A 72,089-nucleotide genomic window follows, 5' to 3' on the forward strand; every position below is an offset into this window, starting at 1 on the left:
AATGCACAATCACACACCACCACATACATCTTTCCCATCATACTCAGACACTCATGCACACAGCACACATACATTGCAAATCGGCCCAACCCATACCTAAAAGCAAGTCCGTAGAAAGCAACACAGAAATAGAGCAAATGAAAATAAAAGTGTCCAAACTAAGCATCCATCTCTACCAGAGTTTGTACAAAACGTTCAAACAAAACAGCTAATGCAGTAATTTAGCGAAACAAAACAAGCTTCTAGTACAGAAACTTTGCCTCCTCTATCAAAATGTAAAACGAAACAAAAAATGCTTAACAAAAATTCGGCTACCACTACTGCTAAAATTGCTCCTATAAATCTTGATATACTAGCAAGTCACCAACCAAAAAAAGTATTTTAGCAAAAATGTTCCGCCACGGAGTCCCTCAGAATCTTATAAAAACAGGAGAGAAATCATGCACAACCCTTAAAACCTACCGTAGAAAATTAATCCTAGAAGCTCTCGTAGACAGTGCACTTCTTCTCAAAAGGAAGTTATTTATTTCAGTTTTAAACAGAATGAAACCACTAACAAAACTAACTACTAAACTACAAAAAAACTTCTCAATAAACGGAATGTCAACAAAAATAACTTCTTAAATATCTGTGGAGGTGAATGGAGTTACACCACAAGCACAGAACCATATTTTAATGAAGAAGGATACAAACAAAACCAAACAAACACAATTGCCATCCATAGCAGTGGACGAAGTTATGAAAAAATTAATAATACCATAATGGAACAAGAAATACTGCTTACAAAAATATCCCCAGAAAACTCAGAATTACCTCGCCATTCGACTGAACCAGAACGTCCAGTATACAAATGGCCATGCACGTCAATGTGTAACATTCCAAAAAATCTTTCAAATCTTTACGCCATTTCCTCAATCAGTATGTGAAAGGTAAAGACAAAATCAACATGAAAGTGCTGCAAAATATGGATACCTGTCCAGTGCGCAAATACACAGGACTACTAGGACATTCATTAGCCTGCATTTCAGGACCTATTTGCAAAAGCACCTTCCATGATATCAAAATGATATCAACAATCATTCAACTATAAGAAATCTTGTCTATAAACCGTACTATGCTAAAAGTCCTGCTTTAGAACTATCCAATTTAAATAACACTCTTCTGCATGGTACACCCAAAGACCTACAAGAAGAAATCGACCGTATCCAGAGAAAATATTTTGGAAGTGAATGCCACTTACAAAATGCAATAGCTTCACAACAGACTAGCAACAATTCTGCACATGGCAACCTTCTACTACACACATACAAAAAAGAAATACTAAAATGTAAAAGTACATCCGCTGAAGTACCAAACCATGTGTGTATGTGTTGCCGCAGAACTTTTTACAAAAGTAACACAAAAACTATTGACGTAACATACAAAATAGAAGACAATGAAGATTCCAAATGGTTTGAATTAGCTCTCTACCTTGTAGCAGAAAACAAATACGAAATAACTGACCCCTTAATACTTTGCAGGTACTGCACTACAAAACTTGACAACAACCAAACTCCTTCACGTGCTATCACAAATAACTTGGAATTATTCCCACTACCAAACCCCTACACCAACTCAATTTATATGCGAACATCATAATTCAAACAGTGCACCCATTTCAAGCAATAATAAGCCTTCGACCAAAAACAGCAAAATTACCTCCCTCTGAATTGGTGAAAGGCATTCGTGGCAAAGTAGAAGCCCACAGCGGGCCAAGGGCGTGGTGTTCAGCGCATTCCCCGGAGGGAATCCTTGTTTCCTGCTTTGGCCACGCCCCCCTGGGCTTACCAGCACCTTCCCAGCCACGCAGCGGTGAAGCCCGCGGCGGGGCAAGTGCGTGGTGTTCAGCGCATTCCCCGGAGGGAATCCTTGTTTCCTGCTTTGGCCACGCCCCCCCTGGGTTTACCAGCTCCTTCCCAGCCCCACAGGAGTGAAGCTCGCGGCGGGGCAAGGGCGCGGTGTTCAGCGCATTCCCCAGAGGGAATCCTCGTTTCCTGCTTTGGCCACGCCCCCCCTGGGCTTACTGGCACCTTCCCAGCCCCGCAGCTTTGAAGCTCGCGGCGGGGCAAGGGCGCAGTGTTTAGTGCTGCGTGGTGTTCGGCGCAGCTGGGGTTTGAACCCGCAAGGTACTTGCACTGGAGACTGGACACAGGACACTGAATTCAGAGGTGAGCATGGGAGGAGGACCGCGATGGAGGCGAGTGGTGGGCCCTTCCAAAAGTTTCAGGAAACAGTAGCCTTACAGGAACCAGTTAGGGTGCAGCCTACTACTGACCCCATATCCCAGTTTCCCCCGCTCCTATTCTCCCCCCACCCATTAGCCATGAATCACCCATGCAGAAACATCAACGCAAGACGTTGGTATTAAGGGGACAGCACCCTTGGGGGGGCAACCTCAACCACCACAACGGGCATTATTAGGGGGACCATAGGGCCATCTGCTGGTTTGTTTGCCACCAAGTCTATCTCCATTCAGCCCTTGTCTAGGCCTGGCATTTCAGGAGTGTCATTTAATCTGTCTCAAGCAACGGCCCAGCAGCACATGGGGAGTCAAGATTCTCTGTTTAACCACCAGGGTCTACGGTCTGAACCACCTCAGGATGCCAGCGCAGCTAATGGCGGCAAACCGGAACTAAGTCCATTGTCTACCCAAACTACGGGTGTGGTCCCGGCTACTACCACTGATCTCCTCACCCATTGAACCCCCCCAGCTCTTGTGACATCTCTCCTGCCTGCAGGGGACAGACTGACACAAACTGCCCAAAGGGGCAATCCTTCCTCAAGCTCCCATAACAGTTCGTGGAGTGATATACTCTCGTCTACAAGTTCAGGGGCTAGCCCCCACTTCTGTGTGACCCCACTCTGGATGGTCGAGGTCTTTAATCAAACTACTGCTCCCAGTAACCTTGAACCCAATCTGACCTCTGACCAATTCACCGAGGAGGTGCCCTTCCATAGGGGTTGTGGGTGCACCCAAGTTCTGGCGGAACTGGCTATCATTAAGGATCTGCTACAAACCCTGCTAGAGGCCCAAAGGAAGGAAGGTGGAATTATCCAGGAGGAGGAGCACATGATCACCACCCCTGTTGCCAAAGGGCACAAGTTCCCACCCCTGGAAAGTTCGCCGGAAAGTCTACCTGTACAGGTTCTCCTGGTACTGACCACATCCAAAGGGACTGCCATTCACCAAAACCTGGCTCAGGCCTCTGCCCCCAAGGGCTCCGATTGTACCGAATCCAAAGCCCAGGGTGCGTGGAAGTCGGGGGGGGTCAGTACAAGCTGCCTGAACAAGGAAAGCCCACACGCACTATAGTCTTTCTCCAGGGGGTGCCCAAATTGGCAGTAGACAAGAAGGAGCCAAGGGATGCGCTACTCAACAAACGTTTATTTTGGTTGAAAACCTCTGGAGGTTTCCCGTTTGTACGTAGAGAGGCTTTGGCGGGGTGCAGCAGAATCATTAGTATGGGCAAGAACACCCTGGACAGTATCAAACTGACTTCTTGGGATCGGAGTACAGCGCACATGGTTTTGGGAGGTTATGGACGGGCAGGCCAGCCATCGAAGAGCGGGATCTCAATCAGTATGCCCCCTTTTCTCAGCTCTGTTGCCCCTTTCAGATCTGCAAATATTGGGCCTTCTCTAGCAACAGCCCCCTTTCAGGCGCTAATCTGACTACCTTGGGCCCGAGGCGCCATGGGTATTGGCGGGGCCAAGGGGATGGTGGGACCAGATTATTGGCGCAAATAACTGTTTAGGGTTCCCAATGGAGGGGTTGGATTGTTTGTACTGCCCAGTTGTTTCCTTTTTTGTTGATCTTTTTTGTATTTCTGTATCAGAATTGTACCCTAATTTCTAGAATAGTTTTTGTAGGATGTACTTTGATGGTCTTTTTAGGCCGAATAAAGGTGTTTGACTGACTGTAGTTTATTTACCATTAGATCTGAAAGAAAATGTGCACACTCTAGGAGTGCAACGTCCAATAGAGCAATCTTTAATTGTCCTAGTAAATGGTCTACCAACAAAAGACAAAAAAATGTGGCAACAACTCGTGGACTTACATAAAGTTAGACAAGCCTTGCAATATCTAAAAGACAATAATGAATACTACAAAGAAATAAATATTGAAGAAAACTTAAAGGAAACAACTGAAATAATTCAAGAGTCACCAGAAACTGGTCAATTTGAACTTATAGATCCTGCTACAGTATCCAATATTTTAGACCATTATACAATTCATCCATTACACTCTAATGACACCATAGATGATGCACTAGAAACGTACCAAATGCGACAAACCAAAGGATCACCAATGAGCATATGGGAAAAAAGTATAGAAGCACGTGCTTTTCCTCTACTATTTCCTACTGGCAAAGGAGGAAGGTACGATGATAGACCCACTCAGATAACAGCATCAGACTACCGCTCTTTACGAATGTATTCTGAAGATCCCAGATTCAGACAAAATGTGCAATACATATTCCAACTACTCTTTGAAAGTGAACTAGCAACTCTATGTTACGGAGTTGCAAACATATTGAAATCAGAAACCCACTTTCAAAATATATCAGCTACGCAATTAATACAAAAAGTGCAAGAAAAAGATGAGGTTTTACAATCAAGCATTACAAATCTGTTTGCAAACATGCGTGGTACGAAAGAGTGCTGGTTCCGACGTCACGGAGATGTACATTGTATGATAAGAAACCTTGGCCCACCCACTTGGTTTGTTACATTAAGTTGTGCAGAATATGCATGGGAAGATTTACATGATTTCCTACGCATATCAAACAAAAACAAAACAAACATAGAGATACTAACACCTGGAGAACTTTGCTCTCTAGATCATGTTAATGTTTCAAGATATTTCCACCATCGTTTCATTGCTATGCTACACTTTATATGTAATAAAACTGTTCCTCCCCTCGGAGAAGTGCAACACTTCGTTTGGAGAAAAGAATACCAAGCCAGAGGAGCACCACATATCCACATGCTTTTATGGATTAAAGATGCTCCTAAATTTGGTCAGGACAGTGATGCCACTGTTCTGCAGTTCATCCAAAAATATGTCACTTGTGAAATATCTTCCACAAACGAGACATAGGGCCTCATTACAACGCTTGCGCTCCAGTAATGAAGGGGGTCGATGCGGGACCGGCCCCCTTCATTACGGGAGCGCCGATTACGAGGTTCCCTTTGCAGGACCCTGTAAGGATGCCTGGTACAACCAGGCATCCTTTCTGGGTCCCGCAAGGGGAAGAGGGAGGTAATAACAGGCCAGTTTTTATGGGCCCGTTATTACCTCCCTCCCCATTCCCATTGAGCCCTATGGGGGCTCAAATGGAAATGGGGAATGGTTCTTGCAAGGAGGAATTACCGGGTCCTCCTATGTCGGAATGACCCAGTAAGTCCTCAATGCAGGAACCTGGTAATGGAGCCCGGCTTGGAGGCAGCCATGGTGCTAATAGCACCATGGCTACCTCTAAACTCGTAATGAGGCCCATAGTGACCTTCATGCACAAATTGTACAATTTCAAAGACACAAATGTGGCAAATATTGTCGTCACAAATACAAAGACAAAGGGAAATACTACACCAAATGTCGCTTTGGTTTCCCTAGACCAGTTATAGAAACAGGAGAAGTGAACAACTTCATATCTTCAGTTAGACATAGGGCCTCATTCCGAGGTGGGCGCAAAGGGATTACCGGTAATCCCTTTGTGCCCTATTCTGAGGTCCCTTTGCGGGTCCTGTCCTTAACGCCTGGTCTGACCAGACTAGACTTCAGAGCTAATAACTGTACCGCAAATTGCGGTACCGTTATTAGCTACTTCCCCATTCCCATTGAGCTCTATGGGGGCTCAAATGGGAATGAGGAATGTTTTTTTCAATGGGGATTTACCGGTCCCACAAAGGTCGGACTACACCGGTAAATCCCCATTGAACGAGACCGGTGCCGGTACCGTTATTGAAGGCAGTCATGGCGCAAATAGCATCATGACTACCTCCAATTGCGGAATGAGGCCCAAAGTGTTAAAGGTAAATCACCTAAGAACATGTATTACATAAAAAGAACAGAAGAATCAAAATATATCAATGATTACAATGAAATCATTGCCCTCTTATGGAATGCAAACATAGATGTGCAGTACATTGCAGACAATTTCACTGCAGTTGCACGATATGTTACAGCCTTCTTAACAAAAGCAGAAAAAACAGAGCTTCAAGACCTCTGGAATGACCTATCATCAGACAAAACACTATCACAGAAATTGTACAGTTTAGGCATAAAAATGCTCTCTCATAGAGAATGTGGCTCCTATGAAGCTGCAGATCGTTTAACCGGTACTGATTTGTATGGAAAATCTGAAAATATAGTATGGCTAAGGCTTGGTCCTGCTAAATCTAGAAAAAGAGTTCTCAAATCATATGAAGACATAGAAATAATAGTTAAAAATGATCCCAACAGCCAAGACATTTTGAAAAACAGTTTACTAGACACATATTACCCGAACAGGAGTACCACTTTGGAAACCATGTGTCTATACCACATAGCCCAAAACTTTGTATACAAAAATAATATAAAACCTGATAAACAAAAAGGTAGATATAGAGTGCCAGATTGTGAAGGCAGCTTAGTGAAACTTACCAAATGAAGCTTAATTAATCATATCAAATTGTCATTAAAAACTCCTCAACAGAAAGAGCTATGTTACATGTCCCTGCCACAACATTTTAAACCATGGAGAAAAGAAGAAGAGATACTAGATAACTATGACTCCTATGAAGACGTTTTCAAAGCAAATTAAATCACTATCACCGATGTAAACTTTACGCAGTACAAAACAATGTTGCACAATGAACAGCAACATGAAGAAGAACTCCAGGCCCAAATAGATAAGGACACTCCTGACAGTAGTCAACCTTCTGTAACAGGAAGCCAAGAACCACTGGGACAACCACTAATAGCAAATGAAGCAGAATTAGCTATGACAGAAGTAGAAAACACCATGGGCCTCATTACACGGTAGGCGGTAAACCATGGCGCTATTAGCGCCATGGTTCATGCCGGTAAAATACCGGCACCACCTTGGTGGAAAGGGGAATTACCACCCTATTCCAAGGTTGGCGGGGCGGTAATTCCCCCTTCCACCATTGCCCTTCCCCATTTCCATTTTTGCCCCATAGGGCTCTATGGGAATGGTGAAGGCGCTAATTACGGTACCGCAAATTGCGGTACCGTAATTAGCTCCACTGGTCCCTTTGCAGGTTGGTTTTTAATGCCTGCAAAAAGCAGGCGTTAAATTCCCCAACCCGCAAAGGGACCTCGTAGTAAGGCGGTAAGGATTTACCGGTACCGGTAAAATACCAGTACCGGTAAACCCTTACCGCCTACCGTGTAATGAGGCCCCATGTGTCACTATGAAGAAGATACAGAAGACTTAACTGTACGACAATCAAAACTAAACAAAGAGCAGCGCACCATTTTTGAAGAAGTAACAAAAGAAATTGCACATGGTATACAACATGAAAATAAAGAATGTACCTGCCAAAATTACAAACCTATACTACTATACGTCAGTGGTGAAGCTGGTTCAGGCAAAACATACTTAATCAAAATCATCAGCAAGTTCCTTCAACAATTGACAAACAACAAACTGTCAGCTGTTGTAACTGCCCCGACAGGTTTAGCTGTCTAAAACATAGGCGGTGTCACTTTACACAGATTACTACTCCTTCCAGTAGAACACCAAAACAAATGAGACTATCACAAACTTTCTTCAGAAGCTGCAATGGAACTACGCAGAGTGTTAAAACAAATGAAAATGCTACTAATAGATGAAGTGAGCATGGTCTCCAACCTAATGTTGGCTTTGATTCACCTAAGATTGCAAGAAGTACTTAAAACAAACTACGAAGAGCTCTTTGGAGGAAGACACATTATTGTTTTCGGAGATCTTCTTCAATTGACACCAGTGAAAGGTGAACCTATTTTTAAAACCTTAGGACACAAACTCTGCCGTAAAACTGTTGGCAGCATTGGAAACGTCAACCTTTGGCAATATTTCCAATACAGAGAATTAACAGAAAACATGCGCCATTCTGCAGACCTCACTTACACCAACATTTTAAAAAGTATTAGAGTTAGTGTACTATCTCAAGAAGCACAAGCAATATTAAAAGCCCGGCACATCCATGCACGTTATGGTGATAACTCATGTGCTACTGATGTTATGAAACAATTAGCGCACAAAAATGTCAATTGTATGTCCTTAATGCCAACTCTTGCAAGATGTTCCAAATTCATGAAACAATGTTGAAAAAAGAAATGCAACCAATAATTGAAATTGCTCCACAGACAAACTGGACGTACATGGTATGACACTACCCATGTGTCAACAAGCCACAACACAGCTGCTTTGGAGAAAATAATAAAATTATCCTTAAACTATAGAGTAATGCTTAAACATAACCTTGACGTGGAGCAAGGACTAGTTAATGGAGCACTGGATACAGTTGTTGGCTTTCAAACATACCAACGTGACAAAAACATTCAGTTTGTCAATATTCTCTTTGACAAACTTTCAGAAGTAAAAAGGATAGGGTGCTCAACAGCTCGATTCGTTCTCTTCAAAGACATGTATGCACGCAAAGAACAATTTTCTCTAACTCTAGCATACGCAGTCACCATTCATAAATCACAAGGTCTTACCCTAGACAAAGCATTGATAGATATTGGTAACACAGTCTTTAAAGAAGGCATGAGCTACGTAGCACTATCACGCTTAGTTACACTTGACGGTCTATTTCTAATCAACTTTGTTGGAAGTAAAGTAAACACTGATATTCCTTGCATTTTAGAATACAATAGACTACGTTCAATATACTCCCCCATCTAAAAACATATCCTGTTCCACAAAAAAGAAAACATTGTAAAAGAAAACTAATTCAAACAGAAATGCAACAGGATATGACTGCAAATCCTCCAAAGAGAGTGAAAGAAGCTAATACTTCATCAATTACCACAACGAAAGAAGAACCTATTACTCAAATTAACTCAGGTACGTCTTCATAGAAGCAACACACACTCCAAAAAAATGACTTGGACACAGAACTATCTGGTCCATTCAAATTTTCAAATATAACTGGTGTAACTTGCTACGTGAATGTAGCAATGAATATTATATTTCAATTGCCACCAATTGTTGACAACATTTACTTATACAGTACAGACCAATTGTGTTTGCAAATGTTAGTCCTTCATGCAACAAACAATTCTGACAACACGTATAGTATTCATGGAATAAGACAAGAATTGGACTACTGTGCTGGAATGGTAAAATTCACTATAAACTCACAAGAAGATCCACAAGAATTTCTAATGTACTTACTACAAGTACTGGAAAACAGAAACATACCTATAAATGAAATCTTCCAGATTTCATACATGTGGAAACATACATGCACTCTCTGCAACAATTTGACACAGGAACAAATCCCTAATGAGCGCTTTGTGTATGTATCCATACCTAACTGTGAATCCACTCCATTTCAGCAACTTGTACAAAATGCAAACCATTGTAGATTATGTACTACCTGCAATTCTGATAATCGCTCCACCTTACTAATACAAACACATAGTAACTACGCAATACTAATGCTTCTACGTTACAATGCAGATGGTACCAAAAACAACTGCAAGCAGACTGGATTCACACACGGTCAAGTATCACTTGGTAAGAAAACCTTCACAACAATATGTATAATCTACCACGCAGGTGCCACAACCAATGCAGGTCACTACACAGCATATAAAAAAGAAATGTGGATGGTTTGAATGTAATGATAGTACGATTACTCTAAAGCAGAGATTACCAGAAAATCTTACAAACGCTTATTTAATCTTCTTAACACCAAAATTTAATAACTAATCTGTACTTAAACTTTAACAAAAATTCTATTAAAAAACTATAAACTGTTAGAATACGCCAACAGGTATCTAACTGCCCCAAGATTCTATAACAAACAAACAGATAAATGAATACCACTAAATTATAACAAAAAATAGACAGTTACAATACGCCAACAGGTATCTAACTGCTCCAAAAATCTGCAACAAGCCAACAGATAGAACATTAGCCAGAAACAACAAGTGAACACTGAAAACAAACAAACAAATAGACTGTAGCATAACAAAAAAGTTTTTTTTAATCCGACATGGATTTTTTTCCCACAGACCCAATGATTTGAAAAACAAACACAGAAACTGAGCAAATTGCACAGTACACCGGTTTGTAAACTAAATATGAGGGTAAAAAAAAGCTGCAATGTCTATTATGCAATGTAAGAAGTCTTTATAAAATACATACTCTAACATGCTCTTTTCTTTTATCACAGAAATTGAAAAAGAATATGTACTCCAGTTACCAAACTCATGAAAAAAATATATCCAATCTCAACAAATCAAACAGTAAGTATATTCTAATAGAACACAGAAACACTGCTGCATAATAGAACCATTGAAGCAAACATCTAACAATACACCACAGTACAAAATGTACACTTCCATGGATATGTTATACTGCAGTGCTTGTTACCAAACTCTGCAATCTTAATAACATGACGTAGCCAAAACTTTACATCCAAACTATACAAATCAAACAGTACAGAAACTGTAGATTTCAAACATTTGATAGATTTTCAATTCTATGGGTGTGATCTATGGGTGTGATATGCTGCGGTGGTTGTGGCCAGAGCCTAGAGTCTTGGGTGTATGGCCTACAGCATACGGCCTGCGGCCATGCACCCAAGACTCTAGGCCCTGCCCACAACCACCTGATAGATATTCAATTCTATGGGTGTGATCTATGGGTGTGATATGCTGCGGTGGTCGTGGCCAGGGCGTAGAGTCTTGGGTGTATGGCCTATGGCCTACGGCCTTTGCCCATGAACCCAAGACTCTAGGACTTGCCACAACCACCACAGCATATCACCACCACAACCACCGCACCATATCACACCCATGCTGCCTTATAACTCAGTGCTTATAACTTCGGTCTTGGGTGCATAGCCTTCAGCCATGCACCCAAGACTCTAGGTCCTGGCCGCAACCACCGCAGCATATCACACCCATGGTGGCTTATAACTTCATTGTTTATAACTTCGGTCTTGGGTGCATGGCCTTCGGCGATGCACCCAAGACTCTAGGTCCTGGCCACAACCACCGCACCATATCACACCCATGCTGGCTTATAACTTCAGTGCTTATAACTTCGGTCTTGGGTGCATGGCCTTTGGCCATGCACCCAAGACTCTAGGTGCTCGCCACAACCACTGCAGCATATCACACCCATGGTGGCTTATAACTTCAGTGCTTATAACTTCGGTCTTGGGGAAAAAAAGAAATGTTGGGACCACACCCTATAACTTTCCCCCCCCCGGACCAAACCTCACCAAACTTTGCAACAAAATTCAGAGTGGGCCATATACTTATTTTGCAAAGTTTGGTGTGGATTCGTCCAGGGAGAGCGAAGTTATAAGCTGCCCAAAAAGTGCTCTTCCTATGGATTAGGCAACTTAACCGTAACTACGCGGCCACTACCATGGCTGTGTAATATATATATATATATATATATATATATATATATATATATATATATATATATATATATATATATATATTTGCATTGATTAAATGGTAGGATAACTTATTAAAGCACATAGACAAAAAGGATCTAAAAATGAAAGAGTGTAAGCACTGTTGTCTCGAAAGCACCGAGTAGGAGGGGCTTCAGCTCCTTTTTAGACGTACCAGATAACACAATTGAAAATTGATTTAAGTACACAGGTGGGAAGGAGCTGGAAATAGTTAATGGGACAGTACAATACATACATACATTAACCACATATTCAGTAAATACATTGTTTACATGTATAGGTTGATCACAGTGATCATGCTGCTAGAACAGCAAGAGAACACTGAGTTGTTTATTTGTTGGGGTTTAAATATTTGCCACAAGTATGCGAGAGCAACTGAGCCTAGGGAGGTAGACCCAACCCCTTCGGGATGCCAGAGGGGTCTCTCCCTGAGAAAATTGATGGAATAATGGGTTAAAAGTGTGCATTATACAGCAATTTTTATATGAAAAATTGGGTAAAAAGCCAGACAGTTTGCAATCGGTTTTGTGGGGTAATTCGTGAAAAACTCCTATCGATGCAAGTCGCCAGTGCACAGGAGCATTTCCCAATGGATTTTCATAACTGCCCTCCCAATATATTCCAGTTTAAAAAACATGTCCACGCTGAATGTGCCCATACATTACCATGCTGGCTGCATCAATATACGCCAGTATTCCCATATGAAAACATACTCATATTTACTTTGTGCATGATGCCAATAATGTGTAAGAACACTTATCATGCGTTCTTTATCATAGATTCCCAGTAAAGAATGTCATGCAACAGTAGGAAATGGCTAGATAACCCGCACCAAAATGCCAATCTAGCCACATAAAAGCACTCATCATGCTTATCATAAATTCCCAGTTACAAATGGTTGTGCATCAGGAAGAAATGACTAGACTGGATACACCAAAATGCCAATTTAGCCACTTAATAACACTCATCAAGTTGGCTCTGCAAAAATGCTACCAAAACATGCCATGTCACTTTAAGGAAATGTCAACACTGCTCCAGTGCAGCCGGGGCTCCCATGAGAAAGGTATCAAGAGATGAAACAGGCAACAGAATGTGGATTCAGCAATGTCGTTTTTATTGATTATCAGGATGGGTCTTGCCCTATCACTATGGTGGGGATTTCCCTACCTAAAGTTTATGTCCGTAAGTCCAAATCAAAACACGTATGTGTCAAAACCTATGCTTGCCCTCATATCTAATACAAAAGTATAGTGTAGGGTTATACTAACTCAATGGTGTTCAACAAAAAGTCTGGAACAGTCTCCAGCTCCCTTCCCCAAGTTCAGGATACAGGTCCGACGATTACAGGCTTCAAATGTTCTTGAGTGTCTCTTCACCAAAGTACACTTGGTTTCAATATACAAAATTCAGAAATAGCCCAGGTTTCCATTCCCCAAGCTATAAGCAGCAGTTCACAGAACAATGTTCCAAAACGAGCTCAGGTTTTCCTTCTCCATGCTTCAAGCATATGTTCACAAAGTAATGTTCAAAAGGAGCTCAGGGTTCCATCCGCCAAGCTTCTGGCACAAATTCACAAACCAATGTTCTGGGCAATGATGCAGGGCCGCCCAAGTCGAGGCAGAGTAAATGATGTTACCATTTGGCAGGCTAGGAGAGGGGCAGCTCCCACCCCCACGCCTGCTCCTCTCCTCCACAAGCGCAGAGACACACTGTCTCTGTCACACAATGCCGAGGAAGGGTGAGATGCGAACACGCGTCTCGCCCTTCCTTCAAACAACAAGGTGCTAAACTATGGAAAACCAACAGGCATGCAGGGCCCAGGTTCAAAGACCTGCCCCTTCCTCAGGGGGCCAGACATGTCGGCTATCCGGCCGGGGGCTGGCGCACAGCCCCCACTACTATACACATCAAAGACCCAGGGACTCCCTGGTTCTTATGAATAAGAGCAAAATGCTCTAAGAAAACACAATCTGTTTGTAGACCCTGAACGGGGACCCAAACTGACAGGAGGTTCGCTGTTCACTCAGTGTCTTCCACACTTTGCTTCTTTAGCAATCTTAAAAAGTTCACTGCTTACGCAGCATCTTTTCTCCCCCCTTTGAACATTGTCCTGTTCAGAAACCACAGGCGAGCAGCGAGAAACCGCGCTGAAACAGAGGAGCTGTCATGGCGCCAGGCTCATAGATTAAAACTTACCTGATGCAGACCATGCTGCAAACCTACCTGATGCAGACCATGCTGCAAGAGCTCCAAGCCAAAAGAGGCTTGGAAGGGACTACTTTACCTAGGGACTATTTTTTTACTCGGGTGGGGCTGGGAGGAATACTTACCTGGGACTACTTTGGAGGCTATTTAAACCACCCCCGAAGAGCAGCACACGCTTCGCGTTATTCTGCATCCAGCAGCGTAACGCTCACCGTGCCTTCAAGTCTGCATCCAGTCTTCTGCCACGCCCGCCTCGAGTTTGGAGCTCCTAGAAAAAGCGAGAAAGAAGGAGAAAAGGTTAGAACAAGAGCAATACCTTTGATCCTTACCTGAATTCCCGATCCATCGCGCCTTCGAGCTGGAAGAAAAAAGTTATTTTATGCGTGTCGCCTCGCCTGCTGCAGCGCCGCGCTGAATTCACCAGCCTTCGCAGCATCTTCACATTCCACCGCATCCTCCTGCATGTTCCCGCCACACTCCGGCACCTAAGGAGAAGACAAGAACAACAAGGTGAGCCAAGGGAATACACAGAGGAATATTAGTTACCCCCCATAGACTTACCTGATTTTACCACAGGGGGTACTATTCCTCTTCACGGGTCGGCGTAGCTTCCACTGCATCTTTGCCGAACCCCGGCCCCTAAGGGGAAACAAAAGGACAGCAAGGTGAAACAAAGGGACTAACAAGGGGAACCCTCCTCACCACAATAGGCTTACCTCATTTTACCGCCAGAGGAATTATTCCTCGAGACTTCAAACTTTCTCTTAGCGCCTGAATAAGGGAGAAAGCAACAGGTTGCATATTGGCATTATTTTATCGAACTGTGTTGGATAATACAAATCCTTACGAGAATATTACCGGTTGCCACGAGGAACTCTTCACTAGGGTCAAGCTGCAACCTGCAAGGAATCGGACAAGAGTGAAAGTCAGGCATTTGAACTCTTACGAACTACATACTTACGGCATCTTGCCAGTAATCTCAGAGTCAATATTGTTCTGGAACTCACCAATTCCTTCGAGCCAGTGAAACAACTGGTTATCTACGCGCCCCTGCGCTCAATGCAGGATGGAGAGCTCATCTTTTCAAACCATCAGGTGAGACTATAAGAGGGGACATCAAAGGTGATCAGTAGGGAGAACAGCGGGGTTGGGGGGATTTACGCTCAACTCCACGGGTGGTTGATTCTCTTTCTCCATTTGCAGAAGAATATTCCTACGGGCCAAGCAAACGAAGTTAGGTGGGCCAGTCCAGTCTGTCATCTCGGCCATCTCGGCCATTGATGGAGACCGCAGCTGTCCAGTTCAGATCGACGCCTCTGTGGGAGCCAGGTGAGCGTAACAGGACAGCCCGGGGAGAACGCGGTAGAAGCCGGATCCAAGGCCAGCACGAACGAGCGCGGAGGAAAAATAGACAAAGCGCACAGACGCATACATCCGTGTCTTTTTCAGCTTTGCAGACCTAAAAGACATGGTTCCCAAGCGAAAATCACAGGAACCTCAAGCACCAACAGAGAAACCGAAATCACCCCACTTGCTTGCAGCCATGGAAGCAGCGGACCACTACGGCTGGCCCTGTGTCCGAGAAAATATGTACTGCTTACCAAAAGAAGGGGTCCCCATACCAACTGGGAATGAGGACAAGCCGACACCGGCAAAGAAAAGGAAGTCGCCAGAAGGCATGGGAAAAGGTAACAAAAAATGTCTAAATTGTACGAGAACATGAGTGAGATGCAGCAATTATTGCTAGAAAATAGGGGCAAACAAATGACTCCCACAGCCGAGTCCAGGCAGGCAGACCCCACCTCACCACTAGTCCCAGGCATCACAGTTATCACCCTACCACCAACAACAGCTACAGCACCACCATTAACACCAATAGCACAGGTGCCAACAATATCAACATCAGCCGTCACAGTTGTAACAACGCCAACAACGACAGCTTCTGACACAACGGGTGCTTTAAAAGCATGGTCAGTCACCAATACAAATACCCCAGGACTGTCGGGAGCAAGCAACAACAACCCACCGGACACGGTAATGATTAGTAATTCCCAATTAGATCAAAAACTTAAATCATTTCAAGCAGAAATATTGAACAGATACAAAAGGTGTTTAGCATGGAACATTGACCGAACAATCAAAACAGCCATATGGGCAAAAGAGTTCATCGAGATTTTTTCACTGATAGAAGCCCAACGCAAAGGGAAAGATGCGTTTAGGGATCCCAAAAAGATAGAAGAGAAGCCATAGCCAGAAACGCCCAGATAGAGCAGAATTGGGACAACTGGCTACAGGCCTTCGCCATCTTGGCAACTATCTATGAAAAAAAAATCCCCCATGATGGCAGAAAAATATGGGCATACATGGACAAAATCAGAGAAGTTACAGTTGCTCAAAAAGGGAAAACCTGGCTAGCATACAACATTAGATTCAGGAGAAGCATGTAGGAGAGGCCATCAATAGAATGGGACGAGGTACAGAATGACTTATACATATTAAACGCAGAGCCTCCTTCAGAAGAAGAGACCACGCAGTTAACCCACAAAAATAACAAAAACTCACAGGGCCCCAGACCCCCCGACAATGAAAACCACAAAAAAGGGGAACAGCCCTTTCAGAAGAACCAGCCATGGGGGGCTAAACCTAATACCCACAGGCAGAACAAAAACCATTGTCAGAAAGCCAACACCCCTTGTAAAAACTTTGGGAAAAACCAGTGCTCATGGGGAAAGGAATGCTGGTACAAACACATGTGCAAAAACTGCAACAGTGACCATGCAGCGATTAACTGCACCAAACTACCAGCCAAAAATACAAAAGAATAACATCAGATGCAGCTTGCCAACTCTTTGTCTAACCCCAGGCTGCTCACCCATCAATCCAGACAATTTTAGAGAGGCTCTCATGAATTACACAGACAGAGAAACCAGTGAAACAATCTGGCAAGGTGTCACCCAGGGTTTTGTCATCCCCTTCAAGGGCAGCAGATCCCTGTATGTCCCCAACAACATAAAGTCAGCCAGGGACAACCCACAAATGGTCGAAAGCAAAATTGAGAAGGAATTACTACTAGGCAGAATTGCGGGACCTTGGGACCGCATGCCCCTCAAAGATTACATAATATCACCGCTAGGTCTGGTCCCCAAAAAAGAACCTCGGAAAATGAGGCTAATTCATCATCTATCCTATCCCAAAGGCCGATCACTAAACAATGGCATTCCGCACACGGAATCAGCGGTAACATACACACACTTTCAAGAAGCGGTAAGACTCATACAGGAATGCAGCACGAACGCCTTGATGGCCAAACTGGACATCGAATCCGCTTTCAGACTGCTGCCGGTCCTCCCGGACTCACAGCAATGGCTAGGTTTCACTTTCAATAATACATTCTATGTAGACATGTGCCTCCCCATGGGATGCACAGCATCTTGCGCCCTATTTGAACATTTCAGTTCCTTTTTTCAATGGGCTTTTCAAAAACAGAGACCAGGGTCCAGGGTAGTACACTACCTCGACGATTTCATGGTAATGGGGCCGGCAAACTCTGAAGAATGCAGCAGAGCCCTGGCGACGTTAGAAGAAACTGCCGCGCAATGGGGCATCCCCCTGGCAGCCGAAAAAACGACCAAACCAGCCACCAACATAATTTTTCTAGACATTGAAATAGACTCTGCGAAAGGCCTATGCAAAATTCCAGAAACAAAAATAGCAGAACTCCTGGAAAAAATACAAAGCTTGACAACAAAAGACAAAGACACAGTGAAGGAAATCCAGTCACTAGCGGAAAGCCTTAACTTCGCAGCCTGAATTATCCCTCAGGGGAGGGTATTCTCCAGAAGTGTGGAACTAAAAATCAAATCTTATGCCAAACCCCACCTACACATCCGACTAGGCGCAGAGGGGAAACAAGATCTGGAAATTTGGGGAAATTTCCTTAAAGATTTTAGCAGGACAGCACTTTGGCGTATGCCATTGAACATTTCAACAAAAAGGTTCCTTTTCTACGAAACAGAATGGGTGGCAGGACACTGGCCCATAACATGGCAAGCTGCAGGGTGGACAATAAACATCACCCTCCTAGAAATATTTCCCATCTGGCTTACTTTACACATCTGGAGCAGGCAGCTAGCGAACTCAGAACTCTTGGTATGGTGCAACAACAAGGCCGTGGTGGGCTCTATAAACAGAAGATCCACTAAATGCCCTTTAGTGCTGAAAGTCCTACGAGCCATTACAACGGTCACACTACAAGAAAACATTGTGGTTAAAGCAAAGCACATTGAAGGAGCAGCCAATAAGATTGCAGATGCTTTATCTCGCTTTCAGTGTCCAAGATTCCGGGAGCTAGCGCCGCACGCCCAGGAACAGATGACGCCAATACCAGCAGAATGCTGGGCAATAATGGGAACTCCAAAATAACGGCATCAACGCCGGCGCCAAAGAGCAATGGCCAGGATGCCCATCAAGAATCGGGCACCTTAAAAATGGGTGCCAACAAAATAAGGGCATCAACGCCGGCGCCAAAGAGCAATGCCCGAGGTGCTCAACAAAAAGCAGGTACCTCAAAAATGGGGGTCTCAAAAATGTTGGCATCAACGCCGGCGCCAAAGAGCAATAGTGGGGGTGCTCAAAAAACAGGCACCTCAAAAACGGGTGCCAACAAAATACCAACATCAATGCCAGAGAGCCTAGGTCGTGATGTCCAACGTGATACAGGCACCTTTAAGACGGGTGCCAACAACTCCCTGCCAATAGAAAATAAGAACCCTGGCACAGGTTTCTTAATAGAGATGGCAGGGAAAGCCCTGGCAAGCACTAAAGCAGCTCAGTACAGTAAGTGTTTGCAAACAGTATTTAGAGCCACAGGTTTAAACCATGTCGAGTTAATAACGATTAAAAACGTAGAAACATTCTTAAAATGGGCGCACAAGCAGGGCTTTAAAAGAGACTGGGCTAAAAGACACCTAGTGGCGATCTCATATTTCTCAAAATTATGGGGTGACTCAGACCCCACCCAGAACGCCCTCATTTCCTACGCCATGAAAGGATGGGCCAGAGCAGAAGGGCCCCAGGTAGACACCCGCCGCCCCCTTGATTTCAATAAACTGGTAAAAATAACAGACCAGTTAGATAGCATATGCTGGCACCCCTATGAGATAATATTATTCAAAACAGCATTCTTTGTGGCCTACTTCGGGGCTTTGCCTCCAGTACCACAACGGCTTAGGGGTCATGAAGGTCAGGGTCAGACAAGACAGCTTTAACATAGAAATCCACCAGTCAAAAACTGGGGCCAAAAGAACCATTAATATTTGTTGCATCGACGATGCAACAAACTGCCCAGTATGCATCACCAACCTCTATTAAGCACAAAGGCACAAGGTTGGGGTGAGGTTCCTGATCCACAGCGATGCCTCGGCACTAAGCCGCTACCAATTCTAAGGGGTACTGATGAAAGCAATCAGCACCACGGGGTGGGACCCCAAGGACCTTGGCACCCATTCCTTCAGAATAGGTGCAGCCACCTCAGCATTGCAAGGAGGCCTGGCTCCATTACAACTAAAAAACATAGGAGGATGGAAGTCAGATTGCTACAAAAGATACATCAGACCACAGCTAATATAGCCATCCCACCTGTTTCTCTTCCTTTCCCTCCCCCCCTGCAGAACCTACAGGCGCTGGGAAGACCTTGCTCAACTCAGCATGGATTGTCGGCCACTCATTCGTTTTAAGAACAGGCCGATGGTCGGAAGAAACCAAAGAAGGTCAGCCTTTTAGAAACACCATTGCTTCATGGTGGGCTACAGTAGCCTACGGTGGACCGACATCCACGAAACATTAGCAGAGCTGGTCACATACAGAGACCCGCCCGAATTTCTCATAATACATTTAGGGGGCAATGACCTGGTAAACTCAGGAAGGAGAAACCTATTCGAGGAAATCTGCTCCTCCCTGGCGGGCATTTCCCACAACTGGAGGGAAACGGAAATATGTTTTTTTTGGCCATTCTTCCCAGAAAGAAATGGCTGGGGGCCCACTGTTACAAAGCCGTAGACATTGCTAGAAGAAAACTAAACAGGGCAATAGAGACATTCTGGACAGCAAGAGGGCTGGGTTTCATAAAACACCCGGCCATTACCCTGGGTCACCCGGATCTTTTTCACAAGGATGGCACTCACCTATCAATCCAAGGCATGGAACATTTCTTTCGAGAAATCACGGCAACTCTTGCATCTAGAGGCTGTTATTAGGAGATACTTTCGGGGGAACACGGCCAGCCGGTAACCTGCCCGTGTGTGGCGGCACGGGCCAGAGGGGGTAACCTCGGGACCTGGTGCCCAAAAGTATGATATTATTAGGATATGTGATTATTTGTGTATCTGCATAACCCTATCTGTACAATACAATCCTACGGCCTTTTATTGCCAAAACTTGACAAAATGTTGTGAGACAAATCATTTCGGGTGAGGTTCGGGGTTCGGCCTACAGTATGCATGCATATGGGTTCATCATTTATGGGCAATGACGCAGGGCCGCCCAAGTCGAGGCAGAGTAAATGATGTTACCATTCGGCAGGCTAGGAGAGGGGCAGCTCCCGCTCCACGCCTGCTCCTCTTCCCCACAAGCGCAGAGACACACTGCCTCTGTCACACAATGCTGAGGAAGGGTGAGGTGCGAACACGCGCCTCGCCCTTCCTCCAAGCACCTACGGAAAACCAACAGGCACGTAAGTTCCAGGTTCAAAGACCTGCCCCCTCCTCAGGGGGCCAGACATGTCGGCTATCTGGCCGGGGGCTGGTGCACAGCCCCCACTACTATACACATCAAAGACCCAGGGCATCCCTGGGTCCTATAAATAAGACCAGAATGCTCTAAGAAAACACAATCTGTTTGTGGACCCTGAACGGGAACCCAAACTGACAGGAGGTTTGCTGTTCACTCAGCGTCTTCCACCCTTTGCTTCTTTACCACAAAACCCTCCCACCCTACAAATAAGGGAGAAGAACAAAGTAAAAGAAGTATAGGGCACTGTACGGTGTCCACAACGAGTCGTGGGACATAAGAAGGCGGCACGGGCCAGAGGGGGTAACCTCGGGACGTGGTGCCCAAAAGTATGATTTTATTAGGATATGTGATTATTTGTGTATCTGCATAACCATATCTGTACAATAAAATCCTACGGCCTTTTAGTGCCAACACTTGACAAAATGTTGTGAGACAAATCATTTCGGGTGAGGGTCGGGGTTCGGCCTACAGTATGCATGCATATGGGTTCATCAGTTATAAGAGAGCTCAAGGTTTCCTTCCCTAAGCTTCAGGCACACATTCACAAATAGCCCAGGTTTCCCTTCCCCAAGCATTAAGCACCAGTTCACAGAACAATGTTTCAAAATGAGCTCAGGGTTTCCTTCCCCATGCTTCAAGCATATGTTCACAAAGTAATGTTCAAAAGGAGTTCAGGGTTCTCTCCGCCAAGCTTCTGGCACAAATTCACAAACCAATGTTCTAAGAGAGCTCAAGGTTTCCTTCCCCAAGCTTCAGGCACTAATTCACAAAACAATGTTCCAAGAGAGCTCAAGGTTTCCCTCCCCAAGCATCAGGCACTTATTCACAAAACAATGTTCCAAGAGAGCTCAAGGTTTCCCTCCCCAAGCTTCAGGCACTAATTCACAAAACAATGTTCCAAGAGAGCTAAAGGTTTCCCTCCCCAAGCATCAGGGACTAATTCACAAAACAATGTTCCGAGAGAGCTGAAGGCTTTCCTTTGCCAAGCTTCAGGCCCATATTAATAAAACAATGTTCCAAGAGAACTCAGGGTTTCCTTCCCCAAGCATCAGGCACTTATTCACAAAACAATGTTCCAAGAGAGCTCAAGGTTTCCCTCCCCAAGCTTCAGGCACTAATTCACAAAACAATGTTCCAAGAGAGCTAAAGGTTTCCCTCCCAAGCATCAGGCACTAATTCACAAAACAATGTTCCGAGAGAGCTGAAGGCTTTCCTTTGCCAAGCTTCAGGCCCATATTAATAAAACAATGTTCCAAGAGAACTCAGGGTTTCCTTCCCTAAGCTTCAGGCACAAATTCACAAAACAATTTTCAAAGAGAGCTTCCCCAAGCTTCAAACAATGGTTCTTCAAAGATTCAAAACACTGGTTCTTAAGTTTTCTTCAGTACCTTCCATACACTTGGTTGGGGCTAGTTGCTCTGGGCACCGTTGTCAGACCGCATGGTCCATCCAATACAGGTCACGCAACCAGTGGCCCTTGGCATTATACCTTTGGCTTGAGACTTTGTCTAAGCTTCCTCCTTGGCACTACTTGACTCTTTGTACTTTCATTTGCCAACTTTATATTTAATCTATCTCTTCTTTCACATGGGTTAGCAGCTTTTAGGTTCTCTTTTCACTCCCACTTCACTGCTCCCCCTTCTGCTGTTCGGCCGACAACTTTCAAACACTTTCTCTCTTCACTCATAGTATTTCATATACTTTTCATTCTTCCTCAGATATCCAGAGACTTTCAAAACAGTGCAAATCACCTGCACCTGACCACTCTGATATCCTGTGTCAAAGTATTCTGCTTCCAACCTATCAATCTTTCTACGTTGCTCAAAGGGCGTTCACAGCCATGTACATCTTTTATATGCAATCACTCAGATACACAGTTTTACTGTATTGCATGGTTAACATAACATTTGATTGTTCGCATCCTTACTGCAGTTCATAAGCGTTCACAAGTGTACCAGCGGCACATGGCCACCCTGTGTGAGAAACCTTAAGGTATTCTCACTGCTACTTCCCTTTGATACTCTTTGCAGGTGGCCAGAGAAAGCCATCACTTTTGGATCCTGAGCCTGGGGGTGATGAAGCGAGAGAGGATCACCTGGGTGGAGGGTCCATGGGGATTGAAAGTGTGCTGTCTTTAGGCGAGACATGTTATCCCCCTTACCCTAATGATAACCAACCTAACCCTTCCCCGACCTTCATGGGTTATTAGAGGTCAACTCCCTTTCTCTCCCCTCTTGGAAAACATGATAGTACTGCGAAGAGGAAGAGACAGCTGAGAGTAATGAACAACAGACACTCTCACCACTTTAGTACTGAGACAAGGAAGAGACAGCTGAGAGTAATGAACACCACACCCTCTCACGACTCTAATACTCAGACGAGGAAGACGCAACTAAGAGTAATGAATACCATTCACTCTCACCACTTAGGCACTGGGATGAAGAAGATGCCTGCAAGGTATGAAGGTCAGGCATGTCCAGTTAATCAGAGTCAGGCAGAATTGAATGAGGGAATACACCTGCAGCCCATTAAAGGCCAACAGGTGTATGAAAGGAGAAGCCGTGAGAGAGCGAGAGAGAGAGAGAGAGAGAGAGAGAGAGAGAGAGAGAGAGAGACCTGGGGAACTTGGGCAGAGATCAACGGGAAACCCTGAGAATCTGGAGGCAGCCATGTTGGGACCCGAGAAGGAGATGAGATGCCGGCCGACATCCCCAAGCTGAGGGAAACCTCCCGTGTGCGAAGGAAGGCCTCCGTGTGAAGTGGGAGCAAAACGAGCTGCAGCATGGAGAGAGCAAAGAGAACACTGTGACTGACCTCGCTGGGGTATTTAAGTTACCTGGGCCAGTCAAGCTCCTGTCCACATGCAAGCGGGGCTTGTGAAATTCGAATCAACAGCCCGAAGGAAGAAGAAAAGCAGCGAGGACTGCCAGAGGAAGACGCCAACAACCGGTAATTGCTGCAGACGTTACCCAGAGAATGGGGTGCGCCGGGTGGGCTATGAAACTAGTAAACAGCATTGGGGAATGAATGCCTCAGTTACAGATGGAGCTGCGAAGTTAACTGAATAGAAACAGCATACCTGCTAATATTATATCACAAATTTAATAAAGGCAGCACATCTGCCATATTGAAAACTGAATTGAATGAAAATAAGCAAACCTGCTAATATTAAATTACAAATTGAATGAAGCAGCAAATCTGACATATTGAAAACCGAGCTGAATAAAAAATAGCCAACCGGCTAAGATAGAATAATAAATTGAATGAAAGCAGCAACTTTACGAAAGCAGCAACTTTACCATATTGAATAGCGAACTGAATGAAACCAGAAAATGTGCCATATTGAATAATGAAATGAATGAGAACAGCAAACTTAATAAGATTGAATAATGAACTGCATGAAAGCTGTACATTTGCCAATATTGAATTACAAACTGAATACAAATAGTGAGCCTACTAACATTGAATCACACACTGAAATACATTTGTAAAACTAGGTGTTTGTTGCAATTTGCAACACAAAGACCAGACACTGAGAAGCCTATGTCTGAGCAGAAGGACTAAGGGTTCCTGGTTGCGTGATCTGTAATGGGTGGACCATGTGGTCTGACAACTGCGCTAAAACCAGAAACACGAAGGCCATACACTGAGAAGCCTGTCTGAGCAGGAGGACTAAAGGTTCCTCGTTGCGTGACCTGTAATGGGTGGATCATGTGGTATGACAACTGTGCCAACACCCAAGAACCCCTACACGTTGACGAGGAAAACTACTATTGATTTAAAAGGAAAAGTACTATTTGTGCATTCAAAGCTTGGGGAACAGGACCCTGAGCTGTGAAGGATTGTTGGAACCTATCTTAAAGACAGACCCTCAAGATACTTCCTATTATGATAACTCTTACATTGAACTTGGGGAAGGGAACCTGAGACTTGTTGCGATGAGACTGTCTTGAACTTGGGGAAGGGAATCCTGACATTTATAAGGTGTGGAACTGTATTACCTTAAATCTAAGAGAAGGTAACTTGAACATTGTGCTGAACTTGTTGGTACTTGGGGAGGAGAAGCTGAAGAATATGCTCAAGCTGGAAATAGCTCAGAACTTTTGGAACACTGTTGTGTAGTAGTTATGAGGGAAAGCATACTTTGTTGGACACAGACAGCCATTTAAGTTCAACTTACTGACAAAGACTATCCTTAGTTTCTTCAGGTAGGGAAATCACACCTTAGCATAGATCAAGTTAGACATTGCACCATCCTGACATTTTAGTTAGTAAAGTTGATAAAGGTATTTCTGTTAAATTGAATCTGTTGTCTGTGCCTCCTTCCATGATGCCAACCTCATGCCTGCCACAATGTATCTTCTGCTCTTTTGCTCACTCACTGGGTTTCTTCAAACACAGAAATGCTGTCAGTTTCAGGACGAGAGCTCGCCTGGGGCTTCTTTTAAGATGACTTGCCGGAAGATGCTTGATGTGACTTCTGTTTGGACCTTGCGTCATGCAGGTAGGCGCGTGACTCTCCGGAAGACACCCTGCCTGAAAGGTAGCAACCCAGGCTAGATGACTCCTAGAACAGACAGCCAAGGTATGGGGAAAAAGTACCTCCCCAAAAGGGGTGGAACAAAATATCCTGCAGAAGAGTTCTTGCAGAGGCAGAAGACCAAATCTACAATGTGATAGACCAGTTAATTGTTGGAACAGAAACAAGGTACTTGAGAGCCCAGATGAAGATGGGCTGAAAACAACACAAGGGAACCCAATCCGGAAGGAGTAGAAGGAGAAGGCAACCAAGAAGAGAGCTGCAGGGGGAGAACGGCAAGGAAGCACAGGAGGGGGCCTGGAGAGTAGGAATCAAAGCGAGATTGCAACTTACAATGCGCTGAGCTGGGTAGTAACCGAGCATTGAGACGCGCAGAGCTGCATCAGCCAGTGTATGAAAAGCCGGAAACAGGAAAAGCGTTCAGCACAGCGGAAAATAAACTAGAGCATGTTGAACACATTTCTGCAATACCAAGCGGCCATGTTGGGGGAAATAATGGCGCTGGTTAGCCGTGGCATCAGTCTCCATGATGACCACAGTGACCACTGCCGGTAGCGCATGAGAGCATACCTTCTCCAAAATCCTGCACCACCTGGCTTTCCTGGATGCAACGATGGAAACATCGGAGTAAGAGGGGAGTGTGAACAAAGGACGCAGGTTGCCAGGATCGCTGACTAGGTGGATACTCCTTCCATTCCACAAGATATTGAAGGCGGCCACTGCAGTATTGGGAATCGCAGATCCTGGAGACCTCAAACTCCAACTGATGATGTTCAGTGAGTAGTGGTGGAGGAACTCGAGCCCTGGAATTGACAGAATGTAGGGCTTCAACAAGGACACGTGGAATGTTGGATGTATCCTTTTCCATAACTGGGGTAGAGCTAGGCGACAAGCAACTGGATTGATTATTTTGACGATTTTGAGTGGTCCATAATATCATGAGGACAGTTTAGTGGGATGAAGCTAGCGAGGAAGATGTCTTGAAGAAAGCCACACCAAATCCCTGATACCGTATGCAGGACTGTTCTTTCTCCTTTTGTCAGCGTATTTCTTGACCGAAGCTCTGGCTTGTTCCATCTGTTTATTGTCGTTCTTATGTACAGAATTAGGATCGGTTACCCAATGATCCACAGAAAGCACATCACAGCAGACTTCAGAAATGGAAGGAAAGAATGAAGGGTGCAATCCATAGCAGCAGTAAAAAGGACTGACTTTCAGAGAGTAGTGAGTGGAGTTGTTATAGGCAAACTCAGCTACTGGTAACAGAGATACCCAACCGTCGCTCACCTGAGTAGAGAAACACTGAACAATTGTTCTAGGGTTTGGTTTACCATCTCAGTAATGCAATTACTCTGGGGATGATAACCAGAAGACATTGATCTCTGTATGCCCAATAGACTGCAAAGTTGTGTCCAGAATCTAGAGACATATTGGCTACCTCGATCTGAAATAATGGAAGATGGTAACCCATGCAACCAGAAAATATCAGTGAGAAAACTAGTTGCCATTTTGGCTGCAGAAGATAACTTTGCCAAAGGTGTAAAGTGAGCCATCCTAGAAAAGGTGTCAATTGTGACCATTATAGTGGTATAGCTCCTCCAGGGGGGTAGGTCCATGATGAAATCAGTGGCACTCACTTCCCAAGGTGTTGAAGAAAGAGCAGGTTGGTGCAGTAGTCCTATAGGCTTGGTCCCGTATGCTTATTTTGTGCACAAACTACACAGGATAGGACATTTTCCTTTACAGAACGAATCATGGCAGGCCACCAAAATTAATGCTGTAGAGTTTGTAGGGTTGCTTTAATGCCTTGATGCCCAGCAGATAAGGAATCATGACACATCGAGAGGGCAGAATCCCGGGTGGACGTTGAAGGTAGGTAAAGACATCCCTTTTGAATAGATATCCATCCTTGATCTCCAGGTTCCAAGGGTTAGATCTGGACAGGTTTTGCCACTGTTGGGATAGCCTTGTGTCATTCTGTACCAGACTCAAAAACCGATCTATGTGGCAAATAAACAAAGTCGTTGGCAGAAACAGAGGGTACTGCATTCGCGTATATTCCATGTAGTCAGGTCTCCTCGATAAGGCGTCTGCAAGTAAATCTTGTGTACCAGGGACATAAGAGAGATTGAACTGATATTGGACAAAGAAGTAAGCCCACAGGGCTTGTCGGCTGTTACGGCACTCCATAGATTTCAAAACTTGAAGGTTCCAATGGTCGTTACGAACCAGCATGGGATGTGTGGAGCCCACAGCAATTGGCGCCAATCCAGAAATGCTTGTCTGATTGCCAAGAGTTATTTTTCTAGTACAGAGTAATGTCGTTCACTGTCAGACAGGGTTTTATACAGATACGCCACAGGATGTTCCTTGTGTTCATGAGCCTGTTTCAACACTGCCCCTATGGCTGCTTCTGACGCATCGCTTTCCACTATGAAGGGTCTAGAAGTATCTGGCTGACACAGGATGGGGGCTTCCATGAATAACTTCTTTAGGAGTTGAAATGCTGAATCCTGCTCATGAGACCATTTATAAGGGACATTTTTCTTTAGCAGTTGGGTGATGGGTAATACAATGGCCGAAAAGTTAGAGATTAATTTTCTGTAGAAATTGGCCAACCCGAGGAATTATTGTTTTTGTTTTACTGATGTGGGTTGAGGCCATGTGACGATAGTAGAGGTCTTTCTAGGCTCCATTGCAATCCCCGACGGACAGATAACAAAGCCCAAATATTGGATGGAGGTACAATTGAATTGACGCTTTTGGGGGTTGGCCAGAAGGTGATTATCTCGTAGTTGTTGTAACAAGCTTCTGATATGCTGCCGATGATCTTCAGGCTACCAGGAACAAACCAGCATATCGTTCAAGTAAACAATAACGTGTTGGAAAAGCATATCTGAAAAAACCCTGTCCATGAACCATTGGAAAACAGAGGGCGAATTCATAAGGCCAAACAGCATAAAAAGCTATTCAAATAGGCCAAAAGGTGTACAAAAGGCCGTTTTCCACTCATCGCGTGATCTAATGCATATGAGATTATACGGCCCACGTAAATCCAGTTTGGTGAACAGGACAGCTCCTTGAAGGACCTCCAGGATGTCTGCAATTAGGGTCAATGGATATTTGTCCTTTTTTGTTACCTGGTTCTACCCCCGATAGTCAAGGTAGGGTCATAGTTGAGTGGACTCCTTTTTGGACACAAAAAAGAGAGATGCACCAGTGGGAGACTTAGAGTGCCGGATTAGTCCCTTTTTGAGATTTGAGCAGATATATTCCTGGAGAGCAATCAACTCAGGCGCAAAAAGAATAAACATTCTTCTAAAAGGTATGATGGCATTAATTACAGTCTCAATGGCACAGTCTTCTGGGCGATGGGCTAGTAGTTGTTTTTCTCTGGACGCCAAGAAGACTTCAACAAAGTCCTGGTGTTCAGTAGGCACTCGCTTTATATGTGAACGAGACACTGCCTGCTTGTTCTCAACTTCGTATCTAGTTCGAGTTCATGTTGCTACTGCAGACAATGATTCATGCAAAACTCTGAACCAAGAAAGAGTGTTCCCACTGCCCAGTTGATGAAAGGGTTATGTTTCTGTAACCAGAGCATGCCAAGAACCACCGGGTAGTGGGCCACCTTTATGATATCAAAACTGATCTCTTCTCGGTGATGGTTGATCAAGAGAGGGAGCAGTCTGGTGTGTTTAGTGATTGGACCAGAGGACAGGGGCCTTTCATCAATTCCTTCCACTGTTTGAATTTGGGCCACAAAGTGTTCCTAACTGCATAGGTTCAGGTTCGGCGTAGCTGTTAGTCCAGGGTTTGGAGGACGAAGTTTCACATTGGAAAGGAGTCTGATGTCGTCTTTTCTATGCCTTCCGTTCCTGTTTACGAAGGTCAATCTGCAGGGATAGGTCGAGAAGAGCTTGGAAGGTGTCTGGTCGGCGACTCTGGCTAGTTCATCTTTTACATCCTCATTGAGCCCATGCCTAAGGAGCGTAAAACATGCAGCAGTGGACCAATCGCTTCTTTTGTAGTTGCTTGAACTTGGTAACATAAGTTAGCATATCTTGATATCCCTGCTGGAAGTCCAACAACTTCTCCTGAGCTGTATACACCATATACACCATATCGGGTCGACCAAACATGGCTCTAAAAGATCCAAGGAAAGCTGCATAGTCATCCAGTAATGGGTCTGCTGCAGCAACCAGTGGTGTAGCCCAGTTCAGTGCATTACCTGACAAATGGGAAACAATGAAACCCACCGTAGCTCTATCAGAGGCAAAGAAATGCGTCTTAAAGCTGAAATGTATCAGGCAGGTGTCCAGAAACTGCAGTAACTTCCAAAGTGAACCATTATATTTTTCCAAGGAGGACCCAGGGTAGGACTTTCTTAGGTTAGGACTTCCCTGACGCAGTGCTGCATTTTCTGCTTTCAAATTCTGTACTTCTGTACCTAGTTCCTGCATGCCTCTTAACAGGTCCTGGACGGGATCAGGGGTGGAACAAAACATACTGTAGAAGTGTTCTTGCAGAGGCAGAAGCCCAAACCCAAAACGTGATAGACCAGGCAATTGTTGGAACAGAAACAAGGTACTTGAGAGTCCAGATGAAGATGGAGTGAAATCAACACAAGGGAACCCAATCCGGGAACGAGTAGAAAGCGGAACCATGAGGATTCAAAACACAGGAAACCAAAAATGGGAAAGCAACCAAGAAGAGAGCTACATGGGGATAATGGCAAGGAAGCACAGGAGGGAGCCAGGAGAGAAGAAATCAAGGTGAGATTGCAATTTACAATGCGCTTAGCTGGGTAGTAACCGAGCGTTGAGACGTGTGGAGCTGCCTCAGCCGGTGTATGGTAAACCGATGCAGCTGGAAACAGTAACATCGTTCAGCGCTGTGGAAAATAAACTACAGCGTGCTGAATGCTTTTCTGCAACACCAAGAGGCGCCATGTTGGGGGAAATAATGGCGCCAGTTAGCCGTGTTGTCAGTCTCCATGACGACCACAGCAACCACAGCCAGTACTGCATGACAAACTCACTCGTTGCTTTACTGGGTGCTGTGGCTCCACCGCTCTCATGGCTTCTCAGGAACTGAGGTCAGCATCTCACCACCTGCCCCTCAGGCCCTCCTGGGCTGGCTCCTCCACCCAGGGGAATGAGCACCTGCAGAACCAATCAGGATGGGCCGACACTGCACACTGCTTCCTTCCTCCGACCTCACCAGCTCCCTGGATACACAGATCCCTCTCCAGGCTTCCGCAGAGCACCCTGCTCTGCAACTTTCCAGGGTTCTCACGTTCCGCTCTCCTCTGGTTCCCAACAGCCCATCTTGGCTTCTCTGTTGCTCTCTTCTTCTGCTCTGCTGCTGGCACCCCACCCTATACACCTGTATTTCATCAAGGGTTTTTAGGTGTGCTACACTAGTCAGGTTTGCCTAATTCCAATTAGACCAATTACTGGGACATGCCTGACCTTCAGCCCTGTAGTATTCAGACTCTCTGTTCTTCGCCCCAATACTATAGTGGTGTTTCCCAAAGGTTATCTGCATTACTCTTTGAGGCACCTTGCTCGTCTCAGTACTTTGTGTAGTTTCAGGCAGAAAGTCGGGATATGACCAACAATATCAGATAACGGCTGAGGGAGGGTAAATCAGGTGTGTCAGAAAAGGGGGAATACCATGTTTTTTTCTTACATGTTTTTTTTCTTCTTTTTGGATTTTTGTGGGGAAAACTAAGAATTGGCAAATTGGGATTCACCATGGGAATTATGTGTCGGTTGTAATGATTTCCCCTTTTCTTGCTACCCGGATAATTTCTGGTATATGGAGTAGATGTTACTCCCTTCTGTTCTATTCTGGCCCTAACATTTTGTAAATCTGAAGAAGGGAGAATATCACAGGGTTGACAGCAACCTATAAAGTGGAAGATGGAATAAGCCATCACCATGATGTAGGGAATACAGTGTCTTGCCTTCAGGACCTCTTTTTCAGTCCTCAAGGACACTCCACCCTGGTGATCCTCCCTTACTAGTCCACTCTCAGGGCTGGGATCTAAAAGCAATGGCTCTTCCCAGTCCACCTGAGCAGAAGATCCACGGGGAGTAGACGTGAAAACACCTTTAGATTTCTCACACACCCAATGACTTGCTTGCACATGTAATCGCATTTATACCCATTCGCCCACCAGTTACTCATCCATACATCTACTCTCACATTCACTAACAGGAGCACCCAGAACATTCACATTGCATTCTCCAACACCCACACCGACCCAAAACATTTACACAATCACATTTATACCCATTTACCCAAGAGCCACTCACCCATACAGCTTCTCTCACTTTCAGTCACACCCAAAACATTCACACTGCATTCTACACACGTGCACCCTCTCAGAACATTCACACGCACTGCATTGACATTCACACCATGACATGTGCACCCACACCCACACATACATACACTACCTACATACAGACCATTCACATGTACGTGTGTATATATACATACACATTCAGCACGCACCCATGCATATAATACACACTAACACAATGTACACACGTACACATATTAAAAAAAATACTTTCTTACCTGTGTCCAGAGGAAGTGTCGATCTACTGGACAAAATGCTCTGTCTCCAGGCCTCTGGCTCCGCACTCTGCGCAGACAGGAACCAGTACGCAAGGAGGGTTTCCTGGTTCCTGTCTGACATACGCAGGGGAGCAGGAGGCGGTAGCAGCCCATTCCATCGCTGCCAGCCAGCTGCCATCAGCCACGGCCCAGCCCTCACCCCGAATAAAGTCAGGATGGGGCCTGGGCTGGTGACACACGCTGGACATGGAGCAGCGGGGGCCCCTCCACTGCAAGGGCTGCGTGGGCCCCTGCTATGCCACTGTACGTATTCCAGGGGGCAGAAAGAAAAGAGATGTACTGGGGATATTTTAGACGGAATCGTACAAAAATGTCGACCTGGGAATTGCGACGGCCGAAATGCCGACTTTTTTATTTTATTTTTACCCCCCCTTACACCACACATATATATGTGGCGGCGTTTAGAGTATAATATTAATATGCGGGGAGGTTGTGGGGGTCTCCCCTCGCATATATATATGGTGTAAAGGGTTTAAAACAAAAACAAACAAAACAAAGTCGGCCTTTTCGTCCTTCACAGTGATCACATAGATCCTTTTAGACACATATTTGGGACTTGCCTTAGTGTGATTGTTCATAGCAGGATGGACACAGGGTGGGTTTCTGGAAGATGTAGTTTTTCCCTTCTTACTCACTGTTATTGCAATGAAGTCAAATAGAATGCATAATAGGAAACCTCTGTTTCATGGGGTAGAATTGCCAAATCACCCCAAAAGAGCACAGTTTCTTACTGCGACTCTATGGTTTAATCACTAGGGCACAATATAATCAATTGTCTGTTGAACAAATGATTGGGCTAACCAAAAATGATAAGAACTGCACATGTTTCATTGGTGGGAGGGCAATATCCCCACATACACATTTAAGGGTCTAAGTCCGCACACATATGTGGGTAAAAAAAACATATGTAATGGAGGCTAGAATAGAGACTAGAGAGAATAACTATTGCTTGTTCTAAAAGCATGCCATCCTAAGTACACTGGCAATATATAAAGACAAGGCAACATTGTGCTGCTCTTTCTTTCCTAAGTGTTTTACTGTGTTGTAGTTAAGTCTCCTATATTTCCACAATGTTAGACTTTACATGATGTTGACTTTATGGAGAACATGTGGCATATGTTTTAGTATGTGTACCAGGTAAGGGAAATAGGTCTTTTATAATCTGTACAAGAATAATGTTCGCATTGAAAATGTATGCTTGTTTTAATAACGAGAGTCAAAACAAGTTCTTACAAACACAGTGGGCCCATTACTATTGTAGTCATAGTACCATAGTAGCCTCCGCAGCACTACTGGCTGTAGGAGCACAAAAGGTAGTATCAATACTTTTACTGCTCGTAGTGAGAGCAGAAGAATGTTTAATACCAGTAGTAATAATAGCAGGCAGAATAAACCGTAGTACTCGTAGCACCCAGAGTTCTAATTCTATCTAGTGTGCCAGTAGCAGCAGAAACCGAAGTACCAAAAATAGATCTGGTTGGACATGTATGTCCTACATCACTAGTGCCTACTAGTGTACTCACTAGCAGGGGCGTTGCTAGGGGGGGGCTAAGGGGGCTATAGCCCCTGATCTTTTGGCTGTAGCCCCGGATAGAATCTCAGGAGCTACAGCCAAAAGACTAGCTAGCCCCCAGTCCCAACAGTTCCGACATCAGCTTAGCCCCGGGTCTTTTCCAGACCTAGCCACTCCCCAGCTCACTAGTACTCACTAGTGTACCCCGTGCATAGAAGTATGCATACAATCAATAGTAGTTGCTGTGTGCGGGCCTGGCAGAACCTCTGCTAGGTCCGAGAGCTTAATAAAGACACACGCTCGCTATAGTTACTGCACACGCGCTGCGTTTCCGGGCGCGTGCGACGTGCCTTTATTCTCCTCCCTCTTTACGTACGCGTCATGACCGAGCGTCAGCACGCGTGCCATTGGTGTCAGCGACACCAAAGTAGTGTTAGCATTAGTACTGAGACAGTAGTGGTATGTGTATTCAGAATCAGAATCAGAAAAAGTTTCTTTATGTAAGCAGAGTAAACCATACATAAAAACACAACAATAGTCAACAAACAACAATATACAAATCATGATTTAAAAAGAATGCCAGCAGGCTTACAACCGACCTTAGTAAACATGTTGTCAAGGACAGGGCACACTTTAAAAACATCATGACAGACGACCACACCTGGACTGAGTCTGCCCATAAGGAATAATGCAGGACTGGCATATAACATCCAAAACCTTAGCCCTGGAAAATATATTTTCAATGTACACTGTCCTATGGACGAGTATGCCCAGCAAAACAATTAAAATGTGCTAAATCTTCTTTCAGCGCATCACAGAGTAGGCAAGATTGGTCCACCGCCCCCTTGGACCAAAACGCCACCACTCCAGTCACTTGAATACAATTGAAACGGGCCCTACTAACGAGAATACGCTGTGAGGTCCCTAGTAACGAGAATACGCTTTGAGGTCCCTAGTAACGAGAATACGCTGTGGGGTCCCTAGTAACGAGAATACGCTGTGAGGTCCGTAGTAACGAGAATACGCTGTGAGGTCCCTAGTAACGAGAATACGCTTTGAGGTCCCTAGTAACGAGAATACGCTGTGAGGTCCCTAGCAACGAGAATACGCTTTGAGGTCCCTAGTAACGAGAATACGCTGTGAGGTCCCTAGTAACGAGAATACGCTGTGAGGTCCGTAGTAACGAGAATACGCTGTGAGGTCCCTAGTAACGAGAATACGCTTTGAGGTCCCTAGTAACGAGAATACGCTGTGAGGTCCCTAGTAACTATAATACGCTGTGAGGTCCCTAGTAACGAGAATACACTGTGAGGTCCCTAGTAACGAGAATACGCTTTGAGGTCCCTAGTAACGAGAATACGCTGTGAGGTCCCTAGTAACGAGAATACGCTTTGAGGTCCCTAGTAACGAGAATACGCTGTGAGGTCCCTAGTAACGAGAATACACTGTGAGGTCCCTAGTAACGAGAATACGCTGTGACGAGAATACGCTGTGAGGTCCCTAGTAACGAGAATACGCTGTGAGGGATTCTGAGCCCAACTCAGGTACTTCTGGAGACCTGGGGCCTTGTATTAATACTGGAGTTACTTCAATAACAGTGATGGCGAAAAAAAGGCAGAGGTTTGGCAGGGAAATATGAAAGCGCATGAGGGTATTGGCAAGATTCGAATCTGCGTCTTTCACTTAAAAATAGATCACTAGAGGGGTGATGGGGAAAGTCCACAGAGTACTGGAAGGAGCTTTATTGCCAGAAATGTAACATTGCTGGCGGAAAATAAAAGTCAAAGGGCCTCTTTATAAGTGCAGCGGTAATGGTAAAACAGGTGCTATTTCCGAACACTTCCAGCTGTACTACACCACCTGATTATGGGTTTGAACATCCATGAACCAAAGTAGCTGCCTGCTCGTAGACTTTACTTCCGCTCAAAATCGCAGTAATGGCTCTGGTTACCTCTTGCATGCAGTGATATTCCCATTCCCCAGTGTAGTACTATGAGACTTTGGAATGGGGTATACCCATTAATTGGAAACAGGTGGTAACTTTAGTTTCACTGACTGCGGTAATGGTAGGAAAGCTATTGTTGTCAGACTTGCAATGGGGCCCAAAGAAACAATTGCCTTTACATCTCTATCTTTGTAATGGATCTCAGTTCAGGCTTTTATTAGTGTGCATGGCAATGCTGAAGGGCCGACCCAACAGGCCCCCGTGGGGCGGTTTTTGTGGGTTTTGCAGCTAGTAGTTTTGGACAATGTTACTAGCCATATGTGCTTTAGAAAGCAACATTTGCGAAAAAAATGCGGCACAGGTGCTACTCAAACAGATGGTTTGAGAACCCAAGAGTGACAATTTGACATTGTGTGACGCTTTTAAGACCAAGACCCTTCGCATCGTCCACAAGGCTTTCTGGGGCCGGGGACCACACTACCCCCAACGTTCTCTTCCTAAGCATCTTCCTTCTCAAGCCCTCTGCTCATCCACCTCTAACCCTCTGAGGGTCAGACGCTTCACCAGGCAGAGAGTGGGGGGTAGATCTCTTTCCTCGGCTGAGGCTTCCCTTTGTAACAGCCACCCTGCCTCTCTCAAACTTGAGCAGGACCACCTAAGGTTCAGGAAGCAACTCGACCTTCCTTTTCGCTTCCGCTCTCTCTCTCTGCCTCTCCCTTGCTGATTCCCCGACTGCTCTGCACACTGGTCACCTGGCCACCCACTGAAACTCGGGCCCAGACTCCTGCATGACCAGTTGCCCTTGCAGTGCCTCCGGGCCTCCCTGCACTTACAGGCCTGTATCTGCAACCCTACAGTGCCCTGATTCTCTGCACTTATTAGCCACTTACCAGTAGCACTTAGGAGCTACCTGCACTTTCGCCCTCTCCCCGGCACTTCTCCCCCATGCACTTGCGCGATCTGAATGACACAAGGCCAAGTAAGATCGTTGATCTGTCCTCCCTTCCTTGTCTTGTGGCGCCTAGAAACACTTGTGTACAGGCGCGTTATAAATGACTTATCATATATCTCACTCCTACTTTTCCACTTGTATAATTTCGCTCCTTTCAGAGTTTGAATAGAGTTCATAAAAGTACAGTTTACGCAGAAGAATGCTTTTAAACGAGTTGAACATCCGATAGATGGAAAGGAAAAGGGGTGTCGTTTAAACAATCACAAAACATAAACATTATTGGCAATCATGTTTTGGTAAAACCAATACGTCCGTTTCAGATGACGGAGTTCCAGAAATTCTTTCCACACCAGAAGCGATGTTTTTTATGTTACATAGGTATTTTCTTATTTCGCTTGGGGGCGCTGATGTACCATCAAAATACATCGGCTGCCTTTCTTGTAACAGTTCAACATTTCAGCAGCAGAGGGCGCCAGTCAACCGCATGTCGCCAACACAAGCGATCCTTTTCTAATTAGAACCCAGGGCTTGGGCCAATATCTGGGACTTTTGGTGTCAGCTGCCAGTCAACAACAACTTGACATCTGCCGCGGGATTAAAGGCGCGCGGGAGCAGAGCAGCTCACACGGGCTCATTAAAAATTAAATGACTCAAGCAACATCGCAACACGAGACTTCTGACAGTAAACAGAACAGGACCACGAGACACGGAGGCGAAGTCCTTCTGAAATATTAAACACTACAAAGCTGCTGCCTTTGTTTCAGAAGTGGATGCGCCTCACTTCATTGAAAAGCTCCCAAGTACCCCCCATGTCACGTGTGGCGCCTGCTTCTTAGACACCGCCCATGTTGGGAAATGTGAAACTACAATTCCCAGAAGGCACTGTTTCAGGATGTTTCGGACATTGCTCCACCAGGCAGGTGGAGTGAACTCTTGGGTGACTTTATTTCTGTAAAACATGAAGAGAAGGTGCTACGCGGTGCCCATTCCCCCAAAGATCCATGTTTTCGAACTGAACTGATTGTCTTGTTCAGTTATAAGTTCCAAAATGCTTTGAAATATGATAGTGCTGTAATATATTGGGATGTATAATATAAGCCGCACACCACACCTGCATGGTAAATAGACACTCATACAGTAACCCCCCCCACCGCCCCCCCCAACCCCCTTCATACAATGCATTCCCCACAGTTCTTGGGCAAGTGTGCGTGCAAGTGTGAAATGAACATGCCATTTCTGTGTGGGCGAGTGCATGCAAAGTAAAATTGGGTTTAGGGTCAAAGATTCGAATACAAATGTTCGAATAACAATACTCTCTAAACCAAAGGACCGAAGAAAAAAAATTGAATGCACTTATTTTTTTTGGGGGGTCACTCCAAACCCCTGTCTTTTGGCCAAAAACCATTATTTTTACCTTTTACCTATACCATAACAAGAAGAAAAAAAGACATTAAAAAAAGGCATTCGTCTTTTTTTTCGGTCCTTTTGACTCGAAAGTGTTGCATTTGATCCTTTTGTTTTCGAATAATGACCGGACACCGTAAAATTGCACGCAGGATCTGATCTATCGTACCCATAGAGACCTGGAAGTGAATTGTGCAACCAGAGAAAGTGCAAGAAGGCGAGACCAAAGAAATACCCACAGCTTGCTGAGCTGAAACTGCTTGGGTAGAAAAAGTGCCAATCAGGAGAAGAAACGTGTTGTCAAAAGGAACTTTAATGAGGAGGGACCAGCTGTCCTTGACTGGGGTGATCAAGCAAAGTTAAATAGCAAATTTCATCTAGCCGAAAAAGTGCAAGTCCTTGCTTTGCACAATAGGAAGACACACATCAGAAATATGGGACTCTGCCTCAGGACTAGGGTGCATAGGATATTATAAGCATATCGCACAGTGGACACCTGATGCTGTTATGATCAAACACAAAGTGTGTTCTGTAGCAGCCACAGCCAGGCAGGATCTACAGGATCGACTTCTAAATCGACTGAGTGAAGGGTCATTGAACCCATGGAAGCCTCGGAATGGCTTAGCCACGGTTTGCTGATCAAAACAGGCAGGAGACAATTCCCTGAGAGTGTGCACAGACCTGCACAGTATTTATCCACGTGTAACAATGGCCAGTTATCCTCCTGCCAGTATTACAGAACTCCTCTTGGCATTCCAGAATACCGGTGTGCTCTCGAAGCTTGTCATGAGCGATGCTTCCCATGCGATGAAGTTGCACACACGGTCTTGGCGCCTCACTGCATTCTTCACTCCCTTCGGCCCATTTCATAATGTGCACCCATGCTGTGTGTATTATGGTCGGAAGCCTCTTCTTTCCAAACAGCCAATGCCCTGTACTTATTACAAGACATATTGGTGTTTGTTTGGCAAGGACAGCGCAGGCCACACGACCACATTACAGGAAGTCCTTAAGAAGATGCAAGACACAGGAGTAAAAGCACAGACAGGAAATTGCATCATTGTGGCAAACATGGGTACATTACAACTGACCAAGGCATACACCCGAAAATTGACTTACTGAATGCCACCAACGATGCCCCGAAAACCCACAGTCGCAGAAGAATTAAGACCCTCTTAAGACCCTCTTTGGGCCCAACACAGTATTACGCCAATTTTGTTGTGTCCTTTGCTGAACGCACCAAAAACATGTGGTGCCTGTTTAAGAAAAGCCCCTGCCTGTTGCCTGTTTGGCTGAAAGAACTTGACAAGTTTGTGGATGTGAAAAGACCTGTCATCAACACACGTTTCCTGAAGACCTTGCAAGTCATATGGACCAGGTGCATCATGTCAGGTCCAAAGGCTTGTCGTTTCGGAGTCACACTCACACAAAAGAACGTTAGTGATGAACGAATGATTGCACTTGCCTCCATAGACCCTGTCATCAGAAAATAAGCATTCTACCATTGAAAAAGAATGACTTGCTTTTACCCTGATGAGAAGATGACTACATGCACTTTATTGGAGAGCCTAAATGCATCATGAGGTGCCAGAAGCCATGTCTAGGTGTCACGTGTGCAGACAATGACAGGAAACTGAGAACTCATTCAGTGCCACTCATCAATCTAGAGGTACCCAATACTCAATGGAAAATAATCAGTATGGACGTCATAGGGCCATTAGAAGACATGAACTCCAACCACAAGTATAGCATAGTCACGGTAGACCATCTCACCAAGCAGATGAAGGTACACTTTGTAGTCTGATATAAGCACCAGCACTGTAATAGACATGATTAATCAAGTCTTTTATTGTACAGACCTTAAACAGCAAATAGTAACTGATAATGGCATACAACTTCTTTCAAAAGGGATGCAGAGATTCTAAAGCAAGAACAATATAGAAAGTGCAAACCCATAGTGTACCAACCTCTGGCACATGGGTTAGTTGAGAATGCAAACTGGCACATCCAGGAAAGTTTGCAACTGGCGCTAGCATCGAGAATAGACCTAATCAGAGCAGCGTTGAAAGCAGAGGCGTTGCTAGGGCAGGCGGAAGGGGCTACAGCCCTGGGTCTTTTGGTTGAAGTCCCAGATAGAAGCTCAGGGGCTACAGCCAAATGTCTAGCTAGCCCAGAGTCCCAACAGTCCTGACATTAGCACAGCCCCAGATCTTATCCAGACCTAGCAACACCCCTAGTTGAAGCACTAGCAGCTTACTGCATAAATCCTAACATTTATGAAAACATCTCCATTTCAAGCCATGAAAGGAAGACATTCACTTTTATTGCTTTGCCTCTGTGGTTACCCAACATCAGAGAAGATAAGACAGTGGATATCATTTCAATTTTATTGCGCATATCTAAAGCCCAAAGATGAAAGAAATATTGTCATGGCAACAAACGAGTAATCTGAGTACCCAATGTTTACTGTGGTAACATGGGAAAGATACAATTTAATCAGAAAGCTCCAGTCACCAGATCCAAGTATAGCCAGCCTCTTTAAGCTAGTAGAAGTGGGTCCAGTAATGCCTCGGGAGGATAGCTCAGGGGCAACATGCTCGCCTTGGAAGCAAAATGACACGGAGCAACACAGGTTCGATCTCCTCATTGGCGCTTAGAAACCTCTGGGTATTAAGTGTGTTATAAATAACCAATCAAATCATATCATGACTGAGGGTGGGAAGACTTGACACGTTGAACAGGTGGCCAGATCTCCAGCACCCGAGAAGATCAGGAACTCCATAATGATGGCTGGAGTCGCAGAGAGTAGGAAATTGGAGCCTCTTTTCAAAGCACAAATCGCAGAGAAAGTGGCCTCAGTGCAATGAGAGACAAAGAGCATGAAGAGATTCTAATATAACGGGATAATGTGCCTGAAGGATGAAGCACCACACCAACAATGAAACTCTGGACACGAATACACAGGACACATCTTCTAAATATTCCTTGAGAAAATGCTCTTCCGCCAGGCCATAAAGAGCAGTGCGGCCTGCAAGGAGCTACTAGGATTATCAGATGAACATTGGACATGGGGACCATGGTTGCTAAATGTAGATGGGAGGTCTGTGATGTTCTAGTCTCACACGGAACCCAATGCGATTCCGGTCCCTGTAAGACCAGAAACCAGAAGAACGAGTTTGGCAGGAAGCATTTGCATTTTGGAAGTGGAGCGAGAGGACTGCTTGGGCAGAGCGAGCTAGCTGAGGAACTGATACGAACTCTCGCAGTTTATCAATGGCAGTAGTAGATATTCTCTGTTATAATCCCTTTGAACCATACTTATGCGTAAAGCGTCTTCATTACTGGGCATTGGAAGAAAGACCACAACCGTATTCTCAAAAGGTTGTACTTCCACAGGGGGGCTTTCCTCCTTTATTTGGCTGTCTCTGTTGCAGACCAGCTGGAAAGTGCTGTACAGTCGATAGTGTCTTTACAGGTCCTGCCCACATTTCTGAATCCCAAAAGGAGATGCTTTTGGAAAGGATGAACATTTCCTTTTGTAAATGTCCACTACTATAGTAAAGGTGTTGCACTTTATGATATCTGAAAGAAGTTTTTAAACTTGTTGGAAGGCATCAACGCATGTTATAATAAATATGTAAAGTAATTATAATATGCAGTGTTAGTTTTCTTATGATACTGAATTTTATTTGTGTAAGATTGTGTAAGATACAGTGCGAAAAGCTTTTTGCTATAGCATGCCTAATGTAAAAAGGGTGTTAAATGTAAAATGATGTTTTGCTAGGGACTGGAAATGCACATTCTGCATCCATAATGGTGGATTGGGGAACACAGCCTTCCACCCACTTGACCCACCATTAATGAGTAACTAATCCATTAGTTGAGCTGAGCAGACACAACTTTGGCTATTCAGAGCATATGCTAAACCTGGAGAAAAAAACCCACAAGTGGATGCCCTAATATTCAATAAGCCACATTTTTTGGTCCATCTCAGTTTAAGAAGGATGCCTGATCAAACTGTCCTGGGCCTGCTCTTTTATTAAACCAGTGCTTCAAAAGACCAGATCTCCCTACAACCCTGACCCTTCTGACATGTGGCATAGCAATCAGCGTGCATCTATTTTGTGTCCGCTTTATGGCGTGGGCGCTCAGGGCCATTTCTTCAGCTTTCTGTTAATGAAAAACGATGCAATGCACAACTTTAAGGAAAGCAAAGTGAATAGGATTCAATTTAAAAAGTACCAATATGAAAACATATTAGCGGCTGTCATTTCTTTACTCTTTAGTTTATTTAAAAACTCCAAAAAATATTTGAATTCAGGAAAGTGCTCGATATCATACACTTATACATAACTGTCATATTACTAGTTATTGAATAAGAAGGATGTCCACAAATGTAGTATGTTCTTGCGATTCCGAATATATAGCCCTCAATAATGGTTCCCATCCATAAAATAAATCATGAGAGAAAAAATAAATTCCGACCAATTTGGTCATAGCTAAAAATAAAGAGGAGAGTAATTGGTAGTTTCAGTATCTGAGAAAAACCTATTATATGCCCCTTCCAGTGAGAAAATGCTGAATGGCATGATGCTGCATGGGCGGAGATTATCAGGTATTTGAAGACAAACATTTACAGCAAATCAGGAGGGCTCTATGGACATTTTCAGATGAAGGTAGCTTGTCTGACAGGAACATTGCTGATTGAGGTTCATCCTAGATGTAGCTGATAGCAATTCCAAGTAGAAGGCGTTTCCTGAAGGAGCAAGATGGAGAAGCCTTGCTGAAGACAGAACCAGATTGCCTGAGAGGGATTTTGAAAGTAGCGCACAGACTGGGAGCAGATCTTATTTGGTGGAGCTGCCTGGAGCTGTTGATGTTCCAACCTGTCCTGTGCCTTTAAAAGACAAATCAAAAGTGAGTACAATGACTCCTCTGCATTTAGATATATGTCCCAAGCGCTATTTAAATTCCTGATAAGAAATCAAAGTTAAACAAATCCTTTACTAGATATGCCTCTGAATGGGGATTAGGTACAATTGGAAACATTGTGGAGGTATATTTTAAATAGTATGCCCCATAATGTATGATAACGTGAGGCATATTTTTGTCTGGCATAACCAACTAAAAAATGCAAGAGTTTTCTCAAGGCGATATTCATCTGTTTTTTTTACCTAGCGTTTAGTGTGTTAGATAGATTTGCATCAATTGATAGACTTCTTGTCCTGTAAAAACCATAGTTTATAGAAAAATCGAAATCCTGAACAGAGCTTGAAAATTCTTAAATAGTGGAAGAGAATGGAGGTAGGTGTATCCCTTTTATTCCCAAGAAAGAAATGTCAATTTAAATAAAAAATATCAGTGTTCTAAATAACAATGGGCAGAGAAGAAAGGACACCACTTCAGGTGAACGCCTGATGCCAACTAGTGCTGATTTCATTTCAATCTCAAATCTATATTCTCATATTTGTGTGGCCCTTTAAATGAATCAAGATCTTATGACTTCCAAATATGAAAGCTTCCATCCTTAACCCAAGCCGGTAAACAAGCATACAAGTCCAAATTCAAAACTAACAATACTGTATATCTAGTGCAAAAATCACCCCTAGAATTAGAAAGTTATTTGTGAATCCAATGTTTTTCTCTGATGCTAACACTAGGCAATGATGTCAGAGAAACGTAAGTGAAATATATACTGCAGGATATTAAAATGTTTTCATTTGAAATGCCAAGACTATAGGCAGTGATAATTTGAATGTAATATTGGAGGAAATGACATATTTGTCAGGAATAGTTAATTGGAATTGCAGGCAGTTTGTGTTTCTTTTCTCTAGACAAGCTCCCTGTTTTGTATGTAATATTGTTAGTGGTTTTCACAGCATTCAAGGTTAGGGGACCACCGTTAGTGATTTGGATATATAATATATCTAATATAACAATAGCCTGTTTGTTGTCATAGAATATTTGGGTGGATTTGTTGTGGTGCTGGGTGGGGGGGATGTGGGGTTAGAATAGGGGATGTTTCACCATATAACAAATCAATAAAGTGAGATCAATGATATACATAGTCATTACACCTGCTAGCAGCAATAGGCGATGTGGTCTTCGCTTGTCGAATCATGCATACTTTTCTCATCGATTCCTGGATCTACTACGAGTTGTGAATTGGCACCTAGGTGTTTTAGTACTCAATGATACATTGAGAATTAGGGAACTTGTGTGCTCAGCCTGTCCGCAGCAATATGCAACATTCACTTTGCTCGTCACATCCTGGGTCTAGCACATTTTGTGAATTGACCCCTCTGTGTTTTTATTACTCAATGCTACTTCAGTGGGTAGATCTAAGAAGGTCAACTGAACACCCATACTGAAGTTTGCCTGATTAGCCACAACATTGGCTATCACCTGGAGTGCAAGTCTTGCAACTGTGTTAAGCACGATACTGCCAAATTCAATACCTAAGGTCCATGATGCCTTTGTAATAGAATTACAGCGCTAACACGTGGGCCATGTCATGCTGGGAGCTCGCAGTCAGTCCAGGCTTTCAGCTATTAACACTTATAGACCCATACATCTGAATACCAAATTACAAGGGCTATCGGAAGGTGTAACACATGACCTAGGGAACCCTGGCAAGAGCCCACTGTCCATGCATTATGGCTTTGAAAACAAAAGGATTGTGGCAACGGTAGAAGTGTGCCAAAAAAAGTAGTGGAACTGTGATTGTGGCGGGGAACGGGGTAGGCAGGCTGGATAGGGTGACCAGACGTCCCGGTTTTGCTGGGACGGTCCCGGTTTTTGGTGCACTGTCCCGCTTTATCAAGATTATCTTTCCATTGGAAACTGCAGGGGTCCCGGTTTTTGGTAGTCGGTCTTCATGGCTGGCAGGCAGGAATGCACAATCTTACACAGAAGAAATTCTGCATTTTACAACTTAAGATAGTGTTACTTTGTGATAAATTAATTATAATATGTGTTTATTTGAACAGTAACATTGAAACCCCCTTCACCTCCAACGGCTACTGAAATGTAGCGCCTTGACAGCCACTTTCAAGAGCTAGTCCTACTTTTATGCCAATTACCTTGTCCCTGCTTTTACATCTTTTTATCTGGTCCCTCTAAGGATGGAGTAAGGTGCAACACAAGAAGTTGCGAATGGGTCCGGTTGACAGCCAAGTGGATGGAACAGCCAAGATAAAGATGGCCTCTGTATCGTTCTTCTTAGTTTCTCTTAGTTGACCAGTCAGTTGGAGCATTTATGTGGCCTTGTGAAATCCATCGCCTCTACTCACCGATCGTAACTCGGCTGAAACCCCTACTTTATGTCTAGCGGAACCGGAACACCAGCTGCTTCCACAGGGGCCTGCCACAGAAACAAAGTGTACTGTCATGAACGGAATCTGGTCATTTAGATCAAAGTCTGGATCCCAAGAGCAAAAGTCTTTTATCTCCTCTGGTCTGACAGAGTCAGAGGGCGGAAGAGTCTAAGATCATGGCGTCTCCTATAGGACTGCATTACAGTGTCCAAGTGACCAGTTGCCACCCATGCTCCTACTATGACTACACACGTGTCCAGTGGCAAGAAGGAGCACATTCTATGCAACCAGCTAAGGTTCAATGGTAAAATAAAATCCAGGAAAAAGGGTCTGGACCTTTATCAGCTTTAACATTTAAGCATTTACATCTGAGATGACAACTTGGCAGGTTTTCCAAAAATCAAGGGGAGGTGCAGTGTGGCAAGAGATAATGTCCCTAGTGTTAGCAGAACCTGCTCCCCCCAGCTGCTGATTGTTCCAGTGTGGCAAGAGATAATGTCCCTAGTGTTAGCAGAACCTGCTCCCCCCAGCTGCTGATTGTTCCAGTGTGGCAAGAGATAATGTCCCTAGTGTTAGCAGAACCTGCTCCCCCAGCTGCTGATTGTTCTGATTTCAGGGTGAGGTGTCATTCAGGCTTCGGGAATTTAAGGGAATTTATGGTGAAACAGATTTCAGTTTAGCTGTCACTGCTGTAAGGGGGTAACATGAAGAGTTATGCCTTAACTTCAAAAAGAGCCAATCCAGTATGGTCGAAATGGTTGTGAAAAGTAGCAGAGCTTTTAACAGTAAGAAATAAAAGTAGCTCCCAATAGCTCCAGCTCACTCCGACCATTGTGACATCGGTCATACGATATTGAACACAAATACCTACTTTAATGAGGTCTACAGACCATGAGCATGGAACTAAGCATTGCCGGCTCATAAACCTGTGCTTAAAACAGCAGTACTGGCAAACAGGATCTTAAAATGTGTAAAAACTGTGTCTGTGTCTGGGATCAATTCAACACCCTGGTTGACTCATTTTATCAACCTCAGGGCTGAGTGGATTTGCCAGGATTTGAACCTGTGACCATGAGGTCAAACAAACACTCCTTTGGTGGATGCATTGGTGTACTGTGCCACAATCAACATGGCTGCCCGCTCTAAAGCATAGAACCTACAAAGCATGCAACCTACAGCTACACCTCATACTCAAGAATGCACATGCTTTCCTAGATGCCTCCACGCCGCAGTAAAGGTACTAGTTTTCTCCAAGCTGGACTATGGAAATTAAATCCGCACTGGACCCCCAACACATTTTCCACCTCTGCAAGCAACCCAGAACGCAGCACAGGACTCCTTCTACACTCACTCGAATAGTCACACGTAATCCCGGCTCCACTGGCTGCACCAGAGAATTGGACTCTGCATCGTATGCAAGGAGGTCCACTATAAAACACCATTCTACCTCCACAAAAACCTAAACCGATCACCCTCACAGCCGCTAGACAAGCCTACAAAAATCTCCCACGCAATCCGCACTGAAAACTAACCTGAACCCAGAAACAGGCTCTTACCCAATGCGCACCCAGAGCCTAGAACACGCACTCACCACACATTCACGCCACCCGTTCCATCATCACCATCTGAAAAATCATCTCACCCCGCCTGATCTAGCCAGGCCAGTCCCCTGCTATCCTTTATCCATCCCGATCTTTCTACTATGTTCTGAAAAATGGTAACTCCTTTCACTTCCTCCTTTTGAACTTTGCAAGGAACTCCGAGATCCTCTATGTAGGTTCAGCGCTGTTTATAAGCAGAATTAAATGAATGAATAAATAAATAAATAAGTCTTCGTCAGAAGTTTTATTTCACTAAATATGAACACGAAGGGTTAAAATGAGTACGTAAGCATGTGCACACCACAGTATTTGCATGAATCTCCTATGTGTTCTTACACTACTATCAGTTGACTGTGATTCTCAGTCATGAATGGAATTCCTGGCCGAGCCATGGCTGGTATTTCCTTCGGATGCTGACGTCAAGCCAACACACCCACAGAAAAACTCAACAGCTGGCACCACACACCACTTTAAAGCTCCATTTCAGGCGTAACACAGGTGGTGACTCCATCCGACTGCAGCCCTACATGAATACAGGGTGTTGTGCAGAGTTGCTAAACTTGATATGGTTTGCGCATCTGTGAAAGAATGGACTTACATATGAGGGGATGCTTTGGGGGTCTATGAAGATAACACCCTCTGTGGACCTTTAGGGCCCGATTAAGGGATTTCTTTGCACAGTTCAAAGTGACTTTGCACTGCCGACACAAACCCTGATTCATGGAACTGTGCAAAGGGTATTTTTGCAGTGCAAAGTCTGTGCAAAGTCATTTTTGCGGTACAAACCACCGGAGCAGCATGTCACAGTTCCAAAGTACTTAGGAAAATTTCCGAGCTTGAATTTTCGAGACATATTTTTAAGAATTAGATTTAATGTGATTTTAACCTGAGTCTTGTTGACGACTCGATCGCATGACCCTTTGTTTGATGCAAATTGTAGATTTTGTCAGCAGGCGCAAGAAACTTTGCTTCACCTTCTGGAAGACTGTAGAGCTTTAAAGGACCAAAGGAAGGCGGATTTTGATGTATTCAAAGGGGAGTATGGACTGTTGGTGTGCGAAAAATGGTTGGACATTTTATAGTTACTCCTCACTTACAAAAACAGGGGGTGAAATTCTCACTTACAATAGCAGGGGTGAAATCCTCACTTACAATAGCAGGTGTCTCTGAATTTGTGTTGATTTAATGACTGTAGGTTTTATCTGGATGAATTGTAATTTTCATGAATTGGGTTTTAACGAATGATGGCGTTTTTTAAAGACTACGTTTTGGTAGAATCGTATGGAAATCAATGCTTAATTGTGTTGTATTTCTTTTGTATGGGTAAAAGTTCTAATTTGTACTGAAAAACCTAATTTAAAAAATATGATTTTAAGGACGACCTGGGGATTCGAACCACGTTCGCAAGGTTCACTGGTTGACCACTTCACCACTACATCATATAATGCAGTGAAAGAAAATGAACAACTAAAGGTGTAATGTCACCTTTCGGGACTGCACTCTCCAAGGAAAACATTGGCATTGATTCTGGGTTTTAAAACATGCACCTTTTTTTAATAAACATTTTCGAACACTATTAGAAGAAAATATCCGCTCTTGGTTTTTTGTGAATGTGATTTTATGAAAGGCAAATGCGCATTTATCCTTTGCAATGTGTATGGTTATGCTCAGCTAATTGAATGAAATTTGCACATTTCACCTTGATATGCTAATTTCTGGTGACCTCACATCCCATCGCGTAAGTTAATTAGTCCCCTCACTTTTTGTTTTAGGACTTTGTCCCTGGTTCTGTCACCAAACGAGAGGGCCCTCTCTTCTTACACAATACCATTGTCACCACACTCCCGCCCTCCCCCTGAGGTTTGTAACTGGTCACCTCAGCCAGGCAGGCTGACCAGTGAAACTGAGAGATGTCACAGCACTGGCCCAGTGTCCCAGACCATAGCTACTCACGTAAACAAAAACACTAGGGGGCTCATTTCCGAGTTCCCCAAAGGGCAAAAAGGTGTATGCTAGGCTTAACACCTCTTTTTGTGCTCTGGCGAGTTGTGTCATTTTTGCAGGCAGAGTATGATATGATATGATATGGCATTTATAACGCGCCTATACACAAGTGTTTCAAGGCGCGACGAGGCAGGGAGGGGAAAACAGTGGAAGACAGACAACGATCCTACTAGGCCAGGTGTCATTCAGATCGTGCAATTGAGAGGGTAGAGGTACTGAACAGGGATGCTATTTTTGTGTTAAATTCCCACTTGCAAAACCGATTGATTTTTCACCAGAATGATATTTTCATGTTGGACCAAAACAATTGGATTCCTATTGAATTCACACGCTCTAACACTGGCTGAAAGCAAGAGTACTCCGCAGTAACACTGGCTGGCATGCGGGTATACCAGGTGGCATTTTCACTTTTCCTAGCTGAAAGCAAGAGTATTCCGCAGTAACACTGGCTGGCATGCGGGTATACCAGGTGGCCTTTTCACTTTTCCCACTATGAAGTGCAAAAATAGTGTGTTTGGCACTTCCATCTGATTTCGCAGTTTGCTAACCTTGTAGTGCAAGGGATGAAAATTGGTGTGGCAGGAACTAACGTGCATGGAAGTGCAAATGTTGGCAGTCCCCTCTGTTTAAATGGCATCTTTTTAACAATAAGCGCCTAAGGAAGGTAAATACAAACAGCCTATTGTTAGTCCCAAAATAAGCTTGGGGTTCTCCAGGAAATAAAATACTCTTCGATGCCGCCCTGGCTGTAGTTTTAAATAGTGACAGGTAATGCACTTGAAGTAGCTGCATAATCTGTTGCAGTAGCAGTTACCGCTTCACAGGGCTTGTGCACATGGAAGTACCAAGAGGGCTCTGCACATATGATAGGTGATTTATAACCCAGAGGTTTCTAAGCACGGACCTGGGGATCGAACCTGTGTTGCTGCGCGTCGTCTTGCTTCCAAGACGAGCGCGTTGCCCCTGAGCTATCCTCCCGAGGCTCTGTTGTGGGATGGGTGACCTTTTCCTCGTTAGAGGCCTTTTCTTTCGGCTCAGGACCACTAACATAGACGTTGGACAGTTTCCGCAATAAAGACCACTGGTTAGGGTGACCAGATTTCGAAAATAAAAAACCGGGCAGGTCACTGACATAGAAGTAGGACTACAGCTTCAGCAGTGAAACTGTAGTCCTACTTCCATGTGAGTGGCCTTTCCAGTGTCATGTTGCAGCGGCCAGAGTCACGAGGCGATTTTAACTGTAAAAACCCATCCGGGATTTAGGGATCGGGTGGATATTGGCTCGGTTTTTGGTAAAAATCATGATATCCATCTAAAAAACGGGATGGTATCCACCCGATCCCCAAATCCCGGGACAGGGTTTTTAAACTTAAAAAAGTCTCGGGACCCCGGGATGGAGGTGTAAATAACCGGACAGTACCGGCAAAACCGGGACATCTATCACCCTAACACTGGTGCCTGATAGTTAGGGCTATAACACTATGACCACATGTGCAAGGGGTACACAATAACGCCTCGCCTGGGGCTTCCTGTGACGCAGCTTGCTCATGCCCCCTTGATCAGGGGCGGCCGGTGTGTACAAATCGCGAAGGGAAACTTGGAGTGCAGCCTTTACTGGTGTTTAGAGTCTCCGTGCCAAGCTTGCGGAGTGGTTAGGAAGCTGTGAGAAGAACAAAGGGGAAGCATAGGAGGGCCTCTATCAGTGGTTAGAGCCTGGATTCCACACTTTCTGATTGTCTAAACAGAGGAGGATACACGCTCTAATATGTGTGTGAACTGAGAAGCAATTGAGTTGCTGTTTGGGTGACTCTGTCACCTCTAGCAAGACGTTTCTGGCCCAACCATAGCTAGACTGGCAGCATGCATGAGTGCCCGTTGGAAGATGTCAACATACGCCGACTGGCGGCATCTGCGAAAGAAGGCATGTGTCACACCTAGCGTCACCAACCTGTGATGGCTCTGCGATATCACTCTCCTCCTGCAGACAGCACACCTGGCTGAAAGTCATTCCATGATGTTTCAATTCTTTAAGTGACACCATTGCCCCGTTCTAGAAGGAACATCTTCCTTCGTAATATAGTGTGGCACATCGTGAAAATACAGGGAACACAGTGGGTGCTATGTTCGGCTTGGTGGGCAATGCATAATGGCCCTCATTAGGAGCATGGTGCAAACGAGAAACGTGTTCGGTATTTTAATTGCTAATCATATGTAAAATACCACCTCATAATCTCGGTTAGGTGCGCTGTATAAATTGCAAAATAAATAAATAAATAAATAATGATTTGGGGCTGGTAGGGAGGGTAGGACGCTGCTCGGGACAATTGCCCCGAATGAACCTAACCTTTTGAACCGCACATTTTGCGATCTGAAGCAGTCGGTTCTTTCTCACCTTCAATCCATCGGTCTGTGTATTCCTGATGATGCATATATAAGCCCGTCAATATATCCAAGATATGAAGAACTAAACCATGGTTTGGGATAGAGCTCAGAATTCGGTTAAACTTAAAACTAAACGCAGAAACCTCAGGGCTCCCATCCCAACGCTCCCAGTTCTTATCCGCTAAAACCTAGCTCCATGAACCTCAGACGCTGTATATCGTATATGCGCTTAAACATACTGCCCACATTTGAGTACCCTGGGCCATGGAGGGCCATCTCCCGCGCGGACAGGTGATGTCGCCTGTGTAAACGCAAATTAACAAGACGGTCCCCGGGCCCTGGGAGACCCTCTGCCAGACATTACTCCTGGTTACGAGAGACTTACCCAGAGTCTTTAGCTCACTATCTTTCACAGAGAAGAAATATCCTACCCGTGTAAACGAGGAATCGAAACCCCTCCACTCCACACATACTCGCCACATGCTCAGTGTTCAGTGCAGGATATGACCAGGGATATGGGAACTACATCTCGTCTGAGGTTGGCTGGGAGTCACCCCAATTCCGGAGGCACAATGTACTCAGCCCAAAGCCTGGTTATCACTGCTGCTGCGCATTATATATGGAGGGAAGTGCTGGTTTTACAAAGTAGTAGTGTTACCACTTAGTCCCCGATAATAGTCTTACTGCAAGACATATATGATGAAAGTGTAAATATGGATTTAATTTGTTTGTCTTTATACGTATTAACTTGAAATTTTAATAAGTGCTTTTTCTATGTTGTGTAGTGCTGAAGGTTTTGCACAAACCAAATACGCACTTAAAACAATTAAAAACATAAACATGGATTGGGTTGGCATGAGATGTGTAATGCATGGAGTACATGGGGAGAAGGACCCCACATGAGATGAGGGACGACATGACAGGGAGACCGCGGTATGCACCCACCCCCTTTCAGCCCCCCTCGCCCTCCTACCTCGCTTATACAGGGTAAGTCTGTCCCTCAGGCTTCCATGCACATCTGCAAGGTAGAGTACCCCACCTCACTACCTTATACTGGGACGTAAGGACTACCCATGTGGATCCTACCTTAAAACTGGGACAAGGCAGATCAGTGGCCCAGTGAAGAACAGTCATGGTGTGACTGAGCAGAAGAAGCAGCACAGCGTGTGAAAGAGCACCCCGCGGACCCAACAAACGCAGTCTAATCAATATAGACAATCGGTTACCATGACTGCTACAAAATGGGAAGACGGACCAAACAACTTGGCAAGTTCTCCGTCGAGGAATCGCGAGAGGCCGAGCGAGATGCGAAGATGAAGCAGAGACCGGGACGCTGAACCAAGAAAAGAACGCTCCATAGCTGACCGAGAGTGGAATAAAAGCCACTTACCAAACCGGCTGCGAACAGCACCAGAAGTCACTGAAGCAGAAGGCCGCGCAGCGAGGACCACGCTGCCCAATGAAGCTGGGAACCCGTAGAGCCGCTGTACACAACAAACTGGTCAAGAAGGATTGAAAGAGTCCCTAATCAGCCGCAAAAGCCCCGGAGATGTCTAGGCCCACGCAGGGCAAGCAAAAAGGTATGCGGCTGACCAAACGGGCGAAGGCGAGCTAAAAAGAAGGGGACAAGTAGAAAGGCTTAATGAAAGCCAAGAAAGGAGGGTCTGGGACCTGGAGAATCACAGCCAGAGGTGGTAGTACCTGGCAGGATAGTGAACCAGGTCTATCCTACAAGCAGCAGGAGGATAAGAGAAACTATAGAAATACCTGTCAGGATAGTAAACCAGGTAGCCCAAGAAGTAAGAGAAGCCCCAACCCTCTTCTTCGATGCAGTACCTGGTGAAGAAGAGAACCAGGTCTGCCAACATGGGTCTGGCACCTGCACCGAAAGAAGCTAAGAAGAAGGGCCGGGGAAAATAAGTAATTTCCTCCTGCCATTTGAGAAACAGAAGGAACCGGGTGGGCGGGAGGGAGTCATCCCCTCTGATGTTATTGCACACTGGGAAGAATGCCAGGAGAAAGGGAGTAATTTCCAACTGGCATTTGAGAAGCAGCAGCAACCAGGTAGTGGGAGTCATCCCATCTAGTCCTGTTGGACAGTGGGAAGAAAGTCAGGGGAAAAGGAGTCAATTTCTCCTGACATTTGAGAAGCAGAGGGAACCGGAGACAGGGGGGCTAGGGGGGATCTTCCACTCTGGTGTTATTGGACACTGGGAAGAATGCCAAGGGAACGGGAGTAATTTCCTCCTGGCATTTGCGAAGCAGAAGGAACCAGGTGGGGAGAGAGTCATCCCCTCTGCTGTTATCGGATACTGGGAAGAATATTGGGGAAAAGGAGTAATTTCCTCCTGGCATTTGAGAAGCAAAGGAACTAAGGGGAGGGAGTCATCCCCTCTGGTCTTCTTGAGTACCAAGAAAGAAGCCAGGGGAAATGGAGTCATTTTCTTCTGGAATTTGAGAAGAGGATACTAAGAAGAGAGCCAAGGGGAAGGGAGTAATTTCTTCTTGACACTGCTAAGCAGAAGACACCACGGGAAGGGAATAATTCCCCCTGAGACTGTGGGACACCGAAACAGGAAAGGAAGATATTCCCCATTATGTTGAATACCTTGTGAAGAAACCAGGCGGAGGGAGTCCTTCCTGACCTGTTAGACATTAAGAAACAAAAAAAAACAGGCATAGGGAAATACCCCACCTGGCCCATTTGCAAGAAACCTTTAAAACTCTATGTCCAGAGGAAGAAGATCATTCTTCTGGACCCAGCAGAGATGTTTTCCTTAGTTATTTTCAAGTGTTAGGGAAAGAGGTTGGAGTTGACATGGCAGTGGACACTTATTATTTTGGATATTCTGACAACCCACTTAGTTTACTTGATGCAGGGAAACTCTTCTTAGCTCTACTGAGCAGCTACACCGTTCCCCTGTGTTTGATCATACAATGGGGAGCCATTGGTAGCAACCACCATGTCACGTTTGTGTTGTTCTCTTACGTCTGCAGTCTTACAGCATCCAAAGAGAAGGATGGGGAAAAAGTGCTAGAAGGAATGGGGTACCGTGTCTCACCCATCGGTTTCCCACTTCCACACCCCGAAGACCCCTCATCCGGGTGATCATCCCCCACTGGTCCACCCCCAGGAACTGTATCCAATCGCGATGGCTGTGTCCTGGCCACCTGGAAGACAGATCTCCGTGGACTAGCGGGTGAGACACCTTCTGAGATGGGATAATTGATGCTGCCTGGTGGAGCTCCTTGCAAGTCCATCCAAGTAACATTTTTATTCTTGTATATTCTTGTGCCTTCAACACCCTCCTTCCATATGTCTTCCTCTGTGGGATAATTGTCTTTTAGGCAGTCCATGCAGTTGTCCATTGTAGAATGAGAGTAAAAAACACTGCCTGTCACCGCACTTGCTAGAATGAACAATGGAAGAAGATTACATGAGGAGAGAAGGTGAGTTTCTCTGCATTTACTCTCTGATAGGGTCTCTATTGTTTCTATGGCGGGCAGGTATCAATAGGATGTCAAGTACCTGAGGTGCTGTTTAGGTACTGAATCTGTAGGGCAATGGGCCTCATTACAAGTGTGGTGGTCCGGAAGCAAGGGTGTTGGTAAGCTTACCGGCACCCTTGTTTCCGGACCGCCACACTACGAGTCTGCATGCCTGGGCCAATGCACCCAACCGGTCAGACCTTGCCGGGCACAGCGGTCCCGGTAGACAGATCTGTCACGGAAGCACCGGTACCGTTAGCAATGGTGCCAGCGCTTCCATCATCACACTCCCATAGAGTCCCATGGGACTTTATAGGAATGGGGAGTTACAAAATCCGGCACCTGACTTCCTGCACCACCGGGACTTGTAATGTCCCGGTGGCACCGGGATGTCAGGTGCCAGATTCAGTGTTTGGGGTTACCGCCAACCTCGTAATGAGGCCCAATGTTATTTTTGAGTGATGTATATATTCAGAGCTAATTAGCATATTTAAATGTTACATGAAAGCCATTTCAATAGTAGAATTAAGCACGGTTTCTAACCTAATGCTTGTTTTAAATCATCTAAGAATACAAGAAGTCATTGAGACTGGATATGAAGAATTTGTTGCAGGAAAACATGTCATTGGGACTCATTACGACTCGTGCGGAATGGGTTTAACGGCGCCGGCACCGTTAAACCCACTTCGCACTATTACGAGGTACCCTCGCGGGACCCGCTCTAGACGTCTGGTTTTTCCAGATGTCCATAGCGGGTCCCGCGAGGGGGCCAGGGAGCTAACAACCGGCCTGTAATTAACAGGCCAGTTGTTAGCTCCCTCCCCATTCCCACTGAGCCCTATGGGGGCTCGAATGGGAAAGGGGAAGGACCGGCCTGGGTTCCCTGAAGGAGGAAATACCGGGCCCTCTGATGTCGGAATGGGCCGGTATTTCCCCATTCAGGGAACCCGGACACGATTTTGGAGGCAGCCATTGCTACCTCCAAAGTCGTAATGAGGCCATTGTGTTTGGAAATGTTCTACAGCTAACACCAGTGAAAGGCCAACCCATATTCAAAATATTAGGTTTCAAAGAATGCTGTACCACCCTCAGCAGCATAGGCAACGCTAATGAATGTCATCAGTTTTGCTAGAAAGTAGTAGTTCAATACATGTTTTAGTACAGAAATCCAACATATACTTATATTCTAAAGAACATAAAAATTGGTGTAATTCCTGAACATGTAAAATCAAATGTAGACTGTTAAATTAACTGTGTGGACACAAAACATCAGGCCCTGATGTAATGCCAATTGTAAGAGAACAAAATCACAATGTGTGCATTTAATTTCACCCCGTGAAAAATGTGTCAATTTAATGACACAATGCTCATAAAGGAAATCCAAGTTATAGTCCACATCAGTTGCACAGAAAAACTAGAGGTGTGCATGACACTCCCTATGTATTAACAAGCAACTGCAAGTCTTAAAATGCTACACAAAATGTGCATGAAACACATCTGGATTTGAAAAGGTACGAACTCTTTGTCTAAACTGCAGAGTAAGACACTACCTTGACAGATAGCAAGCTTCAGTTCATGGAGCCATTAAATATTTAGAATTTGCTAATGTAAAACTAGGTTCACAGTTACTTGAGTAGTTAGTATCATGTCTCATACACTCAATGCGGTATTGGGATGATACCTGGTGTCCCACATACGGCTCTTTTCCTGCTGTTCCAGTATGACATAGGTGAGGGGGTGGGAGCTAGGAATGATGTGTCCACCTGCTCCTCTACATTCTCCCCTCTGGTTGAGCCCTCTACCACTTCCTGTTCTTCAATCTTCTTCATCCTCTCTTCACATCTAGGTTTCCTTGGGATCCATATTTTCGTCCCCCCCCTCATGTCACCTGCATTCTTTATATGCTCATCCACACTCCAGGTCATGTGACAGCATTCACCAGTTGGTTGACAGAATACCCAATGTCCTACATATTTCTTGTGATCCTTGGGGTAGTAGATCTTTGTTCCTGGGGGTGCCAGGGGACTTTTCTTTATGTTCTTATGGGTGGTGTCTTCAGTCTGTGGTGTATGGTCTCCATTCACATGAATCATTATCTTCATTCCAATCGTTTTTTGGCGGTCTTCTGGCATTGGGCCAAAATGATCATTATGAGACAGAATCCTAGCAATACCAACACGAGTGCTCCAAGTAACTTGAAGGCATTTGCCAGCCATTTTGGTATCCACGAAAACACAGACGAAAACCAGTCATCTCCTGCTGTCTCATCAGCTTCATCCTCCATCTTTGTATGCAAGGTTGTCAGCATAGTTATTGCTTCTGTCAGGGTTCCATTTTCAGGCTTTGAATGTGCAGCAAGAAGGCACGACCTTGGCGCACATGCCACTTTCCATTACTGTAATTAAGTACAAGACATACATGTTCTGGAGGGTTACAAGCCTAATGGCCCTCAGTTCCTCTCTGATTGCATTGAATCCTTTAATTGTTGCATTGATCATTTGCAGCAGCTCTCATCTGGTGATCTACAGCCATTTAGCATTGACTGCAGTCTGAAGTCCCAGCATACATATAGATGTCATTATCATTGATGTCTTGCTCAATAATTTATGCTCATCTGGTATGTCATTGTAGGCTTCTATGGACTTTGGTGAGAAATATTTCTCCCTCTTCAGTCGGCGGAGGTTGAGTGACTTCTTCCTTCTCTGGTGTTCATGCATTTTTGGAAATTCGTCAATATTGAGATCACTTTGAAGAATCACTAATGCAGGAACATATATGACCACTAGGAAGCACGCTCCTACCCAATTTCTGGGTAGCTGCGTGCAAGCTCTGGATCCATCAGCCCAATTTAGATCCACCAGCACAGCAGTTCCTTCATTCATTCCTGGCACTTCGAGCACCTGCTTATATCCTTTATTTTCTCCAACCAGGACCAGGCCTTCATTCTTGTCGCATTTTGTAGTGGTATTATAGAGACTGGTCCTGCTTCATTGTTAACCCATGTTAGTAACTTAGAGTACTTGGGCCATGCCTCTAACCACATGTCATTTACTATTTGCACTATGCTTATTGGTTCCTTCTTTAATGCAGTGCAAGATAACATTCCTTCTTTCCATCCTGTGCTGGTTGCAACTCGTCTATACACCAATAGCTGAGGTCTCTCCCAGCATCCTGGTACTCCTGATCTTTCCACTATGCCTGAACATTGCATACTCTTCATTTTGACAACCTTTATTTGTTCTCCAATCTGGGATGGATACATTCATTTTATTGCTTGTACAATAAAGAATAACCTATAGAGACCCATAGGACTCTACGGGAATGGGGACTCGGCAGCAGCGGCACCATTGTTGACGGTGGTGGTGCCTCCATGAAAAGTCTGCCTGCAGGGGCTGCAGCGCCCAGCAGGTCTCACCCTCTGGGTGCAATGGCCCCTGCAGGCAGACCCTTAGTGTGGCGGTCCAGAAACAAGGCTGCCAGTGAGTTTACCGGCACCCTTGTTTCCAGACCCCCACACTTGGAATGAGGGCCTATGTCTGTGGCTTCATTTCCGCAAGAAATTGCATCTGTTCTTTTAGTATGCACTGCACATTTTATGACTGCGATAGTCAAAGGATGCCTTAATGCCTCAATAAACGTATTCAATAGGGCCTCTACCGGGAATTAAAATCATTTTTAGCATCATTTCACTTCATTGCCACCACATTCAAAGCATTTTGGGCCTGTGTTTTAAAATCATACCTGTTTTTCTCTAAGCTTTCTAGGAGGGAACTGCATTTTGTATTGCATTTTGTTGGGATTCTTGAAGACTGTGTGCTCTCCTTCCATTTCTTACATTGCATAGGAGGGGGGGGGGGTGAATTGCCAGAGAAAAAGTGATTATATTATCTTTTGCTAAAATCATATTAAGTTATTTCCGTACTGCAATTTATTCCTCATTGCTTTTCCCTTGAAACCATAAAAGTATTTTTGCTGCCTTATCCATCCTATACCAACTCCTCATTGATTGTAAAGAAGTGTGCTAGTGTCAGATTACCCATTGTTGATCAACATTATATTCAAAAGTGTGATATCAATTATTAATTTATTATAAAAGTGTGATTATATATATTGTTACATTTTTCAAATAAACCTTTTAAATTTGCAAAACAAATCTACTTCTTGGCTGAGTGGGGTCAGGGGGATTCTAAGAGAGGGGTGTTATACAAGGGTTCATCATCCAGATTATAACTTGCCATAAAAATATATAAATAAGGGCTTCCCTGGGGCATCCCAGACAAGGCACTGATTTAGTGGGATTGCTTGATTGGAGTCATTTACAAGATAATGGGCTAATTGGATGGGGAGGTAGAGTCAAGTCCACCTCCTTGCACCTGGGTCTGGGCTTACGTGCTGCTAAGTGAAACTAATGTTCCAGACATGGCTCAAGCATGCCAGTCATTTGTAGAGGTCCATATGTCAAAGCACCTTATATTTTGAAGACCAAATGAAAACCGTGTACTTAATGATTTTTGTGATGACATGTTTTAGAGGTAGGGAAGACCAAATGAAAACTGTGTACTTAATGATTTTTGTGATGACATGTTTCAGAGGTAGGCATATCTTGTCCACCTGACAGCGGGCAACCCATTATAATCCTAGCTCCTATAGAAAATACACTTTGATGTTCCCCTTGAACCAATTACAATCCCTCATACGTTTTTCATTATTTGCCATGTAGTATGACGTCACCTCTGATGTATTTTTAGTATAAAGTCTATGTTTTGTGAAGAAATGATTGAGAGCCTGAGCGAATGTCTGTTGATGATAGTTGTAAACTCCCTGTTTTAGATAATTGTTAATAAAACAGTATCTTTGCCATCTTCCTGAGTTGGTTTGGTTATTTGGACTCAGAATTACTCTGCAATCTCATCCATTGCATGCACGTTACTTAAGGGCCATAAGCTCACGTGTTAGCAGTGCGGATGGTTAAAAAAGATCCAAGCTAGTTCTGCTCCAGAGTTTCAGATGATCGGGCAGCCTCTGCCATTAGCCGCAAGTTTGTTTGGTTTCCTGTGGCGAGCGGCCGATAGAAATAAACTTGCAAGAAGAACCAAGACGGTGGGCAGGTCCCCCTTTCCCAAAATCCCTGCCCGGTTTCCACGAGCGTTCTGTGGATGAAAGGCGAAGTGGTCAGATTGAAGGAGGAGTCAATACAGAAGGCCTCAAGTCGATTAACGAATGGTGAGTAGACTAAGGTGAATGGCAAATAAGGGGATGGAATATAATCATTTTTGAGTAACAGGAAATTTTATGAAGAAGAGGTAGCGCCTACAAGTCTTGGCTCAAGGGAGTTAGAAGTAGACGTCTCAAATCCCAGAGTGGGTAGAGTGAAATATGTAACGCATAATCAGGATTACATAAGGTGATGTCTCAAACACTGTATAGGGTATAAAGTAAAGGCGAGATATAAGGTGACCACAGTGTTTATAAATGTGTAATGTCTGACTAGTCTGAAAGTTGTTTGTCGAGTAAAAGTATCGAAGAGCGATAGAAGTTGTAAAAAACCTGAAAAAGTGGAGGAGCAACAGTGATTGAGCATAGCAAAGTGATTGGCGCCAATCAAGAAGAATAGGTGTATTAAGTAAGACAATAGTTAGGCTATTGAAATTAGAGGCTTGAGCAGCAATTGATGGTGCATGCTCATATTTATTTGTAGAGGAGGAGCAAAATGCCTGTACCAGAAGTCCTTCCCCCATTGTGCCTATATGTTGGGAACTGTAAATTGCAAAATGTGCAACACCCATAATGATGCCTATAACACAGAAAGCTTTTGAGACAAGGTATCCATTGAGAAAACCTTATTTGATGTATTCTCGGAAAGCTGAAGACGTGTAAGGACGAGTGAAAGAGAAGATTGTTGACGTCACACAAAGCACGGGCGACGGACTGAGAAGAGTGACCAAAGGAGAGGATGTGGAGTCCGTATAGACTCTGATGAAGAAGTATAGAATCAAGTAAACTTTAAAGTGTGAAATAAAGATTGCACGTGTAAAGAGCACTGAAGAAAATGCAAGCCGTTTTTATAACTGTACAGATGCTGTAACGCAAGTCGACTAAGTAATCATAAAGACTATCTATATGTAGTGCATAGACTGCCATCAGTGCCGCCCTTGAATAGAATCTGGATATTCGATGTCGCATTTTAGCAAGCCATGACTCCATGAAGAGAAGAGCTGGAAGTGTGGCACAGCAGAGAAAAACAGCTGAAGATCGAGGAAGAATGGAGAAGGCTGTCTTGCCCAGTGTCAATGGTTGAGGCCATGGGTGTAATTTTAGGGGGGGCGGGGGTGTTTGTCCCCCCCAACTTTCATGGCACACCATTTTGTCCCCATTCATTTGGCTGGGGCACCTTTTCTTCGGATGTCATGTCCCCCCCAACTTTTTCAGCAAAGTTACTCCACTAGTTGAGGCAGCCAAGAAATGGATATTTATTTCCAAAAGATACAGAAGACGTGAGAAGCGAGATGAGCCCCTGTTAAGGTGCAAAGAAAAGACACCCTGAGTGCCAGGTTTTATTCATTTAATATTATTAAATGCGAAAAAGGAGTTAAACACGGTCTCCTGTCACCTGGGTTAGATGGAAATAGAAATTGGCCAAGCAGCACCGAGACTTGGAGATAAGAGCTCACACTCCCTATTCCCAGGAGCAGTGATACTTTGCAGTGATACTTTGCAAGGCCCAGTGCAAAGAAAATTCAAATGGCAGAAGGCATGAGTGATGATCGATGTGAGGCTAATTGGGTGGGGAGACGTGGTCAAGTCCACCCACTGACACCTGGGGTAGCAGCTTGCGTGCTGCTAGCAAATGGAATATTCCAGAAGGGTACAAGCGTGCCAACCAATTGTAGAGGGCCACGTAGCTAAGAGCCCTATAGCTTGAGAGCCAATGAGACGTCGTGTATTTGATGACTGTGAATATGACTTGCACTAGGGGTGGGCAAAGTTGTCCAACTGACTGTAGAGATCCAATCACAATCCAATCCCTTACAGAAAGTATACCTAGATGTTCCCCTTAGTCCTATCATAACCCCAAGTATGTTTTATTTTAGTTTGCCACATAGTATGACATCACAGATGACCGATTTTTTGTATAAAAGTGTATTTTATTATAAAATGCTTCGAGATAATGCTGTGCAGCGTCTGTTGATGTCTGTTTTAGATAGGGGTGTACTGAAATTTGGCTTTGAGTAAGTATTCGGCCGAATTCTGGCTGAAATTACCTATTCGGTATTCGGCCGAATACATAATTATCACTCAAAGCCGAACAGGTTCCTCTTTGTCTGGCTGCCTGTAATCATTCAGGCATTTCACTGTGTTTCACTGCAATTTCCCATTACAAAGGTATGCAAATGGCACTCCCTCCTCTGGGGCCTGTCACATATTTAAATCCTTTCCCAAACTGCATAACAATATGTGCATGCTGGGGGCTCTGCTTCTCGGCGCCACTCCAAGGGCTGCCCACCTAATAATCTTCCCACACAATACAGTCATTTACAATGCGAGACTGGCCTTGCCGAAGCCCTTTGTTGTACCTAGAGCCATTGCGGATGGCACCACAGCAGTTGGTACATCGTAGCACAGTCCTTAAACTAAGCCAACTGACAACCATGATAAACAGGCCACACGCAACCCCACAACGGCTGATCATTTCCCTCACCAAACAAATCTGGCAACCATGCACATTTAAATTCAGTCGCACACATTCAAAATTCGGGATGGCGGGAATGAGGGGTTCTGCTGCAGCGCAACTACCCTGCCCCTGCAAAGATACAATGCCATGCTAACTTTTCATTAAACATAGCACCACTGCGATGCCCCGGCCGCCGTCCAAACCGTATATACACATTGTATCCCACTTTTAAAATACATCTGGTTACAGTTCTTTGGTAGTCCTACGGAACATGGCAGCGGTTTGCAAAAATAGATTTCTCTACTTGTGTGTGCACAGGTCAAATGCATAGGGGAAACACATCTGCATTATGTGCTTGGCCTGATTCATTAAAGTTTTATTTATGTAATGGCAGATACAAAATGTGTCTTGGGAAGATCTGACATAGCACACCACGGATCATAACACCATGGGCTTGTGCAAATGTGTGCCTCTTCCTTCTACTCCCTCACTAGGCAGCCTCAGGGAAAGCTCAATGCTGCCACAGGTCTGAAAAGACACCTGGCGGCACTGACCTAGTCAAAATAGAAATGCTCATGCTTTGCATGGGCGTTTCCAAATTTCTGTTACTTTTGCATCTAACGAACAGAGGTTGAACTGATCTGGCAAAGTTTGTCTTGCCTATACTGTGCACCGAGGCACAGGGGCTAGCCCAGGAAACCTGCAGTTCATGCTTCAGAAGACTTGCTGCAGACACTGAATGCAGAAACAATCAAAACCTCACATACTGTTTAGCAACTGCCCAAATTGATATATACCAATTTGTGGTTTTTGGTTGTATTAGGCACTTGTGTAAGTGTAACACACATTTCCATTATCCAGTTCATTCGATTGGTCAGGTTTTGGTGCAGTGCTTTGCATTATGGGACTTGTAGTCATGCACACATAACTAGCTTTGGAGGAGAATGTTTAAATAAATAAAGAACAATTGATGCACATAATGATATTTGAGTACCAAGGTATGCTTCACAGTGATTGGAAAGGTAGGGAGTACAGGAGACAGTTAATTCTCACAGCCGTCCTTAAGTGTGTGTTTCAAACATGAAGAGTTAACTATAACATTGAAGCTTCACCAGAATAGTCTTAATAGCATGCGTAAAGAAGTTAGATGCTCCCACACCAGTGATTTGCCCTTCCCCCACAGTCTCTGAAGTTAGCGCCTCTGCCAACATTTCAAGGGTTAGTTCCCATCCAACTGATGGGGGCAAATCTGTTTTTTTTAGTTTCTTTTTATCTTTTAACAAGCTTTTAATAAACTAAGTGAGATCTATCTGCCCATTTAATAAACATGAATACTCATGGAATAGAATGTCTCCTGATTTTATTTAATGAAATGGTGTTTATTATGTTCTAGAACATATTTGTTTTAAAAAAATATTTGGCTTACTATTCGGGTCCGGACGAATAGCTGGACCAACTATTCGGTATTCGGCCGAATAGTAATTTCACTATTCGGTATACCCCTAGTTTTAGATAATTGCGAATAAAACAGAAAAACTTGCCAACTTCCTGAGTCGGTCTTATTGTTTGGTGTAAGAGTCATTCTGCATCCCCATCCATCTAATAATGCGCTACCTCATTTAAAAGGGCCATAAGCGTTCACATGGTAGCAGAGATAGGATTGGTTTAGACCCATCGACTAGTAGGACTCTAGAGTTTCGGGCGATCGGACAGCCTCCGCCATCTAGCCGAAGATTGCGAGTGTTCCTGTGGAGAGGGGCCAACATAGAATCCTTGCAAGAAAATCGAGACGGTCGGAAGGGTCCCTCTTTGACGAAATCCCTCCTGGTATCCACAGGCGCTTTGCAGACAGAAGGCAAAAGTGGGCACTTGGAGGGGGGAGACAATACCGAAGGCCTCGAGCTGAACAAACAAAAAATGGTAAGTAGACTGAGGGGAATGGCAAACTGAGGGGATGGGATTGTAGTAAGAAAAGTAACAGGGTTGTTTAGAAAAGTAACAGGGATGATTATAGAAATAACGAGGAGTGTTTTTATGTGTAAATAAGAGAAAGGAGAAAGAAGCCTGTTATTCCTAGCTCACCCCAATCAGGGTAAACATAGGTGGCACATAATCAGGTTTATGTTAGGTGATGACCTACACTCTAATCAGAGTACTTTAAGGGTGATATGATGTGAATGAGTACCATGCTTTATATGTAAAAGAGTCGACTAGTCTGTCTGTTTGTGTGTTTTGTGTTGAAAAATAGGGTGTCGAAGAGCGACACAAATAAGTTTGTGTAAAGGTTGAAGTTAATGATAGGAGGCTATTACCTTTTTAGGGTCATTGTCAGCGCTGACCCAGAAGTAAACTGAGATTATTGAGAAAATAGAGATTTTGAGCGGCGAGTATTGGGGCACGCTCCTATTTGTTGTTTTTATAAAACGTATCTGTGTAACCGCTGGTAAGTATTGACAGTCAATTGAGACTCGTCACAATGGGAGAAGTTATTCCACTGATGCATTTATTTAAGACATTGCCAAAACATATGCCCAAGCTCAAAAAGTACAGTACAGAATTTGTAAAGGGCACAGCAGATACAATGTTCATGCCATGGCCACGAGGGGGCTCGCTGTCAAAAGCAGTATTGCAACACATTGCAACACATGACCAGATACTTGCCCGCTGAGTACAAGGGGAAGAAGTTGGAGAAGAGGTTAGCTATTTTAGAGCTTTGGAATATGTATCAGGAAGAAAGAGAGAATCCGCCACCTGAGGAGTGGATGCTTAGTCAGCTCCCCTTACCTCGCCTGAAGTAAACAGCGATAGTACGGAAGACATAGGATTGCATCTGTTAAAGGAACTAAAAGCAGCAACGGGGTATAGTAATCCAATATACGAACTGCCTGCTTATAGCAGTGACAATAGTCTAGAAGAGACCAAGAGAAAGGAGGATATCTTTAAGATCTTACAGAACAAAGAGGAGAAAAGTGAGCGATCGAATGTAGCACCAGACATAGAACAAGAGATTGAGAGATGGAAAGGAGAAAAAGAGAGTTGATTAGATAGTGCTCATGACGAATGAATGGAAGGAAGGACAGATATTACTCATGCTAGAAGGGAAAAGTATTGAGGAAATCAGGCAAAAAGAAGATCAAGACGAACAGGATAGAAAAGACAGGGAATAAGAAAAAAGATTGAAGGAGGATGAGCATGAAAGAAAGAGTAGACAACGGCGAGAACAGATGTATCAGGAAGAGCAGCAAAAGAAGGAAGAAAGGGCAGAAGAGCAAATAAAGTATGATACTAGACAGATAGCAATGGAAGCACGGGGTAGGCAAGAAAGGAAGAGAGAAGAGGAGGAAGCACAGAAATGAAGGGATAAAAAGATGCAGAGACGAAGGCGAAGCGGAAGGACCAAAAGCGGAAGAAAGAAGAGAGGAGAAAAGACAAGAAGAGGTAAGAGTTAGATTGGAGGCGGAAAACGAAGAGAATTAGACAAAGAATTGGAACGAAAAAGGAGACAGCATGAGTGCGATATTGATTGCATTCAAAAAGAGCTAATGGAACCGAGTCCAGTAATACAATGGGGCAATATAGGGGAGTTTTTTTCCATTAAATGATGCAATTCCAGGGCCATCTAGGGTATCCCTGGAAGAGAATTTTGATATAGGGAGCATCGGAGATAGGATCGATAAGGCTTATCAAGACTCAAGGGAAGGTAGATCAATCCTTGATCCTCCAATCACAAAGCAGAGAGAGAAACCCATTCAGTCTTGAGCACAGAGCATTGTCCTTAGATTGACCTTGAATAAGGATGAAGGGGACAAGAGTCATACCAGCTGGGGGCTAGATATGTCAGAGGAAGAGAGAGAACATTTCCATGGGGACGAGGGAGGAAGCACATTTGTGCCCCCGAGGGATGCCTGCAGACAGACAAGGAAGTAAGATGGACTGATCTAGAGCAGCCTAAAGATAGGACGCCAGCTCCCATGGCATATCCAGAGCGTCCCAAAGGACGATTGTATAGCGAGAAGGGAGAGTCACCACCATATGTAAACAGATTAAGGTCATTGCCAGGTAGAAAGCAATCAGGAACCATTGTCCTTACAATGGATAGGTAGACGATGGGAGCTGATTGTGGGTTGGGGTCCAAGCAGTCCCCTTTATTGGAAAAAAGAGGAGCAAGACCACAATATATTCCATGGCCACAGATGGATAAGGATAATTTAAGATGTAAACTCCCCAGTTTAACGGCGGGTGCAGGAAAATGGATCTATGAGTTAGAAGACATGACACGGGGAAATACCTTAGAAATAGGGGACATTGAGGGTATCCTAGCAGTCATTCCTGGGGAAAGAGCTGATGACATTTGGATGAGAGCAGGCTATTCAAGTGTTACAGCACAAAACATAGTGCACGATGGAGCGCCATTTAACAATTGTAGAGCATATATCTGGAGAGCTCTCAGGGTGCAGTATGCTGACACATCAGACATGGGTGCAATTATGGCAAGTAGGATGAAAGAAGACGAAGATCTGCTTGCTTACATTCAGAGCATTCATGATCGCTGTTCTCTTGAAAGTCGAGAACCGCAGGGAAAACAGTGGCAGTATTTTACCACTTTTTATATCAGGGGTTGCTTGAACAGGTACAGTGGCAACTCAAGAAACTAGTGGGAATGGAAGCAAAGCCATTACCAGAAACACAGTTGACTATAGTCCATCACTGTCGGCTGTTACAGGAGAAAAACAGAAAGAGGGAAGCTGCTAGAAAATGTGAGGCCAAGTTACTTCAGAAGAAATTGTCAAAGTACGCCATAGAATGGGTGGTATTGACAAGCGGAGAAGGACTGAGAATACCGCAAGCAGTGGGAATATCGCAGGCGAATAATCAGTGCCTGAGTGACCAAGGAGGAAATGGGTTTGTGCCGCGAGGCAGAGGAATGGGCTATAGAGGAAGGGGTGGTTTTCAGAATAATCAAGGTTTGTTTCAAAATGTGCAGAATGGAAGCCAAAATGTGCAAGCAGGATTCAATCAAGGGAGACTAGTCAGAAGGGCTCCTCCTATATGTTGGACATGTGGGATGACAGGGCACATTGCGTGTGCATGTAGAAGCCAAGGGTATGTACAGAATGGGCAATTTTCAAGAGGGGGGACAGCTTATCCTTCAGCATATAGCTCATAAGCTAGGGACGGGTTCACCAAGATCAGACAGTGTATCAGGCACAATCATTGCAGATACAACAGGCACAGCAATTACAGTAAGCACCATTGAATCCACTGCAAGGGCAGTTGCAGAACGCACCCATGCAGATACAACAGAACACAAACACAGGACAATTATTGACACCTAGAATAGGGGGTGCCACTGTGATGGGAAGAAGTCCTTTCACAGGCACAGGGATATGTATGTATCCGCAATAGGACAGCTCACAGGGCAACTTGATGTGTTCAGTACTATCAGTGACACCAGACCCCCAAGAGGAACCAAGGGCTGATGGGACGATAGGAGGCAAATATTTTTCTTTTTTAGTAGACACTGGTGCAACTCGCTCATATATACGTGAGGGAAAATACCCAATGTCGGAATTGCCACGAATGCTCAGGGATTCTCTGGAGCTACGAGTCGAGTTCCTTTTACTGATGAATTACCTGTATCCATAGGAGAGTGTGACATGTGTGTTCCATTGTTGTATTCACAAAAGACACCAGTTAACATTTTGGGACGAGATTTAATGACGAAACTTAACATGACCATTTCTTTCACTGATGAAGGCATAGTGTGCTCCACTCCAAGGATACATTATATGAATGTGGGCACATTTATATTGGCATTTACCGAGAACATGGCTCTGCAGGGAGTGTCAATAGAGCCTGAAGTTTTTCTTTATGGGGTGAGCATTCTGTTAACGTAGCTACCTGGTTTATGAGGATACCTAATGAATTTCTATTTAGGCCACAGATACCTATGGACGTAGAGGGGGGACAGACTATTCCCCTAGAATTAGATGCAGCCGTAGTGCGAGGGTAAATGGCCAGGCTCGGAGGAACAGATGATGAAGGCAGGCGCTGGAGAACAGTGATTGCCATTAGGAAAGGGTGTAGACTGACTGACGTCACTGACAATGACATGTTTAGAGATAACCCATCAGATGATGAATTGATATTTGAGATAAGCATTACATATTGGATCAGAATAGAGAAAAGAGAGATACCACAACGAATGGCGATAATGCAGCTGCCACCAGCGTTTTTTGACAAAGACTTGGAAAAAGTGCCAAGTGCTTTATGGAATACAGGCCCCTATGACGTAGGCCTATTGAATGGGGTCGGGGAGGTTAAGATAAAGCTGAAGCCAGTAGCAATTTTACCTCGAGCACAACAGTACCCCTTGTCTCAAGAGGTGGACAAAGGTATTTTTAAGACTATTTCAGCACTGATGGAACAAGGTATCCTAGTACCATCAGAATCATCGTGCAATACCGCAGTGTATCCAATCAAAACATCAAAGGGGTGGGGGGGGGTTGTGACAATGTATTCAATATATGAGACCAATTAACCAGATTGTAGAGGCAGAGTTTCCTTTATTTCCTAATCCGCCGACGATATTATGCAGCATCCCAGTAGAAGCATGATGTTTCACAGTGATTGACTTGAAAAATGTGTTTTTCTCAATCCCGTTGCACAAGAACTCACAAGACTTGACTTAATGTATGTTTCGCCAAAACCATGGCCACCTGAAAAGTACTTGTTTGCCCCAAGGGTACTGTGAGTCCCTGTCAATCTTTAATAGGGTGCTCCAAATGGACCTGGGCAATATTGATTTGAAGAGCGTTGTGATACAGTACGTAGATGACACTTTGATTTGTAGCATGACAGAAGATGAGTGCAGGCAAGACTCGATTCAGTTAATGACTATGCTGGCAGACAAGTGATACAAGGTAGACAAAGAGAAGTTACAATATTGTCAAGAGGAGGTGTTGTATATAGGCCAGTTGATCTCACACGAGGGTAAGAGAATTAAACCTGAAAGAGCTGAGGCGATCATGAAAACAGAAAACCGCTCACAGTAAAACAGATGCAACAGCTTTTGGGACTATGCAACTATGTTAGAGCATGGGTGTTTGATACTAGTTTGTACACAAGACCCCTTTTGCAGGCTCTAAAGAAAGCAGAGGTGAATAGGAAAAAATAGAATGGACTGAGGAAATGGAGGAAGGGTTTGAAGAGTTGAAGAAAGCAATTTGTACAGCTCCTGTTTTAGGAATTCCCAATTATGCCGAGGAGTTTTTCGTGTTTTCAAAGACAAATGGGACAGTCATGACATCAGTGCTTACACAACTACATTAGGGTATTCATCTCTGGCATATTTTAGTGGGGTTCTAGATCCAGTTATGAAAGGACACTTTCCTTGCAAACATTCGTAGCAACAGCCGCGTTCGCAATTGAAGAGTCTACCAGTATGGCCAGTTAATGGGTTGTTCTATGACGCTTTTTGTGGCACATGCTTTGTTTGCCATTTTGGAAAAGCCTAAGGGTACATTGTCGTCTCCGAGAGCTTCAGCATATGAGGTGGTCATATCGAATCCAGCGATAAAATAGTCAGGTGTAAAATAGTGAACCTTGCCACATTTGTAGCTGAGCCCGTGGCAGAGGGTGAGCATGTGCAAGACAGTGCAAATTATGAGTTCTATGGTGAAATGCCACATGTAAAGGAAAACGCGCTGTCTGGAGGGGAGATTCTCTTTATTTAGGGGTTCTTTGAAAATTGATCAGACGAGTGGAGAAAGACATTCTGGCTCAGTTGCAGTGAGACATAGAGAAAATGATGAATTTGAAGTTGTAACAAGTGCAAGACTACCGTCTCACTTTTCAGCGGTAACGGCAGAATTGGTTGCACTTATTTTCGTATGGGTCATGCAGAACAGGAAGTGATGGTGTACAGTGACTCCGCCTATGTGACGTCAACCGTGCACGAAGCGCTAGCATGTTGGAAAAGGAGGGGCTACCTCTGAGCGGATGGCACGCCAGTGCAACATGCAGCATTATTGGAAAGACTTATTAAGGCACTACAACTCCCAGTAGCCATAGCGATAGTTAAATGTGCAGCACATACTAAGCAAACTGACTTTATCTTAAACAGAAATGAACCCGCAGAAGAAGAAGCCAAAAGGGTTCCATATTCCCCAGATAGGTCACATTTTGATACTCCAGATGTTAAGGAGAAAGTAGTCACGATTATGATAGTAAATCAAGGGTTTAATCATTTATCCAGAACACAGTTGATGGAAATTCAAAGCAGTGCACCACAGGAAGAGCAAGAATTATGGAAATTAAGTGGGTACTCTTTATCCCCCACAGAGGACTATGTCGATGGAACAGCATTGGGAAGCCGGTGATGCCAGTAGCATTGTTGAGGGTAGCGCTTGAACAGCTGCTCTATCCTGCGCATGCGACTAGGGAAATTCTTCCTGCAACAATTCCAGAGGACCTGTTCATATCAAACCTGTTAGAACACGTTGCATTTTATGTAGTAAACTGCATTGTATGTCAAAAGTTTACCACTGGGCATACACTGTGAACAATTAGAGGAGTGATTACTCAACTGAATGGTCCTTTTCAGCATTTACATATTGACGATGTTGATATGCTGCAAGCATCCAATGGATATAGGTATATGGTAGTGGTGGTGTGTCCCTTCTCCAGGTGGATTCAAGCGGGTCCGTGCACACACCCTGATTCCACTTGCACTGTGAAGTTTTTAGTATGAGAAAATCTTTCCAAGATGGGGAGTATGTGAGGTGCTGATATCCGATAATGGCCCCATTTTGTTAATGAAGTATATGAACAGATTCGTCTTTTATTGAATATTAAGCACACGTTTTCTTTTACTTATCAACCGCAAGCAAATGGACTATGTGAGAGACTCAACAGTCTTCTTAAGGATATGATATGATATGATATGATATGGTATTTGTAACGCGCCTATACACAAGTGTTTCACAAGGAGAGGATTGCCAAGTTCAAATTGAAACTATTGAAGGGATGGCTATATTACCTAGCCTTTTAAGCATTAGGGAATCAGCCTGGGTCGGACCACCCCCTCACACCCCACAAGCTAGTGACACAGAGGCGAATTAGAATACATTGTCTCCTCCATTGAGGAGCAGAAGTGATGCCCAGAAGACTGCAGAAATGTTAGGAAATGAGTTATGTGCTTATTTGACATGTCTGACCGCTAGTATCTCTGTTATTTCAGATCAAATCATGTCCCCGGGAGCTCGGTCTGAGAGCACAGATGAAAACCATTCAGCAACCAGACCTGCAGAAGAACTATTACCAGTACCAGCATTATTCGGTGGTGACTCTGCCCTAGTAAGAAATTTCACTAGAAAGTGGCATGAGCCCAGGTTTAATTGGCCATTCTTTATTGAGAAGGTTACTCCCTCAGCAGTAAAAGTCCAAGGAAGGCGTGCCTGGATCCATTTTAACGGGGTCAAACTCTATACTGGTGAGACCGTCGTACCCCTAATGATCTATTCAGAAGCAAGACAAGAAGAAGAATTTCAGCGTGTGCAGACCTGATCGATGACAAGGAAGAAGGACAATAAGGTTGCTGATTAAATAAATGCAATTGTGCATTTGGACTGTGGTTCTCCCCGGACATTCTTTATAGATATTATAGCAGGAGTGCAAACTCAGTTCTTGGGCCACAGGAATCTTTTGAAAAAGGACTTTAGAAAGTTGTTGGTATGTTATGAGTATGCCTAAATGACAACATTTGATTAGGAATTGGAAGATTGAGCAGTATTTTGACTCATTCTTCATAACGTACCTGTTTGGTTGAGTCTATGGTTTTGACTAACGACAATGCCCATAGGCTCCTGCTTGCTGTTTTCATATTTATTCTCAGAGCTTATCCTGCTCTTGTTGGGCGCAATGTTGACATA

This window comes from Ambystoma mexicanum, chromosome 6q (genome assembly GCF_040938575.1).
Source record: "Ambystoma mexicanum isolate Mex_15411 chromosome 6q, UKY_AmexF1_1, whole genome shotgun sequence".
Taxonomy (NCBI): Eukaryota; Metazoa; Chordata; class Amphibia; order Caudata; family Ambystomatidae; genus Ambystoma; species Ambystoma mexicanum.